Source organism: Salvia hispanica, chromosome 6 (assembly GCF_023119035.1).
Source record: "Salvia hispanica cultivar TCC Black 2014 chromosome 6, UniMelb_Shisp_WGS_1.0, whole genome shotgun sequence".
In the NCBI taxonomy this organism is placed as follows: Eukaryota; Viridiplantae; Streptophyta; class Magnoliopsida; order Lamiales; family Lamiaceae; genus Salvia; species Salvia hispanica.
In genome coordinates this window covers 26,476,518-26,537,517 of record NC_062970.1, presented here as the reverse complement: position 1 = coordinate 26,537,517, position 61,000 = coordinate 26,476,518, and the positions used below count along the sequence as shown (strand labels likewise).

Sequence of the window (61,000 nt, the reverse complement as noted above, 5' to 3'; positions counted from 1 at the left end):
AGACAAATATATAGAACCAATTATAACTTTGAAAAGGTTTGGACACGAAAATTTTATAATCTGAAAGAACAATAATGATAAAACAAAGTTTAAACAACAAAATACTCCCTCCGTTCCCTCATGTTGAGGCGAAATTTTTCGGCACGGAGTTTAAAAAAAGAATGTTGAGTGGGTTAGATAAAAAAGTAAGAAAGAGAAAAAGATAAAGAAAATAAAGTCAAAAGTGAATAAAGTAGAGAGAATAATGTAAAAGAGAGTAAAGTAAGAAAGAGAAAAAAGTTATTATATATGGAAATGACTCAATTATGAGGGAATTTTTCGAAATAAAAAATGACTCAACTATGAGGGAATGAAGGGAGTAATATTTAATGAATAATGATGATGACAAACAAGACGGGTATGATAATGAAGTTGTCGAATAAAGCTTGCAATCAAAATTTAAGGCTCACAATTTTCACACCCAAAAAAAAAAGAGAAAAGAAAAACGAGATTTGGGCAAAAAGTGACACAATACTCCAATTGCAGGAATACGTGGTCGAAAATTTGGTCGTGATGAGATGTTCTTCATTTCTAAACCACAAATATTTCATTACCTATTTTTCACCCAAAAATTAAAAGTGCTTTATTAATAGAAAAATAAGAGAGAGGCCGACCAAAAAAGTTTATACTGTAGTGACTAGTATTTAATCAGGTCAACGATATGATGTTCTGTTAATCTGGTATGTACATTGTTTGACATATCTACTTTGTCAAGAACCATATCAAATTTTATGAAATAATGATCGAGCTTCTCTCCTAAGAAAATGTTCTCTTATTTAACTTAAATACCATGTCTATCAAAATTATTTATTATTCATTTATGATAAATTTTTGTTAGGGATGAGTCTTATTTTTCAATAATAATATTTTAATACTCTATACTCTCCTCGTCCTACATTAATTGACACCGACACCGGTTGATTTGACACATAATTTAAGAAATGTAGTGGAAAGTATGTTGAAAAAGTTAATGGACTGTAGATCCTACTTTTATATCATCAATTTTACAATAAAAATATGAATAGAATGATTTAGTGATTGTGAGATCCATTACCAAAAGTAGTACTCCCTTCGTCCCACAAATTTTGTCACACTTTGACAGGACACAAGTTTTAAGAAATGAAATGAAAATTGAGTTGAAAAAAATTGGTGGAGAGTGGGCCCTATTATTATATATTAGTTTTATAATGAAATGTGAGTGAGAATGCTCGTGTAATATGAGGTTCACTACTAAAAATAGTAAAAGTGAAATGTGATAAATTTTATAGGACATATGAAAATAGAAAAATGTGACAAAATTTAAGGGACGGAAGTAGACGAAAATAAGGGTGCCAATTAATTAAAAATGAACGGAAAAGAAAATTGGTGTCAATTAATGAGGGAAAAAGAAAGTATTTTTAAAAAAAAATTATTTTATTAATTCTGTATTAAAGCAAGAGCCAGTTACCATCAAAACTATTTTTAAAGCAAAACTATAGGACATATATAAATTTATATTCAGTGTTTGGGTCAAGCATGTGTGGCTTAGAGCTAAATCAATTGCTTTGCACGTCGTTGGTGTTGTTGGGTGTGTGGGCTTAATCAAGACCTATATTGACTTTTTAACTATGTGGTATTGGTCTTATATTAATAGTTGAAGGGAAGGTTTGTTGGGGTGCAAATCAAATTCCATACGAAATAAGTAAAGTTGCAAGTAATATATAAGAGCTATCCCAACTGCATTAACATGAAGTCTTTTGGGAAATATCTCAAGAATAAAAATCGTGAGAGCATGTCCAAAACATATCATAATAATGTGTAGTTCGGATGTACATCAGTGAACGCTCACACATGTTGATAAATCTTTAGAGTTTATATGATCATATTTGTCTCAAATACTATAATTTTTAATTAACTAGTATCACGCATGTGCTATACACAGATTAATATATTTTTAATACATTGATTTTCAATTTTAAATTAATTAAATAAAATTGAAATTAATATTAACAATGAACAATATGAGTAACAAATTTAGTTATATGAGAATAAAAAATCTATACAAATCAACATTGAAGCATAATAAATTTGAAATAAATCACATAATATAATGTTTAAACACTAAATCATAGAGTAGGAAGATAAAATTTTATCACAATAAAGAATTAAACACAATGGATAATTAATCATGGAGTGGGAAGATAAAATTCTATCACAATAAAGAATTAAACACGATGGATAATTATTCATCATTTTTAAAACTTCTTTATACACTACAATAACTTTAAAATTAAAATCAATCTCATCATTATAAACTAAAACCTTCAATTCTTCTGAATTCGTCACTCTTCAACAGAACTCATAGGTAAAATAACTCGTTTGTATCTTTAAAGCGCCGTCCGCCTCATCTAAAACTACAATAAAATAAGAAACAAATCAATAATCAATATGCATTAAAATGATCATCCGTAGAACAAAGCATAAGATGTGATACACTACATGAATATTTAACCACCATTATCGGGATGCTGCTGCATTCAGTGGCGGATCCACTAAAGAACAAGGGGGTACAAGTGTACCGCCAAAATTCTAACTAGCCTAGTGGTAATGTGTTCATTTTTCATAGCATGGACCAGGATCGACACCCATCAGATGCAGTGTTTTGCTATTCTGTCTTCATTTTTATAGTTTCTACTTCCTGAGTTCCCGTCTAATGTTTGATTACAGACAAATATCTTCATTAGTGGTTTATAATTTTTACTTTCTATCTAATCTTTGATTACAAATAATAATGTTTATATAATATTTACGTTCTATCTGATGTTTGATTAATATCATGATTAGATATAATCCTCATTATTTATGGTTTTTTTATGCTCATATTTGAGAGTATATTAAAAATTATGATGCGTTTTAACATCTGTTTAAATATTTAAACTAATTTTAAAACTAAAATATGTTCTTTATTAATATATAAATATCTAAGAGCCTCTATTACAGATAGTGAATTTTTCTTATAAGACAAAAGAATGATCTATTTTTATATACAATAAAGTGACTCACTGTAGAATAAATAATTGAGATTACAGAAAATATGATGGATTGAATTTTAAGCTTCTAAGTCGGTGTAATTATTTATCGCACTCCCAATATGAAATTCTTGGATCTGCCATTGGCTGTATTTGGTGCTGGTCGGAGCTGGCCCAGAATGGCGGCGGTTGTGTGGCTAAAGATTTTTAAAACTAAAATTGTCACCCTTTGGTACGTGACTAAAAAACTTTTACCAATCAGGCACCCCATAGGCAAGGAACCAGAATTGCCTATTGCACACCTTTTGTGCAGGTATCATTGCTACGGAACGAACCCCTTCAACTAATTTAGTAAATGGCAGATGAACTCGGTTTATATTCCATATCCATGACATGAAAACCAAAGAAGTAACCATAATTATAGGTCATCTTTGTTCACCATCATACTTAGAACTCTGCAAACAGAAGTATATAAACACAACACGACAAATGTTGTTAATCGGTTAGATTTATCTTCATATAGATGTCACTTAACAAAAATAAACAATGCCAACAATCTCTGTAGTCCCACCAAAATGCCTCATATCGAAAAGCCAACAATAATACCGACCGAGACCGAGCTTGAACAACGAATTAACCAGGATAGTTCAGCAAGAAGAAATAACAAAGCTTCCCTCTAAACAATAAAAGCAAGATGCAATACAAAATATTTAGATAAACAACGACAAAATTATACAAAATGACAAATTAAGAGGCATTGACTCACACCAATTGCGAATAACTCTATATCCATTTCGATCAGTCAAGTTTGCATTTTTCTCTTTCAACTATCTTCGATCAAACCACATACAAGTAAAATTCATAAACTTATTTCCACATGCATAATAAACCAATTCGAACAAATAATAGCATCCAAATTCAAGAAAATTACCTTCCAACCCAAAGAGAAGTCGAGGCAGTGAGCAAGAGTACTGCTTCCAGCCCAACACAAGAAACACAAGAAAAAGAATCAAGAGCACTGCTTCAGTAGCATCCAATAAGAATTAAAATTTAAAACCAATACTAACAGAATAGAATTGACATGCAAATGCCGGTTCAATGCAAGAAACACAAGAAAAAGAATCAAGAGCACTGCTTCAGTAGCATCCAATAAGAATTAAATTTTAAAACCAATACTAACAGAATAGAATTGACATGCAAATGTCGGTTCAATGGAAGGAAAGAGTCAAAATGGTAAATATAAATAAATTACCATAGATAATAAACGATGTAACCACCCATTAACTCCCTATTAAATTTAAATAACTCCCACTAACTTCAAAATAATTAACCGTATCAAGATAGATGATAAATTTTAAAAAAACAGTTTTATTTAAATAATAATACCTACTATTTTAAAAGGATATTTCTCTAAATACCTCCAAAACTCCCCATTTATATATTGTATAGATTTCACCACTCATTGTCGTTCCAAATCCTATATTAATATTAATAACTAGAAAATACCCAAACACGTAAATATCATCTTATGTATGTTTTCAATTGATGAAATCGCACTAAAAATGGCACGAAATTCTAAATTAGAAAAAAATAGAAGTGATGAATAATTAATGAAATTTCAATTTCTTTATTTAGGAAATTTTGAGAAACAAAATGGATATCTAATTTTGTACCCTGCGCAATTGCATGCATGAATTTTGCTTCATGAAAGAATCGGCAATCAAACTTCGTACCCGAGGGATTGACGATGACACATGCACCTTCTTGTAGAATAAAAGTGACACCACTAATCATCTCTTTTTTGGAGGCTAGGTTTGAAATGAAATATGAATGTTACTAATATTTTGTGTGGCAAAAAATAGTCATATTTTATCATTTTGAGATGTCCAAAAAAATAATTTAATTTTTAAAAATGGAAAGTTTTTCTTTCATATTTTTATCATTTTTTTTCTCTCTCTTATACTTGACTCACTTTTTTTCTCTATCTCTCTTATTTTAGCCATTTTTTCTCTTCCTTTCTTACTTTACCAATTTCTCATTAGAATCCGTGACTATTTTTTTTGGACAGAGGGAATAGTAATTTTCCAAGGTTTGAACCCATATTGAGAGTTTGAGAAAAAAACCTGTTTTGGCTCCTCAGGGTTTTTGTAATGAATTTCCCTTCTCGCCGGATCAAGTTCTTGACAAAATACATGAAACAAGAAAATGGTCGAAAAAGTAAATTTAAACTAACCGTGTCACCCTAACCCTAACTGGATTCCTTGAGTTAATTCTGACTCTCCTTAATTATCTAAGAGAAAGGGATAAAGTTCAGATGCAAGCAACCTTGAGATGTACGGTTTTTGTGGCTCTCAACCTTTACTTTGACTTTGTTTAGCGTCTTGTTTGTGATAGACTTTGATTTTGGTTTGTGCTAGGTGTGTAGCTGGTTTACCTTTTGTAGGACAAGATTTTGGTTGATTTCAGTGGAATATTTTGTAACCTATAGTCCATCTTGGGGACTTGAGAGTTGAGACTATTGGTTACAAAAAAATTCTAAACACAACGGTAATAAGTAATGTCGCCATCGTTATTTGTTAGCTACTTATGTGGAGTGCTTTGTTTGTCTGAATTATTTTATAGAACTTCAATTCATCGTTTTCTTAGTGATTGAGCCATTTATGTATTACTCCATCCATCCCGAAATAGGAGTCTTATTTAGTTATGGCACGAGTTTTAAGAAATGTAAAGAAAAGTGAGTTGAATAAGTTAGTGGAATATGAGTCTCATTTATATATACTCCCTCCGTCCCACAAAAGATGTCACATTTCCCTTTTTGGAAAAAGTTCTCTCTCACATGAATATAAAAATTATATTTTCTCTCTCCATTTAACACACAAAACAAAACCTCCTAAAATCTCATGCCGTCTCACATAGGGGTGGGTCGATACGATATATCGTATCGAAAACGTTGTATCGTGTATCGTATCGAAAATTTCGATATGAAAGAATTTCATATCGTTATCGTATCGAAAGTTTCGATATAAAAAAATTTCATATCGTTATCGTATCGATATTTCGATATATCGTAAAATATCGATATATATCGAAAATTTCAATATATATGGATATATATCGATATATCAAAAAATTTCGATATATATCGTATTTTCGATATAAAACGATATATCGCGATATAAGGAAATTCATATCGCTATCGTATCGAAAACTTACGATACGGTATCGTATCGTATCGAAAATTACGATATATCGAAAATTCGATAATTTTTCGATATTTTTCAATACGATACGAGCGATATATCATTTTTTCGGCATTTTTCCCCAGCCCTAGTCCTACAAGTGTGACATCTTTTGTGGGACGGAGGGAGTATTAGTTTTATAACAAAATGTGAGTGAAATAAGTTGGTGGAATGTGGGGTCTATTTACCATTTATAGTAAAAGTGAAATAGAACTCTATTGTTAGACGGACCAAAATGGCAAAACAAGACTTTTATTATGGGACGGAGGGAGTATTACAAATAAAGATTAGACAATGCAAGGGAAGCCATATATGCATGTTAATGCAAGCAATGGGTGTGGGTACCCGCCATTGCGGCCGCAAATAACCCATGCGGGTTACTAGGATACCCGTATAGCCTCACAGGACAGATGTGGGTAGTATAAAATCAACTGTTGGATGCGGGTAGCTGCAAAATCCGGTCAGATACCGGGTACCCGTTTCAACACTCCTCTTAATTACTTGGAGTTATGATGCTGATAAAAGTACCACAAGAAGTTAATACCAAGAAACTAGAGAACTAACTACTACTTCAACATGATGAATAAATGTGAAGGCTGGATAGGGAACGAAATTCTCTTTAAAGGAAGAGAGAAATTATGCTAGATAGGGAGAACTAAACTAAGCTAAAGAGTTGTTGATGAGAGGATGAGGTCAGACGATTTTTTTTTTTTGCCCTAAGTCTTTAATTGTTTGGGATGTGGACTTCTTCTTTTCTTCAAGGAAGGCTGGTTCCAGCTTTCTAAAGTCCAAGAGACGATTATGGAGTGTGGTAACAAGAAATTCAACCTTTTAAGCCTTGAAGAGGTGGCATGGAAGTGTGTCAACTACATATTGATCCATCAAACTAGGCAGCTTGAGTTCTAGAGGTTACTTCATCACCATCCTTCTAACTTGTGCACTTTTTTGCTCATTTTACTTTTGTTTTCCATGTTTCACCTTCTTTGCATACTCTTCGGACCCAAGCCTCCATTACTTACAAAATACACACCATAAGTGTTGATTTTTCATCGATCGGTAAGACGTTTTTTTTCTCCATTCAATAGGTTAGAGGTCTGAGTCATGAGAGGATAAATGATGAACCATTTTAGATCCACTTAATTTATAAAAAAAAATTAGTACTCCCTCCGTCCTAAAGAAGATGACGCCTTCCTTGAGCGGCACGATTTTATATGTTAAGTGGAGAGTGTAAAGTAAGAGAGAGGATATAAAGTAGAGATAAAATTGTTTCTATTTTAAGTAAGGGGTCATCTTGGTTGGGACAAACCAAAAAGGAAAGTGGGTCATCTTCGTGGGACGGAGGGACGCAAAATGTTGTACATGTTTGACTCGACACGGATTTTAAGAAATGTGAAAAAAAAAGTTAGTGGAATGTAGGCCCCACATTTATGTATTAGTTTTATTTTATAATAGAATGTGAGTGTAATGAGCTAGTAGAAAATGAGGTCCATTTACCAAAAAAGGTAAAAAAGCAAAGTGAATAACATTTCACGGATGGACTGAAATGGCAAAACTGGACAACATTTCACAAACAAAAGGAGTACTACTAAAGACATGTTTGTTTACCAAGATTCTGTCAGGTAAAAGTAATCAGTTTTCTTAATTTTTAAATTTTGACGTTTGTTTAATCAGAATGGGAAAACAGTTAAAGTCCTAAAAATAAGGAAAGAAAGTACAACTTTACAAGATTCTTGTTCATCAACTTTTTCTAGGTATTTTCTTCGTCCATCTATAGTTGAGTCATATTCCTTTTAAAATTATCTCACTATAGCTGAGTCATTTCTTTTTTTGGTAAAGAGTGATAACCTTTCTTCTCTCTTAATTTACTCTTTCTTCATCTCTCTATCTTTTTTCTTTTCTTACCTTATTATCCATTTACTTAACTCATTTAACATAATTTTTCTTAAAATCTCATGCCGAAAAGAAATGCCCCTGCTACAGAGAGACGGAGGAAGTACTATTTATTTTTCCAATTTTTAGAATGTTTACATATTTAGGTGATAATAATAATATAACTATCATATAAAATCAATAATTAATTAAGAAAAATATAATATATTTTAAAATTACGAATCATATACTATAGTAATACTCTATCCATCTCACTATAAGTGGCACATATTCCTTTTCGGGCCGTCCGATTATAAGTGACACATTTCTTTTTGTGGCAAAAAAAAAAAACCACTATATTTCTCTACTTCGTCCTCTCGCTTACTTTTTTCACTCCTACTTTATGCTCTATTTATTTAACCACCAAACACCACTACCTAAAAAACTATGTCCAAAAGAAATACTATGTCACATGGGACGAGTGGAGTAATCAATAACTATAATTATAATTATAATAATTATTATATCATTATTATATCATGTTTATTATTACATTCATAATTAATAATGTATTAATATAATCATAAATAATGAATTAAATCGAATCATAATAATAAACAATTTTTGTTATTGTTTTTATTCTATTATAAATTAATAACTAACTATAATACCAATAAATAATTATAATAGTTATTACAAATTATTAATATATTATTATTATTATTATGTCATAAACTAATAACTTATGGAAAGGTTGATCTAATTATTAAAATGATAATATAATAATGACAATTAATTTTTAAACTAATAATTTATCAAACAAATCTTAATAGTATATTTTTTTATTATTATATTATTATTTTAATAAAAAAATTATTATTATTAAGTCAATAACTCGATAGAATATAATCGATTATTATAAGTTTAAATCCTAATAATTTTTCTTGATATTTCCAAAAACATGACAAGTCAACATAATTTTCCTGATAAAAAAACACTCCCGAATACCCCCAATGGTATTAGGTAAGTATTTAGATTTATTCTTTACATAATATAGATATTGCCTTTGAACAATGTAGCCAATTTAGTAAGTCAAAACTTTTATTAGCAATTTATAAGTCAACACTGCGTTCCATATCTAAATTATATTCTACTATATATTACAAAGTAAAAATATTTTATAATTTTAAGTCTTACAGTGTTATTGATATTAATAAAATTCATATTTACTTGACTACTTTAACAATTACGTATATATGCGTGCATAACATTATCTCATTAATATTATCGTGATCACGAATCTATAGAGAATAATCAGTCAGAAAAATGACATTAAAATTATATAACTAAATTTGACGGGTCATTTTATTTTGATAGGAACTACTATATATTTTAAATTTTGCATTTGAAATTTAGATAATAATTGCATATATATTTGTGTGATGATAGGACCTTTGAATAAAAATTCACATAAATTTATAATGTTGGGTTTAATGTTAGCATATGTGTACATACAAATGTTGTAACATTAGATACTACTATTAAACACAAAATGAAATACTCCCTGGTTACCAACCAAAAAAAAATATATAAACAATTAAATAATAAAGTAATTGCTCTTTTCGTATACTAATATATGATTATACATTTATACTAAAATTTGTATAATAAAATGGGCATACATATGCAAAACTATTGATTCCACTAAAAATGTCAGAATCAGCATTGACATTTGCATTGCAAATGCCAACGGTATTAACAGTTGCTTTTCTCATGCAAAAAGTAAGCATCACATTTAAGGGGTTTTCCCTTCATTAAAATGATGGTAGATTTTAGATGTGAATATACAGCTTATCTCAAAATGATTAATTATGTAAACATACATCTTGTATAATTTCATTAAACAGAAATACAAATACTAACTGCAAAAGCCGAAGTCAATTATTATGACACCAGAGGGCGGCCTACTATATGTTTGAGTATATTAATATAAAAATAAATACGTTAATGAGCAAAATAAGATGCAAATGGAGGCCCCATTTTATTATTTAATTCAATTTCCTCCCTTGAAAAATACCTCACACAATCAAACAAACCCACATTACATCACTACACGACACCGTTTCTCTCTCCCTCTCTACTCTCTACTCTCTCTCTCATCCATCATCGGATCTGAGTTCCCCAACGCGCCTAAACCCCTCTTCTTCCAATATTGTCCGATCTCTCCGTTTCCCCACGCAATCATCCACTCCCCAATCACAATCTCTCTTTCCACACGCCGACGTGTGTACTAGGGAGGGGGATTTGTGATTCGCTCGGCGTGGACCGGCGCCGGTCGATGACGGATCGGGCAATGTGAACCGGAATCGATGAGCAAAGCCGGGGAAGAAGAGGAAGACGACGAGGAGCGCTTCCACGACTCGCTCGACCGCTTGCTCTCTTCCTCCAACACTTCCTGCTCCTGCTCCCCTTCCGCCTCCGACGACGACTACGATCCCGACCCCAATTCCTCCAATGGCGCGCTCCTTAACTTCCCCAGGGGCCTCTCCCGGAACTACGACCTCTGGATCTCCCAGCCGGCCTCCGTCGAGGAGCGCCGCATCCGCCTCCTCAGCCAGATGGGGCTCAATCGAGACCTCCGCCACCGCCCCTCTCATTCCTTCTCCTCCGATCGGTTGAACCCCATTCTCGAGGCGTCTAACCCTCGTGTTGACGATGATATCAAAATCGTTGGTGGTGGTGCCGATCGGGATGCTAGGTCGTCTGCAATGGTGAGATCGAAGTCGGCGGGGGAGTGTAATTCGAGCGAGGGGGAAGTTTGTTCCAGCAATTCGGTGACAGGTGAGAGTGTTTTACGTGTAATTGATGATAATGAGGGGAGTATTGAGACGCATTGTCGTATGGAGAGATCGGCAAGTAGTAATCGGTCGTCGGTGAGCAGTACGGTTTCTCCAAATAAACCCCCAAAAGTGAAAATTAGAGCCAATTGTAACTGTAATGGGAGCTCTGGTGTTTCATTGGCCATTCCGAAGAGTGGGGAGTTGAATGGGGGTTTGGAGAGTAATGGGGTTGATGAGACGAATGCCATGTGTATGATTAAAAATCTTGACAATGGAAAGGAGTTTGTGGTGAAGGAGGTTAAGGAAGATGGGACTTGGAAGAAGATCAAGGAATTGGGAACAGGGCGCCAGTTGACCATGGAGGAGTTCTCATCCGAAATGTGTGTTGGGACTTCGCCAATTGTACAAGAATTGATGAGGAGACAGAATGTTGAGGATGGTAACAAGGAAGGGTCGGATCTACATTCTGATGGGAGCTTTGGCACTGCATCTAAGTCGAAGAAGAGGGCGAGTTGGCTGAAAAGCATAAAGAGTGTGGCGAGTTCTGTTACTGGACATAAGGAACGACGTAGTAGTGATGAGAGGGATACGTCTTCTGAGAAGGGTGGGAGGAGATCAAGCTCCGCCACGGATGATAGCCAGGATGTATCCTTTCATGGGCCAGAAAAAGTTCGAGTTAGGCAGTATGGGAAGTCTGTCAAAGAGCTCACTGCTATGTACAAGAGCCAGGAGATACAGGCTCATAGTGGTTCAATCTGGGCTATTAAGTTTAGCTTGGATGGGAAATATCTGGCTAGTGCTGGCGAGGACTGTGTGATTCATGTGTGGCAAGTTGTGGAAACAGAAAGGAAGGGAGATTTCCTCTTTGACAGATCGGATGATGGGAATTTCAATCTTCTGCTTCTAGCCAATGGATCTCCAGAGCCTTCATCTGTATCACCGAATTTAGAAGGTCATTACGAGAAGAAGAGAAGAGGGAGGTCATCTGTAAGTAGGAAATCCATGAGTCTTGAGCAGATTGTGGTGCCTGAGACAGTGTTTTCCCTCTTGGAGAAACCTATATGTTCATTTCAAGGACATTTAGATGATGTACTGGACCTATCATGGTCCAAATCTCAGGTCAGTTAGCATTCCTGCATGTTTTCTATATTTATTTTATTTCATGTGGTCTTCCACAAGCCTAGAACTCTGAGAAATGTATCTTCTTTGCATTTTTGCTGGCACACGGAGACCACTGAATTTCACACTATTAAATTATAATCAATGGTCATCATATATTGTTTGTCATGATAATATCAAGTACTACCCACCATAAGAATTGAACAGTGTATTACTATTATCAGAGAGGGAGAGATAATGCACACTGTGCTTCCTTCTTATGAAAAGTACAATAAGGAAGGGAAGGAAATATATTGCTTGGGGGTTTAGCAAGGAGATGAATGTTTTATACTAGGCCACAGAAATATTATTAATCATGTATGTCTGGTATCAAATTATCTCATTCCGCCACCTTGCGTGCTGCACATTTACCTAGTTCCAATAGCAATAGTTGAACTACTTAGAGAAAGTTACCCATGATGTGATATCTAATCCCCTTATAGCCTGTACCTGAATAATATAAAAAATCATGAACAATGGAATATTGGTAGTTAATTTAGACATGCTTACTTTGATTTGTCTAATGATGTAGACTTGGTGTATTTTGATTTGACGATATGTACCTTGGTTGCACCTGTGATGCGGTTTGTAGAAAGTGTTAAATCGGACTGCTCTTGCATATGATCTAAATGAAATGGAAATTTTTTGTTAAAGATGTTTTGACTATTTCTTATGTTATTAGAGTAGTGATGGGTGGGGAGGTATGCTTGCTCATTTATTAAGAGACAAGAAACCCTTACATTGGTTGTCCATCTTTTTCAAGGAACAATATATTTGTAATGTTAGTTTTATGATTTATGTTATTTTCTTTAATTTGAATCTAGCATGGTAAAGTCATACTCTTCTTTGTCATCTCCAGCAACTGCTTTCATCTTCAATGGATAAAACGGTGCGGCTATGGGATTTATCTAGCAAATCTTGTTTAAAGATCTTCTCACACAGTGACTATGGTAAATTGCTCGAACATTGTTACTTTGTTCATGGAATTCTTTGTCCAGCATTTAGTAAAGCGAGTAATATTTGGGTGTGTTGGCGGGGGGGAAAATGTCGTGTATTTGCCATTTCAAATGCCAATTTAGGTAATTCAGACAGGTGCTGTGCTGGTAGTCATAGAACTAATATATTCATGTTGTGCATGGTATATTGCATTAGGCTGGAAAATATTGCCAGAAGATGGCAGTTGGGACTTGGGATGAGTTTTTGTCTGGTCAAAGTTAAATGTATGTTAAATAAAGAATATGCCGTGGAAGATATCATTTTATAAAGGACAAAAAGTATTTCAAGAAGGAATCCATGAATTGAATCCTATGATTTATTTATCCAGAAATTGCATGATCATTTAAAAGGCTGATATACTTTGACGTAGTTGTTTCTAAGAACTTGGACAAATGAAATGATTACTTTTGAAAAAATTAACATAAAATCATAGATATGTGAATATGATGTAAGGTTATGTGAGAGTTGTTGCCCAGTTGCTTTATTATTTTGTGATTCGCATAATCTCTCTGGGAAATGATGACTTCATAGGCTAATAAAATAAATGCAAGAAATCATGTTGATCACTTGGGGCCAGGTAGATGTCTATCTCTCTGGTCTGAAGTTAGGGTGTAAATGCTTGCATGGTAAATTCACTTTATAATGTAGAATTGCGGTTGAGTTTGGACTTTTATTTTAATGCTGTGGCAAGGCACTTAGGGAGTGGTTTAAGGATTCGGTTTCCTGTCCAGTGATTGTTAAATTAATCACTTGTTTACCTGTTTAGCATCTTGATTGCTGCTTGTCGAGATTAGTGTCCTGCATCATAGTTTCAGTCTTCGTATTGATATTATAGAAGTTGCTGTTGGTAGTTGGTACATCTATATATACATGAGAACATAAAATATGGTTCATCTATTGACATGTTTTCTCATTTTTCCATGACACAGTAACATGCATCCAGTTTAATCCAGCTGATGATAGATATTTCATCAGTGGATCCTTAGATGCTAAGGTGCGAATCTGGAGCATTCCTGATCGCAAAGTTGTTGATTGGAATGATTTGCATGAAATGGTTACTGCAGCTTGTTACACACCTGATGGACAGGTGAGTCACAAGACAGGCTTACTTTTTCAATTTGTATTTGGGGAAAGCCCCCTGAAACAGAAGAATGTTCTCATTGTTATGTTTGTGAAACTTTGATAGGGGGCACTTGTTGGTTCATACAAGGGTAGCTGTCGGTTATACAACACATCAGGTAAGAAAAATTCTTTAGAAAATTAAGCTTCTGCTGGTAATAATGTTTAATTACTTATACATGCTACACTTCCTTCTCTAGAAAATAGATTGCTGCAGAAAAGCCAGATCAATCTACAGAATAAAAAGAAGAAGTCTCATCAGAAAAAAATAACTGGTTTCCAGGTAAACTACTTCAAAACACCAGTTAATGCGGCCTACATACTCGTACATAGGCTGGTTGTTGAATCTCAGCTCATATCTACTTTACGGTAGCAGATCCTTTTAGTTTTTTCTTTGACGTGGTCCTTCATTTCAGAAAATTGGATTTTCTTCAGAATCTCTGATTGCTGATAGTTTTCTTTTTGCACAGTTTGCACCTGGAAGCACATCAGAGGTCATTGTCACATCGGCTGATTCCAGAGTTCGAGTCATAGATGGTGTCGATCTAGTTCACAAGTTCAAAGGTATATTCTGTTTTAAGTAATGAATTTATTGACGTGTTGAGAAACACATTTGACTTTTAAGTTAAGCTGGGGATAGCAAATTTTTTACACAAATCTTATAGTTTGAACCACCCTGCACTAGAGTTGGTCTTTCCTAGAGGAAAATAATAAACGAAGGGCAATTGTGTGGGTGGAGTTTTTACCTTTATCATTCCTGTGAAGTTTGCACTTCTGTTTCTCAGCTCAATACAATATAAGACCTATGAATCTTAACTCTACAGTTATACTGGTTACACTAGTTGAAAGTGATGATATTACAATCATGCCTGATAGAACTAGGGAATCTAAATATTGATGACACAATTTAGTCGACTCCTCTGGCTTACTTGTCTAACTTGTTTCACTGTCATTGTCCGTTTCGAGAAGTGAAGAAAATACAGCTTCTTGCTCCCTTGTAATATCTAGGGAATACAGTATTGAAATTAGTAAAATCACGTAGGACCCTCAGATTGAACCTTCTGTCAGAATTGGCCAGAGAATTTGGTGGGGAATTACATTACATTATGTTGGCACTATAAGAACTCATGTTTATGTCGCGGTGAGTTACTGAAGTGCTCCACCAATTTTCTGCAAATAAATTTAGAATATTGTTTGTCACATTTGTTGGATATCTGAACATAAGGATACGAAGGGCATATAATCTAGCTGGACTCTGATTTTATTTTGAATTAGTGGAGGCTGAGTACTTTTATGTCACGTCTCTATTTTGTTCCCGAGGCAATTGTGTTTGGTTCACTCTTATAGCCATTTATTATGGTGACACTTTGACAGGGTTCCATAACGCGAACAGCCAAATTTCTGCATCCCTTACTTCTAATGGAAAATACGTGGTCTCTGCCAGTGAAGATTCATATGTTTACGTTTGGAGACACGAGGGTGAATCCCGACCTAACAGAAGTAAAGGTGTTAAGGTGACTCGAGCATATGAGCTTTTCCACTGTCAAGATGTATCTGCAGCAATCCCTTGGCCTGGGCTCTTGCCCGACCCATGGAACCTCCAAGATAACTGTGGCAGAGTGGCGAATGGCACGAATGATCGCTTTGAGGATCTAAACGAGTATCATCCGACTACGCCAGTTGGAGAAACGAATGGCAGTGAAGGGTCGCCCTTACCATCAGGGTGCAGCAACAGCCCACTCAATGAATCTCTGTCAAGTGGAGCAAACAGCTACCTATTCGATAGAATCACAGTGACGTGGCCTGAGGAGAAACTCGTGTCAGCTACTAAGAACCGTGTAAGCGTGGAGTTGTTGAACGGGCTTCAGCAGAACAGGTCGGCTTGGGGTATGGTGATAGTAAGTGCAGGCCTCAGAGGAGAAATAAAGACTTTCCAGAATTTCGGATTGCCCGTTCGAATTTAGGCGCGGAAATGGAGTTTGAAAATCTGTGAAGTTTGCAACAATTTGTACAGATATTCGGAGAGGATGTAATATTAGCGAGTCTTCTTTTTTTTATTATTTTTCAATTTTTCATTTTAATGTGGGAAGGGAAGGAGCCAAATTAAAGGTGTTGGGAGTAAAGAAGAAGAAAAGATGGTTACAGCATTCAGTTTAGAAACCGATTTATTTACACCATAATCGGTAAGTGTAGATTTAAGGATATTGTTATATCAATCCAAATTCCTTACCAATTCTTTATTTTCGTTTGTATACAATATGGATCATCCAAATATATGGACTACTAATTTATGCATTCCTGTCTTCATTTTATTTTTTATGCACATACCATACAAGGAAATATAAACGTTACCACTATTTTGGTAAACAATTTTTTACTGTTACTAAAACCATATCGCATATTAAAAAGATTGAAAGAAGAAGTTAATCGCAGCCGGATAGAAAACTATGAAATGTATTGTTACAAAATGGTTATGTTCTTATCTAAATGCAAGATAAACTCCAATTCAAACACACCCTAAGAGGATTGTTATTGATGTAAAATTAGATCTTAATATAAAAATGTAGAACAAAATCATACGGAGGGTATTTTTATGTCATTGTTAGTTTATGTTTATGTCATTTTAATAAAAGGATGACCTAAAATAATATAAAAATGATATCAAATCTGAATTTTATAAAATGACCTAAAAGGCTAAAACTAATTAAAAATGATCTTCTGTGTTTTTGGTTAATTATTGACATCAGTTGCCTAATCTTCAGGCCACAATTTGAGCTGCATTTCTGTATTAAGATAGCATTTTTTTTTTCCTACAATAAGATTTATAAAGTTTTTATTTAGATGATTAATTTGAAGTTATGGACCACAATGCACGAATGGTTATTTAATACTCCCTAGTATGTTACTTGTTGTCTAGGGGCCTTGTTTCTCATCTACATTTCTTCATTTTTGGACCATTTTATTCGCAAATGTCGCGGTTTAGAATTTGGACCATTTGGTTAGCAAATGTAAAAAAGCAACATCTACATTTTTTTTCTTATTTAGGGTGAAAATATTTCTTTTTATAGTATAAATTTTTTTAGTTTGAATATCTGTAAATGGGCAAGATCTATTCGAATCATATTCGGATAATATATACTCCATTATATAGAAGATTAAAATGTTGCACATTATTTATGAGCACTGCTGACATGTTGTTTCCTTTCATTTATTAAAATTATTAGTTAAAACAAATAAATATATCACATTTCAATTTTTATGTAATTTATGAATTCAATTGGTTTGGTCAGTTTCTAGGGAAAAAGATGTCAATTAATACGCTCTAGCAGCTACATATCTAGTGGTTGAAATAAATTAATAACTTAAATAGACCAAAACCTAACTTAGATTGTCTATTGAATTCGTAACGCGGATGAATAATGAATACTTGTATCAATTCACAGCCTATGTATAATGTATGCAATGATAGATTTGGGAAAATATCTAAACACGAATATAAACCAACAATAAAGTTTCCAAATTCATTTCAATTCAATAATTTCAATTAATTACACGCACCTAATAATTTGTCTCTAGCATAAATTAATTGCCACTTTCTTTGAGAAAATAAATTAGTCTTAGATAGTAAACAGGCTGTTAGGAATAAAGGCACGAGATGTGTCTGCTGCTAAATAAATCATTAGCACGTTCCGCATTATCATTAATCCCACGTTATTGTAATTATTTTGTTGATTACTCACATTATTGTAATTTTTTTTTCTCAATCACTACTCGATTACTTTATGTATTAAATTTTGAAGGGTCATTTTTCCATAACACAGCACACGTTGCCATTGATATTTGCGTCACCTGCTACGTAGAATTTTGTACGGACTCAATTTTATTTTTCAGATCAAACCATTCCACTTGATGAAATGATTAGCAGAATATTACAATTTAGGTTCATTTGCAATAGAATGATGAAAAAAGTAATGCTACTATTACAATAATTTAGCGGCCAACAAAATGTATATCAGAATTCAGAATTATAATGTAGTGAGATTTATAGTGTTAGGTCGAATTTTTCTTTTTGGCAATTCGTTTGAATAATAAATTTATAAGCAAATGCTGTAGAAAAAAAAAGAGAATCTTTGTTGTTTGTTAGTACTGTATATAAATAAGACAATGAAAATTGAAAAAGTGGAGCATTCACACATTAAGGCGGTGATGAATTATATCTACCTTCGAGAATTAAGTAAATGGCAAATATTTAGAATAAAATGTTATCGATTAAGTAATTAGGAGAAAAACTAATCAAATTAAGACAACTATACATGCGTTAAGCAAAGTCACTATCTGTGGATGCAAGTGTTAAATTGCTGTTTTTCAACTAATTCAGTATAGAGTAATGTGTACTAAATAGCCAAATGTGGCCGAGCTATAAAAATAAACTAATAATAATAATAACAATAATAAAATTGTACATTTAATGGTAATTATTTGGAATTAGTTCATCTTAGCGTTATCAATATTCTGAATCTAATTTGTCCTTGTGCAAAAATTCAGTGGTTAATCCACACCAAGGTGTCAATTCCAGAGGTGCCCACGTTTTAGGAACAGGCGGTTACGGTTCAGAACCATCGTTCTGGTTTTGAAAATTGTTGAACCGGAATCGAACCGCGAGAGTATTTCGCGGTTACGGTTCCGAATCCAACGGTTTTTCACGGTTTCGAACTGCGATTCCGGCTTGATTTTACGTTTTTCCAGTGATTTTTCGCGATTCCGGTTTGGAACCGCTCGAAACCGATGGTTCCGCCACGGTTTATGTTCAAAATTTTTTGAACCTGAACCAAACCACGGTTCAAAAATCGACAATTTCGGTTCAGGTAAATTCTCACGGTTTCAGTTCGGAACCGTAACTGACAGTTACGGTTTCGATTTTAACTACCGGTTCGGTAAACCTTGGGCAGGTCTAATTAATCCTATTTGATATGTCCTACTAATAGAAGTATTTGACATGTGAAATAGGGTCTTGTTAGGTTGAGATTTTTTATCTTAATTGAGAATTGAAATGTATTTTCAGCCACTCATCCACCAGATTTTCGAAATGTCAACAGCAAGTATGTTATGTCAACTCCGAGGTATTATCGTCAATAGCCTGCACATCAAATGTCAACAACTTTATTCAATAAATACTTTTTTTTTTTTTTTTAAATTTTTTTTATAATTTTTAAAAAAAAAATTTTGTCAACTACATATACAATTTATGTCAACTACACACATATAATGTCAACTACATATACAATTCATGTCAACTACACATCAAATGTCAACAACTTTATTCAATAAATACTTTTTGACATGAATTGTATATAGAGGTGGGTCGATACGGTTTATCGTATCGAAAACGTTGTATCATGTATCGTATCGAAAATATCGATATGAATGAATTTCATATCGTTATCGTATCGAAAGTTTCGATATATTGAAATTCGATATATCGAACTTTCGATATAGATAATATCAATATCATTATCGTATCGATATTTCGATATATCGTTAAGAACGATATATCGGAATATCGTTATCGTATCGAATACCTGTATATCGAAAAATATAATTTCAAAATTGAAAAATAACACAAAAATTAAATTGATGTATATATATTTATATTTTTAAACTTCAATATGTATTGCATTTCAATATGTTTCGATATATACGATATATATCGTGTATTCGATATAAAATGATATATCGAAAATATCGATATATATCGTATATTCGATATATAACGATATATCGCGATATAAGGAAATTCATGTCGTTATTGTATCGAAAACTTACGATACGATACCGTATCGTATCGAAAATTACAATATATCAAAAATTCGATAATTTTTCGATATTTTTCAATACAATACGAGCGATATATTATTTATTCGGTATTTTTCCGCAGACCTAATTGTATATGTAGTTAACATGGATTGTACACATAGTTGACATTATATGTGTGTAGTTGACATGAATTGTATATGTAGTTGACATTATATGCGTGTAGTTGACATGAATTGTACACATAGTTGACATTATATGTGTGTAGTTGACATAAATTGTACACATAGTTGACATTATATGTATGTAGTTGACATAAATTGTATATATAGTTGACATTATATGTGTGTAGTTGACATGAATTGTATACGTAGTTGAAAAATAAAAAAATAAAAAAAATTTAAAAATAAAAATAAAAATTAAAAATTAAAAAATTAAAATTAAAAAAAATATATATTAAAAATTAAAAAATATTTATTGAATAAAATGTACCATGATATTACCATTCTGTCCTTTCATAATTAATTAATCTAAAAATATTTTCTATGTGGCAAATTCTGGATCACTCATTTAATAGAAATGAGTGGCTGAAAATGAATCTCAATTCTCAATTAGACTAAAAGTTCTCAATTGATCACAACACTGTAAAAATATATAGTTGTTTCCAACTAGATATAAACAATGGAAACATTAAATTATATGGAAAGTTTCTTTATATTCCATATATAATAAATACACTATATATGAAAGAGATATTTATTATTCTATTTTATCAAATATTTAATCATCATCACACGTATAGTCAGTCATTTTATACGTAAATATGAAAAATAATAGTTTTATATTAGAACAATTATTTGTTTTATTTTATTATGAAACTATGGAGATATTTCATGTATTAACTACTAGTATCAATTAACTTTGATAAGATCAAATTTTTTAATTAGGGATCACTATCACTTTATGTTATAGTAGTTTTAGTTTTTTATAATTTTAAATTTAAATGTTATTTGTGGAATTTTTGTTTATGGAATTTTTTGATGGTGTATTGAAAAGGATAAAATGTACTAATCTTAGTTTTTAGATCATCTTATTATTATTTAACTATTTTTATAATTTAACATAGCACTCATATATAATATTCATACAATCAAAACAAAAACTACATTATATAATTAGTCATATAATTAATTTAATTTATACACTTCAGAATTATTTATATGGTTAATTTAATTTATATGTATTTAATGCTAATAAACTTGCAGTTATAATTACATGTTTTATTTATCTAGATTTTTTTATATATATAAATAATGAGAAAAAAAAAGGTAAACACCTAATCTAAATTGGGTGACGTGATCGATTTCTGTATTTATGTTTAAGATGACCTTGACAGTAATCATGAAAATCGATTAAATATTAAAATCTATACATAATAGTGTATGCATTATACATGGAATGGGTAGAAGCTTTCCATATAATTTAGAGGGTTCCATTGTTTATATATCTAATTGGAATTATGAATATATGTATTTTCATTTTGTCAAAAATCTATTGATACTGTGACATGTCTTGATCATTACATTTTTTCTCATATATCATACCTTACTTTACTACTTGTATGATATTTTAATACTTTCATAAATACTACTAATAAACTAGTGTTGCTGCCTATATTTACATTGCATTAATGTTTATTTATTACTGTACAAAAGCATAGGGGCCCTGCCACGAATTCAACAAATATTAACTTGAGAGAAAGGAGAGGGCACTATTATGATATGAAGTTGTGTGTTTATTATTGTGCAAAACAGAGCCCCCCTTAGTTATTGGGCCAAATTCTGCATTTATTGAATCGAAACAGGGAGGACAAATTTTTGCCACTTTAAAGTCAAATTAAATTATTGGAGTTGAGAATATATTTGTTAGGATTTAGCCACCGATTGTACTCACACAAACAAGAAATGTAAAGCACACTTCAACGATTACGTGGTTTGGCAAAAGGTTGCCTATATCCACGGAGAAGACTAATGAAGTTTATTGAATCAAACTCTCAAGAAGGTCTCTCACATACAAATCGAATGCTCTAACGAATCTCAAGCTAGAGCTTAAAATCCTCAATTTGAGTGTGTGTATTGTGTGTTATCTCTCTATGCAAAACATCTATGTCCGAGCTAATATATGTGACATTACAACGGCTCTCTCAGCTCAAGAACGAGCTCACTTCTTGCTACTCACTTCGAGCTTTTTTTCGGAAGAAAAGGCGGATCCGAACAAAATCGATAAAACGGATTAAAGGGGATCTTTTATAATTTCGCACGTGAAGGGTGATTTCTTGGTTTCGTCCAGTCATTAATAACTTGATTATTTTTAGATAATAGTAGGTAGAAACAACGCTTGTAAGCTCAACCATTCACAATATAATTTGCAAGGGCACAACTTCACAATATGTTAACAACCCTTATACGTTTAGTACTAATAAGTTTCAAATTCAGAAAGAAAAATGGAGACATAAATATACTCTCAAATGTATCCAATTGATGGTGGGGCGTCAAAATAATAATTGGGCCCAATAAATGGATATGGCCCAATATTAAAACTAGGTGCTTCAAATTAGGCAATAATGGCTATACTATTCCGGCCCAACATAGGCTCCAAACTCAGTTTGTGTCAATCCAATTTTATGACGGTGTATTATTTTATCACTTATGGTGGGTAAATTAATTATATTCCTAACTTCAAATTTTTTTGGATATAACACAAAAGCTTAAGTCAAAGTATGATGAGCTAGTAATACAAAAGCAACTTAGAATATAAATAATTATAGTAAAAATTATTGAAGCAAATATTTTATCTATATCAGTACTGAAACAAAAAAAAAAGTCAAACACATATTAATATGCTATTTGTCAATCCTGATTCCTAATTACTATTAAATATAATTATTAGATATAATTATAAGGAAATAGTAAAATAGTGATTTTGAAGGATTGATCTCTCATTTTGAGCGTCTATCTATCTCTGCCTGACTGCCCATGGCCGTATACAATCTCGTTAGCACCAGAAAGCTCTAAATCAGATTTTCACTGCAAAACTTGAATTAAAAATTGATTCAATTATGATGCCTTTATTTGATTTTGAATCACGATAGGTATATTATGCATGTTCTATAACTTTAACGATGACACATGATGATGATGAGGATAAGTTGGTTCTGTACCATGTCTTCACTAGTTTTGGTATATTCACATCTAGTATGAAACTTTCCAAAATTTTGTTATTTTCTATAAATTTTGAGCTTGACATATAATATTACGAATTTAAATAGTTATTTAATCTTTTCCACCAACGACAAATTCTGACTACATTTAATGAAATGGATAACCATATTTGACTTTTAGAAACTTTGTAATCACATTATTATTATTATTATTATTATTATTATTATTATTATTATTATTATTATTATTATTATTATTATTATTATTATTATTATTATTATTTTTAAGTGATAACCATATCTTATGTAACGTAATAACAAATGAAAGTGTATATTACCCAATTTGAGACACATTGTCCTACCCAGTCGGGTTGTATTTTTATATATGCTATGTTAAGATGCATCTAGGATTAGTATTAATTCTTATTCTTTTTCTAATTTCCAGGTAATATGCTTCCGTAAATATACTTGATGTTCTATGATTTCTTCCTTGCTAACAAATGCTAGTAATTGGTGTTGACATCTTCATTTTTCTGAAGCAGATAATTTAAAGCACATCAAATTAGTTGATTCAACTCAATTGCTTGAGAGGAGGAAGTTTTTTCATATGATAACAATGGCAGTAAATAATTTAGATGTTCAAATTTGTACTCGATTGTGAACTCTTGTTGTTATTGTCAATTCCATGAGCTTAGTTTGTTGCAATGTTTTAAAAATCGGATCGGCTGGTGAACCGGTGAGACTACTGGTTCACGGTTCAACCGGTCCGACCGGTTCAATCACTGGTCGAACCGTTTTACCTTGCAAATATAAAATTAAATATGTTCTTACAAAATATATTAAATTTAGTGAGTAATATATTACAATTATATATAACATATAATAAAAACATATATTAAACATTTTAAGTAAATTAAATATTAAGAGTATTTTAATTAAGTGAATGGTAAAATTTAAATATTTATTAAATATATAAATTTTTAATTAATGTAGCCAAAAAAGTACATATTTTACATATAATAAATAGATAAAATTCATATTATCTCAAAACATTTATATGGTGAAATAATATTATACAATATATAAAACTAAATATCAATTTTTAGTTAATTTGGATAAATATATACTATAATAGTATTATTAGTTAATACATAAAATTAAACTTGAACTATTAGTAAATATGGAGTAATAAACTATATTAATTATATATACTCCATATTACATCAATAAAAATAAAATTTAGTGGCTTATAATTAAAATTAAACATATCATAACTAAAAATTAGTAAAGGTCAAAATTGGTCCTCAACATATGTCCATTTTATCATTTTGGTCTTAAACTTTATCTTTTGGATTTTTTGGTCCTGAACATATGAAAATTTGATCATTTTGGTCCTCCGTCAACATTTCCGTTAATATTTAACGGTCAACCATGTTAATCACAATTTTGACCAACTTAAGTAATTTTTAATTATTTAATAGTAACTCTTAATCAATAACTTTATCATTTAAAATAATAAAAAAAATGAGTTTTTGAAAAATAAATCAGTCTGCAGACATTCCGATTCACTCTCTCTCGCCCTCTCTCACTTTGACGGCGTCGGCGAGCGGCGAGCGCGGCAGCTAGTTTCTCGGCAGATGGAGAAGAAGAAGGGGGAGGGGGAGGGGGAGGGGAAGAGCACCTAGTCCGGCGTGATGAACTAATCTTGTGTTGCACTGATTCTGGAAATTATGATGAACTGATTCTGGAAATTAAACTCCACATGACAAACCATAAACACACACCCAACAAATTCGAGTTCATCACAATCCACATTCCCCAAAAAAAAAAATCATACACTTGCATCTAAATAAAGCCCCAGAATCCCAAATCCAAAATTTCCACAAAATATTCACACTCATAAATCTATGTTAAACCCCAGAATCCCAAATCCAAATATTTATGAGTGTGAATTTCAGTCGGGGCGGTGGAATTTCAGTCGGAGGTGGTGGTCGCGGTTGATTTTGAGAGGCAGGTGGTGGAATTTGAGTCGGAGACGGTGCTTAAGGTCGATTCTCAGTCGGATTCGATTTTGAGAGGCAGGTGCTCTTCCTCTTCCTCTTCCTCTTCCCCCACCCCTCCCCTCCCCCTTCTCCTTCTCCATCTGCCGAGAAACTAGCCGCCGCTCGCCGGTCGCCGGCGCCTTCGAAGTGAGAGAGGGCGAGAGAGAGTGGATCGCGAATGTCTGCAAGACTTCTTTCTTTTTCTAAAACTCTTTTTTTATTATTTTAAATGATATTATATCCTTAAAATAATTAAAGTTATGATTAAGAGTTATTAAATAATTAAAAATTGCTTAAGTTGGTCAAAATTGTGATTAACATGGTTGACCGTTAAATATTAACGGAAATGTTGACGGAGGACCAAAATGATCAAATTTTCATATGTTCAGGACCAAAAAATCCAAAAGATAAAGTTTAGGACCAAAATGATAAAATGGGCATATGTTGAGGACCAATTTTGACCTTTACTCTTTAAAGTATAAAACTAAACACAAATTATGAATTTGTTGGACAAAAAATTATGGAGTTAATATATAACAATAATTAATGTTCACAATAATTCATTCAAGATCATGTGGTGAAGTGGTAGAGGTGTTAATTTCTTACCTAGAGGTCTAGGGTTCAATCCCCTCTAGTCTCATATTTTAAACAAACTTTTAAATATAAAAATCGATTCCCGGTTTCCGGTTCAACCGGTCCAACCGGCCGGTTCCAGCAGTTCAGGGCGGCTCAACACGCGAACGGTTTTAAGAGCCAAACCGGACCAGACCAGCTGCCGGTTCGCGGTCCGACCGGTCCAACCGGCCGGTCCGGTCCGATTTTTAAAACACTGGTGTGTTGTTTAAGTCTCTTTCAATATATAGATATAGATCAGATTGATAGGTGTAGGGCCCATAACTGTGTGCTTTTCAATCTCATGTTTGGCCACCATTTCAATGATAAAATGTATCGACTATCGTGTGGCAAGCATGTGATATTTGGACAATATATAGAAGATTCTTGTTTCTTAATAGGAGCTTTTAATAACGTATATAACATGTGACATGTTTGGTGCTGTAATAGTTAGATAAGCAATCACCAGCTAAGATAAGCGACTGTAAATGTAATTTCAAATACCTTAAAGAAAGAAAGAGGGGTATATGGCAAATTTAAAACTGCCTTGTCACGTATTGTAAAATAAAAAGAAAAGTATTCCTTCTTTTTCATGTTAATAGAGTCATTTTTTTATATTAGAAAATTTCACGTTAATTAAATCATTTCTATTTTTGACAAAAAGTAAATTCTCCTTCTTACTTTATTTTTTTTTTATTTCTTTTACTTTTTCCATCATCCATTTAATACATTATTCTTAAACTCCATGCTGAAAAAAATGTCTTTATTAACAAGAAGTGGAAGTTGGAATGAAAAATGTTGAGTGTGAAGAGATAAAATAGGAGATGGGGATAAGCAGAGGGAAAGATGAAGATGAAGATAAAGAATAAGTTCTACATAATTAATCATGGAAGCAAAAGAGATAAAGTTGAGTACGTCTCATACAACTTATTATTGGAGTTCGCTCACTTATCATAATCATCATGAAAAGTGGAGTACAGATTTTCTGATTCTGAGCTGTACGTATTTATTAAATCCAAAACTAAATATTGATGATGATGGGGCCATGGCCATCCCATCATGTGCATGCATCCTTTATGGTACCTTTTCGCTTCGATGCTGGGAATCTTTATAATTAACGACAAAATAGTAGTAATCCTTTCGTGGAGATATTTTTTTTAGCATGACATTTAAAAAATAAATTTTAAATAAGTTAAGTTAAAGCAAAATAAAGTGGAAAGAAAAAAAAGCAGAAAAATGAAGAGATTTTTTTGTCAAAAAAAGATGATTTAGCTACAATGGTACAACTAAAAAAAGAATACGATTTATTTACTGAGGAACGGAGGAAGTACTCTGAACAAAAAATGGTTATTATTTTCATTTAGTGATGATCATATCTTTAAAAGACATTTAGTTTGAATTATTACCTTTGGTATAATTTGGAGGAATTTATTACTGCATCTCTTTGATTCATGAATTACTTAAATATTGTACAATAAAAGGACATTCATTCTCATTAACTAATATATGAGTTAAAGTTAAACTCATTTAGGTTTCGAACTAGTTGGGAAACGAAAAATATTATACATGCATGACATTCCATATATATTTGTATCTGAACGTATAAAATAGCACTATTTGTAGTGAAAACTAATTGTACTTAAAAAGTTTAATTTCATCATCTTCAAGATTCGATCTTAATTAGATCTGCATTTGTTAAATAGTTAAGTATTAAGATATATCATCAGTAGAAATTCACAATCTATAATTGAAAAATATTCCAATATTATCATAATGAGAATGTTTTTCGTTAGAACCTCTCCGTATAGTCCTATATCATAAGCTAAATGAGTTTTTTGGATCGCGTTAATTAGTGTGAGGAAGGAAATCATTGACTAACAAAACACTACTGTCATTTTAATTTCATATAGGAATACTTATTAAGGAATGGTGAGCTGAAAAGCAACAACGAACCATAAGGAGCGCACAGAAAACTATCCCAAACGAGCTGCTTCAGAATCTAGACAATACAATGTACTCAAACAGAGCGAAATAAAACAAAAAAGACAACCAAGGCACACATAGACAGGACACGACACGACACAAACACCCAAAAGAAGGCACCCAAAAAGGTGTAGTCAAGGAACAAAAAATCAAGAAAGAAGGGAGCAATCATTGAACCTGTAAACAAACAAGCAACGGGTAGCAGTCGAGAAGCGGGAAATGGTATCACTTCAATCCAGGGAGAGGACGTAGAATAAGTAAGTCTTGTTTCGGCTCGTAAAAAAGTGGATCAAAGCAGTTAACTTACCGTTCAAACTATTTCATTTCCAAACCTACTAACCAAATTTTTCTTTATTAAAAAAAACTGTGGAATTAACAATTAAAGGCATATTTGACTGGCATTTAATAACTTGCATATAATATCACATGCAACGTGCTTGTAAACTATATATCTAGTCCTTTTATACTTTTGTCATGATTCATGAATAACGTGGTTCCGCATATAAAAGGTTTGTATAGTTAAAAATAATTAAATCAAATCAAATGGATTAGTTGTTATTTAACTAACGCGTTCACAGTGTTTGTCACCAAACTAATTTACAGGCAACGTGAATGGGGTTGTTTTTGCACATGGTAATAGTTTTTTTGTCAAACAAAACCAATTATTGTAATAAGATTGAATAAATTACCCTTTAAATTTTGGATTATTAACATTTTAAGACATTAATAATTGATAATTCTAAATAAAAGTTACAAACCTTTACAAAATTATCACAGAGACGTGATAAGACCCGAGACAGCATATATTTCCAATCAATTATTTTATAAATGACGTGGAAATAAAATTGTTTACTTGCCATCCATAAATTGGTAAATTAAGATAGACCACATTAGAGGTGAGCGGTTTAAACCAGACCGATGAATAATCATCAATTCTGAACCACTAAATCCAAGTACAAGACTCAAAATCGGATGCAAAAAGGTTCAATTGTAACAGTGTCGTCGATTCGGGTACAATTCAAAAAATCATTAAACAGAAGCCGGCGGTTTGCTGATTTATAGGCTCGACAATCAAGGTTAGCCTTGGGCAGACATAGTCTGCAAAAAAGGTAATGAATATCTGCCATTTTGCGGTTTTTGTCAGAAAATTAACGCAGATGTTAACCGGCAGTTTCTGACCAAAACCGATGAGAAATAGGTTGTAATGTGATTTTTTGAATTTTTAGATTTTTTTTTCAAAACCGGCAATTTCTCCTTCCATTTTTATCTATACGTACACTCCCATTCATTTTTACTATTATGTTAACAAAGAATTCTATTTTCAATTTCCAAATCCCCCCACCCCCCCTTTTTTTTTACTTTAGTGCTTATTCTTGCAAATTATTATTTCTATATGCTTAAATTAAATATCATAAAATTAATACGTCCTCCGCCCCAGTTTAAGTGATTGATTTCTTTTTAGTCGTTGTTTTGCGAAAATGATAATAGTAGTTAAAATTGAGAGAAAAGTAAAGTACTGTAAAAGAGAATAATATAGAAGAGAGTCGCATTTACATTATTCTCTTACTCAATTTACATTCTCTCCACTTTAACTATTTGTTAGTATCATTTTCCTTAAATGCGTGCCGAAAAACAATCAGTCACTTGAGATGGGACGGAGCGAATATGTCTTTTTTCTCCCGGTACTCCGTGATAATAAGGGTAAAGGAATTATCCATGATCAAGTGGAAAATGAAAGGAAAACAAAGAAGACTAAGTCGTCAATACGACGTTTATTCGTCATATAGAGCAAAGCATACAGCCAAGCATGATATCGCACAACCAAAACTCAACTCAGCTTCCTACCTGGGATTGGTTCTTCCCAATCATCATCTGGTACGAGTCATTTTTCAAATATGGTCACAAAATTCTACTGATGTTGTGGCTAGATTTGTTGCAATGAAACATTTACCTTTTAGTGCTCTTGATATCAACGAAAATGAATACAATGTCCAACAAGTCTATAATCAAGTCGCGAAAAAAAATATAAGTACAACTTTTATGGGTTGATCTATTGTTCAACAGTAAGTACCTAGAGAAAAATGCTCAATCAAAAGTTTCTATGGGTATTAGTGCAAATTGTTGATAATAGTTGGACAATGAACAAGCAATACCATTAATTGTATTTAAGATATTTTCGGCACCACACAATACACAAGCAATAGCTCAATTAATTATATGGTTCTACTTACTATTTATAGTAAAAGTAAATTAAGACTCTTAATGGCAGACGAATTAAAATAGTAAATCGAGAATTCTAATGGCGGACGGAGGGATAATAACAATTCTCACCAAGGACAAAATTCTCGTGTTGGACCGTATGATTTTGGATTTTAAACAGATTGTAGTAGTTTTGTTGATCCAAACGTAGCTGAAGAATCACAAGATCTATACGACAGTACTACTAAGATTATAGCTACTAATGACTAGAGAAATACTTGGAATCACTCTCTATTTTTAGTGACGCAGGTCCTCCAAACCAATACGTACTTCACTAGTGGTCAAAGGATGGCAAAGAGTTTCCATACTCGGTGAAAGATATTTTTGCCGTTTCTGCTTCCACTTTCACTATTGAGCAAGCTTTCAGCGTTGGTGGTTGTGTCTTAAACGACATAAGGAACAAACTCTCCACGAGAAACATAGAAGTTACTATGTTACTCCCTCCGTCCCACATTTGGAGTCACATTTAGTTATGGCATGAGTTTTAAGGAATTGGTGGAGTGTGTAATTAATGAAGTGAGATGGTGGAGTATGTAATAAATGAAGTGAGTTGGTTGAAGGTGGATCTCTTATTGACTTTTTGGTATTTTTTTTTTGCTTTGGTTTATTTTAATGTAGATAATGACATTTTGATGTTATTTTGATGAACAATGGGGTAAAATTGTATAACCAAATATGAAAAATTCTAGATGTGACTCTAAAACTGGGACGAACTTTTATAGCAATGTGACTCTAAAACTGGGACGTAAAACTGGGACGGAGGGAGTATTAGATAATTGGGTACATAAGAACTTCAGACATTTAGAGCTAGATTGGTTCACTCTATAAATGTCCAACAACTATTTCTAAATTAGCATACAAAAGCATTTCTTGATCGGTCAAAGACACAAATTAGTATAGTAGGATTTAAAGAATTTAAAGTTTGTGATGGTTGGTGCTATTCTTGTTCAAAACTTGGTTGTTGTATCGGTGACAACCAAACTAGCGGTTTGTTTTCACATGATAAATATTTAATGTGTTGGGATTGGAGAAAACTTTAATTAAACACAATTTTATGAATAATAATGAGTGTATGATAAAGTCAAATGTCAATTTCAAACTAGATAAACATTATACTATATGGATTCTTCTTCCTCTTCTCCCTTTAAAAGGGCTTTTATCTGCTAGCTCGCATTATTGTGCTTTTCGAAATCAATTAAATGCTACTCGGATATTTCTAATATTTGATTTAGGGACATATTGCAATAGGGTTGCGTGAGGTACTAAACGTGATTTGGCATGGCATGTTGCTACCTAAAATTATTTATTTATTCATATAATCAAATTCACATTCACATTCACATTCACATTCACATTTACATCTCCTTACTAAACTACAAAGGTGTAGGACAAGGCCAAGTGGGTGGAGTCAAAATTATACAAATTTGAAGGATTTTGGTAACGCGTAAAATATAACCATAATTTAAGATTATAGAATCAATTAATATCACTCAACCCATATTTGATTACACACTTGAAAGTACGTACGACAACAGAAACCTTCTGGTTGTTTGCCAAAAATTTTTAATTAATTAATCTGATTATTTCAAAGATTAGCTTTTTTGAAAAATTAAAATTATATACCAAAACTCATACCCAATACTATTTAAAAATTAGTCGAATATATCCAATTAAAAAAACAGTAAAAATAAATCTTATCCAACATATTCACACTTGTATGTTCGGATCGTTGATCGCACATTAGTTTAATATTTTCCATTTGAGTTGAGCCATTCAAATTTTTTTTTTGTCATTCCAAAAGAATCTCAAACTAAGTAGGGTTGGACAACATTTATAATATATTATTTTTAACTCCTACTCCATTTGTCGCATATAAATAAGTCATATTTCCTTTTTTCGTCTGTTTGATAGAAATAGTCTATATTAATTTATGGTAACATTTTTCTCCTTCTCTTTTACTTTATCATTTGAGTCTCATCATCTACTATACATTTTCAACTACTTTTTTTATTTTTTCTTACTTTACCAATTACACATTAAAACTCGTGTCAATTCTAAATGGCATATTTCTATAGAAAGTACTCCATCCGTCCCAGATAATTCGCCCCACTTTGACCGGTCACGGGTTTTAAGAAATGTAATGAAAAGTGAGTTGAAAAAGCTAGTGGAATGTGGGTCCCACTTTTATATATTAGTTTTATAATAAAATGTGAGTAGGAATGAGTTAGTGGAATATGAGGTCCACTACCAAAAATGTTAAAAAAGTGAAATGAGTCAAATTATCTTGGACGGACCGAAAATGGAATACTGGGTCAAATTATCTGGGACAGAGGAGTATCATTCTTCAATGTTGTACTCCCCCCGTCCACCATTAGGAGTCCCATTCCTTGACGTCACAGATTTTAAGAAATGTTAAAAAAAATTGGATGGAAAAGAGTTAGTGGAATATGAGTATCACTTGTATATATTAGTTTTAAATGAAATGCGAGTAGAATGAGTTAGTGGAATGTGGTACCCTATTACCATTTATAATAAAAGTGAACCGGACTCATATTTGCGGACGGACTAAAATAAAAAAACATGACTCCTATTCGCAGACGGAGGGAGTATTAGAGCACCTCCAACAACGCCCTTCTCGTCGCCCTTCGGAGAGGCTTCCGGGAAGGGCGCCCCAGACGTCCGGTGAGGACGCGGGAAGGGTGCGGCCATCGACGGAAGGGCGGGCAGACGTCCGCCACTTTTATTTATTTAAAAAAAAAGCTCTATATATACTGCTCGTTGAACTTCATTTCATTCGCACTAACAAGTTTCTCTCTCTACATCTAAATTTCATTTCTGTTAAAGATAAATGGAGAACGATAAGAACTCTCCCGCCATGAGCGAGTCACATACATCGACTTTCCCGGCCAGAGGTGAGGGAAACGTGAGCGGAAATGCGGGGATGATTCCCTAAATGGCAGGGATGCATCCCCAAATGTCCCTGTACTACAATTTTACAATTGGATGGGTGAGATGAGTGGGATGATTTCGGGAATAATGCCCAGGGCAGCGGGGATGGGGAGGATGAATGGGGGGCATGATGCCCAGTATAATGCAGCTCATGCCTGCCGTTGCGCGGGGGAGGGGAGGTAGCAGGGGCCCCCAAACACCTGTGGACAATGTCTATCGCCCATATATGGATTTATTGTCTAGTGATTCCCCCCAGAGTACTCCTCTGGATACTCAGTTCACCGGCATCGACACTTTCTCTTTTGAGGAGTTGGGGTTATCTCCGGTCAGGGAGTCCCAGTTAGACAGGGATAGTGGCAAGGGGCAGGGGCAAAGGCAAGGGCAAGGGGAAAGGCCCAGCCTCTTCCTCACGTACGGGGGCCGAGGAGGATGTGGAGGAGATGGGAAGGAGGACCATCTGGACCGTAGCGGAAAACGTTGCGCTTGCGAAGGCCTAGGTCGGTGTAGTCAAGGATCCCTACATCGGGAATAACCAGCATATCGACAGAATGTGGTTTCGCATTAGTCAAGGCTACCTCAAATGGAAACCGGCTGATGTGAAGCCTCACGGTCCCGAGCAATGCCGGAAACAGTGGGAGCGGTTGAGGCCTAAGCTTAGTCGATTTGCCGGCCTCTACCAAAACAACCTCCGCTAGGAAACCAGCAGTATGTCCGAGGAGGATGTGAAGATCCGTGCCATGTAGCAGTACCCCGACAGGTCGTTAAAGTTCCGTGAATTCGAGCATTGGAAGGTCTTTCTCGTGGTGAAGAATTCCCAAAAGTTTTGTGCGGGGGTTGAAGCGGGCTGGCCGAAGTGGACGAAAATCAGCGCTTCCGGTGAGTACAGCAGCAGTGCCAATTCACACGAGCTCCCCGAAGCCGAGGCAGTAATCCCGACCCCTCAATCGTCTTCCTGCCGCCGCCGTCGTCCGATTGGGCAAAAGACTGCGCAGCGGATGGCAAGGGGAAGCGCCAGCGGGTCCGACGAGGTCCAATCGGAGGCCCATCAAGAGTACAACAATCTCGCCCGCGCGCAGCAAATGGCTAGCCTGGTACAGACCATGCATAAGTGGCATAACGCGACCGATCCTTTCCACAAGAGGATGTTGAAGGATGTCATCGACACATTGAGGCATGATTTGGGGATGCCACCCTTTGGAGATGATGGCGCCGAGACTGGCGGCGAGGACCACGACAGCGCACTGGTGACGGAGGCGATGCGGAGGACGAGGAGTGAGTCGGGGGTCACATTTGTTGAAGCTTGGGCTTTTTTTATGACTATGTAATTTTTTTTTTAATTTAATTATGTAAGTTTTTTTTAGTGAAGTTGTTGCATTTTCCCGTCCATATTTGTGTCGAAATTTTAATTCCGTAACGTAAATTGAATATTTGTGAATTTTTTTATTAGGAGAAGTCCGCGCAGAAAGGGTATATTATGCAGTGAGAAGTCCTTATAACATGGCAAGAGAGTGAGAAGTCCTTATAACGTGGTAGGAGATATTTTTGAGAAGGGCGATAGAGAGTCCGTCCATTGGAGATGCTGGTAGTTTGCATCCTAACATCGAGTTACAGGGCCGAGTGATTTTTGGTCCGACTCTAACAAGAATAGAAGTCAAAAAAAACAGTGTCCAGAAAGTTTGTCGCGAGACAGGCTGGACAGCACTTGGATTTACTAGTACATGACATTATAAATTATAATAATAATTATTACTCCATATTTTAATACTCTTGTGTACACTCGAGGCCGCCATAAATACACACGCACCTCCTTCCATTTCTCCATCATCACCATTCCCACTCTTCCATACTTCAATTCGTCTTCAATCTCGATATCTCCGCCTTCTCATTTTGCATGGCTATCAGTTTGTCCGCTTACCAGGTGGCTGATCTCTGCCTCGGCAAGCCCCCTCTCCGCTCCCTCCCCTCCTCCGCCACCATCGCCACCGCCCTCGCCGCCCTCAAATCCTCCCCCGACACCTTCCTCAGCGTCTGGACCTGCGACCACAACTCCCCCAAATTCAACTGCCTTTGCGTCGCCAAAATTTGCATTGCCGATATCATTTGCTACCTCTGCAAAAAGGAGAACGCCTCCTCTCTCAACCAACCTCTCTCTCTTCTCCTCTCTCACTCCACTACCCGCGTCACACACATCGATCCCTCAGCAAGGTACTCCAATTGAATTTGAATTTGAATTTCAACTTCAATTTCAATTTTGAGCCCTAGCTTAATTTGGTTGCAGCTTACTGGAAGCGATTGATTTGATGATCCAAGGAGCTCAGAATCTGGTGGTGCCGATACGGAGCAGCATTTCGAGTTCGAGGAGGAAGAGATCATCAGCAACCGCCGGCCACGAATTCTGCTGGTTGACGCAGGAGGACGTGGTGAGGTTCCTCCTCAGCTCAATCGGCCTCTTCTCCCCCATCGCCACGCTGCCAATCGAAACCCTAGGTGTAATCTCCCCCAATTTCCTCTCCGTCGAGTACAATCGCGCCGCCGCCTCCGCAATCGGAGCGATTTCGCGGTCATTAGCGGAGCAGACGTCGGTGGCGGTGGTGGACGAGGAGGGGGGACTGATCGGAGAGATCTCCCCCCCGGCGCTGTCGTGCTGCGACGAGACGGCAGCGGCGGCCGTTCTGACGCTCTCGGCGGGGGATCTGATGGCGTACGTGGACTGCGGCGGGCCGACGGAGGAGATGGTGAGGGTTGTGGAGGAGAAATTGAAGGAGAGGAAGCTGAAAGGGATGGTGAAGGAGATCATGGCCTCGGCCAATTGCAATCCGCGGATGGCGATGGGGAGGCGGGCGGAGGCCGTGGTGTGCCACCGCGGAAGCTCGCTGGTGGCGGTGATGATTCAGGCGATCACGTGCCGAGTAAACTATGTGTGGGTGATGGAAGACGATTGCAGCGTCGGAGGGATCGTCACCTTTGCTAACATTCTTCATGTTTTTAGGGAACATTTCGATTCCCTTATTTGATTTTCTTTTTTTTTTGAGTCATGATGATCAGTAATCTCAAGAGCTTATTGTGAATATGCGGCTCTACCCTTTTTTTTAATGCGGCTCTCTCCTTTTTTATGTTTTTATGAATAAATGTTTTTATTTACATCAAGATTGAGGTTTTCCTATTTAACTTTTGATGTTATATTGAATTTCGTCACAATCATTAGCCAACAAAAATAAATTTGTACGAATACTTTTTGACGCTTTTTTGCACTTTCCCTTTCTTGACTCATTTTTTAGTGTAGGCAAGTAAGTCAATATTAAGATTGAATCGTAAATCATAGGCTTGATAATAAATTAATCTGAAAGGAGATATTAAGCAAGTGGGTAGTTTAAAAATATATATTGGAAATATAATCTAGTATGGGTGATTGGTTCGGAAGTTGGACAGTGACTGATGTAATATTCTACGATCGATATTAATTGGTCGTTACTGAATTACAGTAATTGATAATATCATCATTAGATTAGTTAAGGATTATCTGTTGCTAGCTATAGGATTCTATTAATCAATGTATGTAGGTTTGGGTTGATGTCATTGAATTCATTATTGTACTTTACATAGTTGAAGTATAAAAATAGCAAAACAGGCGAGTTGCACCCACTTCTACTAATTGATGTTTACCAATACTATTACTTTCCCCATTATTTTCAATTTGGTGAGTTGGAGTTTGAGGAAAACGAAAAATATAAAGAATATGGTGAGGAATAATATGCTATAAGTATTTTGGCTCTTTATGTGAGCATCATTTTTGTTGGACACAATTTTAGCGTTGTTCGTTTCGATTTATTCATTTAGTTTAATTCTAATACATTAAAAAATGTTATTTCAGTTTTTAATTTCACAAAATTTATAAAAATCAAAGCTCGATTTGCTCGTTTTCTCTATAATTTCAAATAAATGAATAAAATAATAAATCAAGCTTTGTTTTTTATGAATTTTGTGAAATTAAAAATTGCAATAACATTTTTTAGTGTATTAGAATCAAACTAAATAGATAAATCGAAACGAAAAACGTTAAAAATGGGTCAAACGAGAGTTTTGCTCACATAAAGAGCCCATATAAGGTATGTAGCATATCATTCCTCAGTATATGGTATCATTAGAATTAGAAAGCTCCCGTCTCTTAACAAATCTTTAAAAGATGGTTTATTACATTATGTCGTAATAGTACTCCATCCGTCTCCCATTTTTAGTCCAATTTATCATTTTTATTCGATCCCATTTATTATTCATTTTCATTTTTTATCATAAATTTATTATAACGAACTAATAACAAACTTATAATGAACTCTGAATTTTTAAACTACGTCAGATGACATCATTATTTTTAAATCTCTTAATTTCCTATAGTTGTAATGAACTCCACATTATTTTATAATAATGTGATTGGTGTTTAGCATTTAAAACTGAATAGGTATATAATACCCACGATATAATCCACTTCATCTTACTGCAATGTTGGGCTCACGTAGTAAATGAGAAAGTTGAGGTGAAGATAACAGTCTTCTAAAGTCGAAAATCAAGCTTGGTCGAGCTAGTTTATACTTTAACAGAAACAGCTTAAAAAATAAAAACTTTTCTAAATTAATCATTTTTCAATAAAAATTGGAGCCCCTCCAGTAATGAAGACTTGTAATCTTCTAGCATAAATTCTAGGATCAAAACTTGAATTATATATATAAAAAAGTGGCTCTGTTATAGCACAAACCTTACAAACTTGAGACCCTCGAATCACACTTGACTCGTCGATAAAGAGTGTCAAGTAGGAATGTGAATAATACTAATACTACATTACAACAACAATTTTAGGAGCTCGAAACTGCAAGTTTGAACCTTAACTGGGACATGATTCCAGCTTAACGGAATGCTTTGACACAACAGATAATACTAAAAATACATAAAAACACACCAACAAACAAACAAACAATTGAAACAGTACAAGGATTTTCAGAGTTTATGGAACTCAACTCGTCCTACGGAACCTCAAGTTGGCTACTTTAGTCGATGAAATACAAACTTTTTACTGCGGGACAATTCTATCCTTCAAATAGTTCAGGATTGCTTTTGTTCCTCGGTCCAAAATTGGCCTTCGGATACTGCATAAGCAGATGAGACCAGACATTATTCAAATGGGCATTCTGTGTGCTGTCTAATGTCTTCAAGCTTGTGAGAAATGCTTTAGAATTATAAAGTTATTAAACCAACCAGTTTCAGTAAATTTGAAATTGTCCTTTCTCAGAAAATAAATATGGCAGCCTAATTGCTAAGGCTTACTATGTTGTTGTTCATGCTTTAGTAATGTGATTTACTAACAACATTGAATTCCATAAATTCAAGTTAAGATGTGATGTACCTTCTCAATGGGTTTCCATCAACTTTTAAGACCTGCAGACTGGGTTCAAGCAAACCCTGCATAATCAAATTTCAAACAAACAATTAGCACGCACACACATGATAATATATACTGTATAATAACCAAATAAATAAATAAAAACTCATTTTGCATGAAAGAGGAAATGTGGGCAACACTAAACAAACGATTTCCAGTATCAGGGTTTTCAAATCAATTCCGACTCCATCCATGTTTCATACATTTTCATAAAAAAGATGAAAAAATTGTAACATGAGGAAAACCAATGACTTCAAATAATAAGTACTCCATATAGGAGCAAACAGAAAAGATGGGTTACAATAGCAGTAATTACAAAGATAGTTACTGAGGAATTCATGGAAAACACAGAACAGTAAAATAGGATCAAAGAAGAAAATTCTGAACCAACCAAATTTGGTGGAAGAGAAGAAATATTGTTGTCTGATAGGTTAAGCTCTATAAGAGAAGAAAGATCCTTGATGCTCTGTAAAAAAATGGAAGTTGCAGTTAGTATGACTGAATGGACTCAATAACATTATGATGAACAATTAATATAGGTTTCTGTTAAAAATAGGTAGAACGAGCCATGGTAAGGAAGTATTATTTCCCATATGACAAATAACTGTAACTAGTGATGCCAGCCATGAAATCAATTCGCGTATAGCAATAATTAGCCAAACTATTTGAAAGACTTCCTGTGTGATGTATCAACATAATGGCTTTAAGCCATATCCTGTTATACTATAGTACTGTAACAGCTAAAAGGTTATTAGATTTTCAAACTGAGAATAAAATCCTAAATCAAAGAATAATGCCACTTTATTGCTTCAGTTTTCTCAACAGCATACAACTGCTGGGAAGTAACTGTAATTTGTAAATCAGATTGACCCCTTCGGTGCAGATCTTTTTTTAGTTTGTGTTATACTGTTATTAGAGAGAACTAAAAGTTCTACTATTTTTAAGGATTTCTGAATTATCAAAGATGACTAGGTAGTAGGTAAAAGAGCTTCTTTTTTTTTTCTGAAATGGAGATAAAAGTGCTTCATACTGTCATACATAGTTAAAAATTGAGTTTTCATCGTAGTTTTGTTTGTTAATAGGGCGTCTTTTCAAGAGGATAGACAACCTGTTCATGTGTATTTCTCCAACAAACACGTCAGTTTTAACTTCACCCAATTTGAAGTTAGTGTGTAATTGCAAAAATGATGAAGGTTGTGCTTATGGTGCAGCAATTTTCTGAAGCCGTGGGCAAACCTAAAATACATTTTAAAGTCATGTATCAGATGTAATTATGCCTTGACAATTGAGATTTCTTTATACTTGTTTTCATTTATATTGAATGAGAATTGAGGCATAACGTAAAACATCAACCAATATATATCCTAGAGTGATTGATAGAATAAGAATATTTTAATATAGCAATAAAAATCATTCATTTATTATCAAGAAAGGAAATAAGATCAATTAAATCATTCGTTAGGTTTTTTTATTCTAATGCTTTTTAAAAAAATAGGGTACAGGGTGATTTTGTCCCATTGTTTGGGGGCGTTTACCCGAATATGTTTCACCGTTTAGGTAATTACCATATAACACCAATAGTTTCAGTCTGTGGAATAAAATGTTATGCAAAAAGTTTTTGGCTATCAGAATATGCGTAACTGAAATTACATGTCCATCAATGAAATTACACATTGATTACCCAAATTACACACTGGTCACTCAATCGACATGTAATTTCAGTTGTTATGTCGATATTTCGATCACCAGAAACTTCTGCAGACATTTTTGTTCCTGAAATGAAATGATGGGTACTAAATGGTAATTACCTAAATGATAAGATACTGACAGGTGAATGCCCCAAACAATGGAACAAAATCAACCATTTGCCCCAAAAAAATTGTCATGATTTTATTAGCTTATTTTAAGAAAATATTTTGTTCTTATCAATTAGTACTATTACTAACTAGTAAAGTATATCATAGATGTTTGGTTCATGGAGCGAATTTAGTGACTGGCACTCTGGCAGGCGATTAGGTCTGACGGGAAATTCTTGGGGCAAGGGAGGGATCCCAATGTCATGTTATTTTCTTGATATTTACATTCTATTTCCATTTACTACAATAAAAGATTATCCTAAGAATAATCACTTCATTACCCATTAAAAATTCTCATTTCATTATTAATTGACTCTACTAGCTCAAATGTGCACTCTAGACGCACAGTCATTGCATGCATACTACAACAGGCCCGAGTTCCCCGACAAGTTTGCAAGAATCATTAAACATCTAAATGATGACAAACGGGACCATCATCATTCAGTTGATATTTGATAAGGGAGAGATCTAATGCATCAAATAAAATATTCAAGCAAAAATGGACAACTAATTTGCAACGATATCTATAAAAAAAATTTAAACTTATAAATTTTATGTGAGTGTGTGGTTGAGGGAGAGTGAGAGCACCTCTGGAATTGATTGAAGGGAATTCTGGCTCAAGTCCAGTATATGCAACTTCTGTAAAGTCATTATTTCCAAAGGAAAAGCTAGTATCTGCATCCGCCTGCCCCATCATGTGGTAAGTGCCAATAATTTTTGACATTCAGAAGAAGGAATTTGTGGAACCTATCTTTAAAACAAACCTCAGGTAAAGCTCCTCCAGCTCCGGTAAGCTAGAAAATGTTGGGTCTTCTGGAAGTGCACCAGCAGCACCACTTAGATCCAGAATCCGGATTTTGGATACTGCTTGAAAGCCATCTGAGGGGATCTGTTCAACAAAAAGTAAAGGGTCATAATAAATAAATGAATCTAATGACGTAAGCAGTTACGTAGTACTCCCTCTGTCCGCCATTAGGAGTCCCATTCCATGGCGGCACGGGTTTTAAGAAATGTTAAGAAAAGTGTGTGGAAAAGAGTTAGTGGAATATGGGTGTGGGTCCCACTTGTATATATTGGTTTTAAATGAAATGTGAGTGGAATGAGTTAGTGGAATGTGAACCCTATTACCATTTATGGTAAAAGTGAACCGGGACTCCTATTCGTGGACGGACTAAAATGGAAAAAACGGGACTCCAATTCGCAGACGGAGGGAGTAACATATAAGGTTACACAAGAAAATCATGATAGCAAATGGTTGTTCCTGCCCCAGCTTCCTTTACATTTGTAGGTAACCTACGTGCAGAAAACAAGAAAAATGACAGACCTAAGAGAAGCTACTAAGCTACTCTAAAGACCTCTAGTTTAGTAAGTTGAAAATTATGACCTGTCACATGCCCCTTCAAGACATCTTGAAATCATTTAGTCCTAGACTAATCCTGATGTCATCAACAATACGGACAAAACAATACCTACCAAGGATGAAGTACAGACAATGATTGATATTTATAGGTTGAAGTCGGCATTGGTAATTTAGCTTTAAAATGTTGAAGTGTGAGTATTTTATAAGCTAAAGTATATTTAACATGCCAAGATTGACCAAATTTAGTGTCTTACAAAAAAGTGTCTTTGACATAAAACAGCCCCCAAGAAAAGGGAGTCGAAGCATAATGAACAAAACCAAAACAAAATTGTGGAACCATAGAGAATCTGTACAAATCTTTTTTACCTTTTTTAGTGGATTACCATCCAGTTTCAAGCACAAAAGTCTAGGAAGAGAAGACAACACAGTGGTAGGCCACTCTTTGATCTTGTTCTTAGTCAGAATCAGAGCCTGCAAATACAATGTGTTTGGTCAATATACTCCAGTATTAGCAGTGTAGCACTTACTACATGCCTAGTCATCCAGCACATCTCCAAACCAATATAGACGCAAAATAAGACTCGAGAAGAATAACTACACAAATGGGGTGTCAGTGTGTCACAACTTAGAGAAGATGCTATTTTTTCTTTTTCATCCACTGAGGTCGTCTTTATGTGCAAAAGAATATAATCTATCTTTACCTCAATGGAGACACAAGATCCAAGCTCCAAGGGTAACTCTTCTATTGAATTCCCTGTGAGATTGACTTTCGTAATATCTCTTGACTTCAATATTTCTGATGGCACAGCACTCAAACTTAGCCCAGCTAATGAGAGTTCCTGAAAAGTAATAATGTTGCAAATCATTGATCTCAATTACCAGAATAACCACAATTTTAGATGGTCCAGCAGTGCATTAACTATATCCTGATGCTTGCATACGACAGAACTAAATACTCCCTCCGTCCCAAGGAAGATGACCCCTTCCTTGGGTGGCACTGGATTTTATGCAACTTTATTTTGTGTGTTAAGTGGATAGAATAAAGTAAGAGAGATGGAATAGAGTAGAGATAGAGGTGTTTCTATTTTTAGTAGTGGGTCATTGGTTGGGACAAATCAAAAGGGGAAGTGGGTCATCTTCGGTGGGACGAAGGGAGTATCAATTTGGATATCACCACCTATACTTCATGGAGATTACCTTTGAAATTAGAGATGACTGAGCAGCCATAGCAAAAGGATCATGTTTCGCAGCTGAAGTTGATGCAGACTCTACACACAAAAATGATGTAAATAGTCAGATATAAACAGGCCAGGTTGCAGCAGATTAATAGGAAATTACAGGCATGATACAGATTACAGAATTTGAAGTTAGAAATCATTCAAAATTTGTGAGTCTGTATCTCTAATACGCATCATGAGCTGGAAGTCTAGAAGTCTATCTTAAAATGTGGGCCTAAAGTCTATATTTTAATATTATCTTTATTAGCTTAGTATATTGATAGTTCTATAAATAAGTCCCTTGAGGTTTGAGAGGGATGTTGGATCTTGAGTTTAGTTCAAGGACAATAATTTACCGTAGGGCCTCATTAGAGGATTGGCCTCATAAGAGGATAGTTTATTAATATCTATTCCATATTCCATTCGTTTGAATTCAACCAATACCATCCATCTCCATTCGCTTCCTTTCTCTTAACAATCTCTGTGTCCAGCTAGGAAATCTATTATATATACATGGCAAAGGTTTCTGTTGTGTGGGTGTCCATTTGTATAATTGTACTCATGCAAAATACATATGGTCGCAGACAATTTCACAAACCAACTTCACCTTCATCTTTTGGTAGCCTACTTCGAAGATACTTCAACAGAGCGGTCGTAGGTCCATTTACCAATGAGCTGAATGAGAATAAGTTTTTTGGTCAAAACCTAAACCAATAGGAATAAATCAGAACAGAAGCAGGTCTGACCTCCGAAGTGTTCGCAGTGGATTACCAGCAAGTAAAAGTTTCCGCAGTGTTGTCATCAAGCCTAGAATTGACACCATAGCTCATGTTAGATCATATGCATGTAAGCATGTATAACTGATCTGATCTTAGACCATGAAAAGATATTTACATGGTTCCTAACAAACACTTGTAAAAGAATACTTTGAAATAAAAAATATAGTATGAGCTTCAGCTAAGCTGGGTCCAGATGCAGGATTAAAATAAAAAACCACATCAAATATTCTGTTAAATCACTAATAACTCAAATTAGATTCAGAATGTTAACTGTCAGGAATTACTGTTAGAAGCTTACGAATCAAATAATTTCATTGATTGCCCCTTTCATCAAAACTACCACACTTTTCTTCAACAAGGGCTTTCACAACCCACCTCGAAAGACAGCACCCCACATGAAAGTGAAGATTTATCATACTAACCAATAGTAGCAAATGTCCTCCTCAGACAGATTCACCGATAGAATAAAAAAATGCAACCAACATTTTAAGTGCACAGCATATGCAAGAGAACAACAAAATCTTACCAATCTCAGAAGGCAAACCAGAAAGTGAATTATTTGACAGGTCAAGAACAGAGAGGTGCAAACTGCAAGCCTCCACAGGATATTCTTTCAACTGCATCCAAAAAAGAGACAATGAAAGCAACTGGACAAGTAAATAAACTTAATCGTTGACATTTGCAAGATCAAAAGAAGCTAATAATCTGATTAAACCCAATCAAGCAGCAATATAGGATCATAACTGAGATTTCATAGAAATTTATGCTTCAGAAACTTTAATTGTAATTTTGGGTAACTACCAGGTTTGACTGCAGATCAAATGTCCCCAGCTGAGTCAATGATCCGATTTCCACAGGCAATGAAGACAGTGCATTGTTCCTATAATAAGAGACAAAGCCAAGACAAAAGATGATGAATTATATTTAAATACAAATTGCAGCCAAGGGATAGCCTTGAATACCAATCGAATTATGTATGTGAACCAACCCCAAATATAACTCTACAAGGGATGCGCATCCCTTAATCGATGATGGGATCGAGGAAATTCCTGCAGAATATAGAAGCATAAATACACATTAACATGACAACTAGAATTCAGATGATATCATGATAATAAGAAAACAAAAACAATAGACAATAGTGAAAATAAAAATTTCTCACTATTTTGGTGAAGGTCCAGCCTAATTACACGTGCAAGGCATCCAATACTCTCCGGCAGGCCAGTGAGTATATTTTTAGCTTTAAGAAGTAGAAAAGTAGAAAACCTTCAGGGTACTTTAATGGATGGCAAGAAACTAGATAACAGCAAAGTTTGAGACTTTGAGCACAAGATATTACATGCATTAAGTTCCATAAGCATAGGGCATGATGCAATCAATTTATGTGACAGCGATACTAGCTTATTGCCCTGCCAAACAGATCAATAACATGACATCAAGAGTTACTAATCTTAATTGACATATGAGGAGATGGAGAGAACATAAAGATCCATGAAATAAGCTGGGCATTGCTCTTAGTACCTCTACATCCAACTTCGTTAATTTTGAACAATTTGCTAGCTCATCCGGCAAGCTGGAAATGATATTGTTTGATGCCTTTTGAGAGGATAACCAAAAATAGAAAAGCAAATGACATCAGGAAATGACCAAATTTCGTAAAGAAACTAAGTTTCTTGAGTTAATAGGGATATAGTGACAAAGGGAAGCTAGTGAAGGTGCTGAGAGTGGGAAGGTCATCCTTAACTACACGTAGACACGTATCTCAAACGTTACATACTTCAGTAAAAAGCTGAAATTGCAAACATATAGCCATTTCAATATGTCAGGGCTATAATAAAGCATATAAGGCCATATTTCAAGTTCAAGACCACATAATATTTGGTAGCATAATCATAGTCTACTTTTTTTAATGCTTTCCTTCTAAAGAAAGGGAAGGAGGTGAAAATTTTTAAGTCTATACACGACGAGGCGGCATAAGACCTTGATGGAACTTTAAACAAGTTAGCCATCCGAAAATGTAACAACACAAGGTGCCTATGGTAGCATAGAAAAGCAATAACAAAAATCCCTTACCAAATTGGAGTTATTCGAATATTAAAGGCATCAGAAGCAACAACAAACTGCAGTCTGTGTGCTTAGTGTGTTAACACAATTAGTGGGACCTCACATATTGATATTTAAAGATATAAGAGACCAATTTTTTTCAATCTAGCCACAATCCTTCAAAGTTAGTGCTAGTAACATGTTAATATGTGATCAGTTACATTAAAGATACTGGGCAGATGGAATGAAAATATTCCATATTGGCTCACGAGCATTAACAGTTGAGATATCAAATAAATTTAAAGCTTGATCATGCCTTATAAAAGCTAGCAAGCATCATTTAATGTCAAGAAGAAGAAACATCATAATACCCAGCACATGTGTACAAAAATAGCATGCACAAAAAGTATTCACCTTCAATTCTGACAAATATGTACAATGCCCAAAGGAACTGGGAAGAGAGCTAAGTCGGTTATTCGAACAATCAAACCTGCATAGTATAGTATGCATCAAGCATGGTGCCATAGAATTCACAAATCACAAGTTCAAAAACGTGATTGAGTTCATGTGAGAACAGCTTCGCATTATTACAGTGGTAACATATGTGACAATGACAAAGATGGAAAGCAGGGAAAGTGCTAGAGAAAATAGTTATGGTTGCTATATTGGCCCGAAAACGATAAAGAAAATTCCTATAAAAGGTAAGGACACAAGGGATAAACATAGAACACTTACTTCACCAGCGAAGCAACTGATCCAATTTCCTCGGGTATTTCCACTAGCAAATTAGACGTCACATCTAATGTCTTAAGCATCTGAAGCCTGGCAACGCAGACCAAGTTTTGTTCTCAGCTTAATTGTGGATTGATTCGAAATAGTTGCATATTAAAAACTGGTAAAATAACATACTCTCCAATAGCTGCAGGGAGTTGCGTAAGCTTGTTATGACTTAGATTTAGCACCACTAACGAAGTCAAATTTCTCAAATCTTCCTTGAGCAATTCAATATCATTATGAGCTAGAATAAGCTTCTGAAGCTCCACAGTCTGCAAGCACACCACAACACCAATAAATCGCGCCTCTATAAATACAGCATGAAAGAATGCGCAAATCCACGAGCGATTAGTACAGTACCTCCCACCACTTCTCATCTCCACCGACCGCATCCAAAATTTTGTAAACCTCATCCGGTACTTCTCTGTAATCAGCAACCACAGCACACAAAATGCGGGGGGAATCGATTACATTCGGTAATAAAAATGCAGTGCGATCGAAAACGAAAATTGGAAAGGCGGAAATCGAACTTGAGAGAGCGGTTTGAGAGGTTGAGGGAACCGGAAGAGCGGGCAGCTTTGAGAACTCGGTCCATGGCGGCTCGATCCATGGCGGATTTGCGATCTCTTCGGAACTCCATTTCGAATCAATTGGTGCGAAGAAGGAAATTTGGTAAAACTGGAGATTTAGGTGGAACAACCTTACTGGATTCAAAGAGCTTTACAAATTTGAAACGCTGCTTGTATTTAGCATCATCTTTAATGCTCTTTTCTATCTTTCAAAAATGCTTGATTGTATACTTTACAAGATTTAGTAGAAAGTGAATAAAATGGAAAAGAGAAATAAAAAATGCTTATACTACTCCTATGCTTAGTTCAATTGAGACTATTTTATTGTGATCATATATAATACTCCTATTAAATTTTGGTGTGGATTCAAATTTGCATTCAATGTAAATTTTACTATTAAAATAATATATTTTTTTAAATTACAAAGTCTTTCGTAAATATATGGAACATTAATTTTAGTCCGAATTCAAATTTTAAAAATTATAAAGAATATAGTCAATGAAATATTTTATCGTCATAATAATTATTTAAATTATAAAATTTGATAAATTTTGGTGAGTTCCACAAGATTTTTTTTTTTTCAATTATCCTATTCGTATATAACATGATTGGGCATCTTCAAAACAATACTATTAGTTTAATAAATAAGTATAATTTCTTTTTCTTTATTTTCATATTTTAATGAAATAACATTGTTTTGAGCATTATCAAAGATGTTGTTTTATTACGTTATACAAAAATGGAACAATTGAAAAAGAATAAAACTCTGTGATTTAATATTTTATGTTGGAGTGACCATAAATTTAACTAAAATTTGTGACCTAAGTGACTGTTATCCCTACTTATTAATATTATATTCATTGATAGGTAGAAATTTGTGTTTGTCGTCGAGGGAAATAACACGCAATCCGCATAATCAATACTCTCCCCGTCCCGCTTTAGGAGTCCCGATTGAGTCGGACACATATTTAAGAAAAAGTGTTTAGTGTGTAATAAATAAATATTGTAGTGGATGTTGAGACCCACTTTTAGTTGAGTGTCCACAATAAATAAATGTTTTAGTAAATATTGGGACCCACTTTTAACACTTTTTTATTAGTTGTAGTGGATGTTGGGACCCACTTTTAACACTTTGTAGGCATTTTTTATTAATTTATCTCAACCGGGACTCCTAAAGCAGGACGTCCAAAATTGATCAACCGAAACTCCTAAAGCGGGACAAGGGAATAGTAATTTATTATGTTTTGCATTTTTTCAACAAATATTACTTAGTGTAGTGGCAAGAGAGTCGAACCTATATAAACTACAACTACTCGAACTGTTTCTATGACAAGGGTTTTGGGTGTAAGCCACCTTTGAGAGTGACAGGGGTTTTGCATTGGTTTAGTTAGGAATAACGATCTATTTTTGTCCAGAGTGACAGAGTCTTTGTCCTAGCGGCAATGAGCTTAGACATCTTTGAGAGAGATCTCGAGTTCGACCCCTCGGAGTAACAAAAATAGTGAAAATTTATTTCCACTAGGTTCAATGGAGGGGGGAGTTGACTCGCTCGGTCAATTGTCAGTGGAACTGAGTTTCCTCCAAAAAACTCCTCATATGCGTAGTGACAAGCGGTAACCAAGTCGCATGCGGTGGAATCAGTCACTATAAAAAAATTTACCCAAGACAGTTTTTCTGTCCAAAGCCTATGAAATAGGAATAACAATGAAAATGGAGTACAATAACTGATGAGGTGGGAAACATTTTATCCAGGTATTACTCCTTGGGTCCACTATTTAAAGAGTCATTTTGTCATTTTGGATTGTTCGCAATTTAAAGAACTAGTATTTACTTTTTTATTTATTTTTAGTATGCATGTCTCATATTCCACTAACTTTATCCACTCATAATCCATTATAAAACTAATATTCCTTTTGTCCCAATTTGAGTCATATTTCCTTTTGGGATGTTCCAAGTTACTTGAGTCATTTCTCTTTTTGGCTAAAAGCAGAACATTTAATCACACCTACTTTATTCTTTTTTCTACTTTACTCTCTCTTCTATCTGTTACTTTATTCTCTCATTTAACTCAATAAATACAATTTTCTTAAATCCATACCGAAAAAAAATGCCTCAAGTAATATAAGACGAAGGAAGTATTAAAAATGAGTCTCACATCCTAATTATCTTCTCCATTTACTTTTCTTTAGACGGTACACAGAAGAATTACATTGGAATACTTATTAACTGAGGAGGTAAGAAACATTTTATCCAGATATTACAACTTATGGAGGTGTTGTTATTTCTTTGACTTTTAAGTTTTAGAAGTAATTAATTTATCTACTAGTACATAGATAGGATGAAATATAGTTATGACAAATGCAAGTAAGGAAATGGAATAGTTACATAGTTTATTAGATAAATTTTTGAAGGAGAACAAAAATTGTTATATCGTATTTTATTGTGACAGTCAAAGTACTTTTTTTTTTCCCAACAAATATAGCATTTTATCTAAAGAAGAAACATGTGAAGTTAAATTTCATTACATTTTACACATATTGAACATAAATTCTTGCAACTTAAAAAAGATACTTGAAAGTAAAAATTTATTACACTCCTTCCATCCAGGACTAAATGTTTTACGTTTAATCGGCACGAATTTTAAGAAATTCTTTGATTTTATAAAGTAAACTACTCTATATACTAGTTTTATAACAAAATGTAAATAAAATGAATTAATGAAATGTATAATTCATTAACCAAACATAGTAAAATTGAAATTAGACAATTAATAATGCACAAATAAAAATGAAATAGTACAAGACATTTAACGATAAACGGAGAAAATACACGTTTACTGAAGTGTTAACCTTTGAGAAATTGAAGTAATAACTTGAAGACAAAGGTTAGGTGAAGCTAAATGAGGCAGTATAGAGATCAAGTCATCAAAAGAAGATATGATTACTCATTCTCTATTGTGGAGCTTGATATATTTTAGTATTGATATGTTTTATATCTTGACTATGTTTTGTTTCCTTATACGTATATGATCAAGATTAATCCTCTATATATGTGGAGATGTTTTATCATTATAAACTGCACTAAAAAATTATACAGCAAAATTAATACTCCTTCCATTTCATTGCAGTGAATATGTTTTTTACGGCACGTGATTTAAGAAATATTGTGTTAAGTAATTAAGTAAAGAAAAAATAAAGTAGAAAATGAAAAAAAGGTAGAAAGATTAAAATAGAATAAAGTAAGTGAAAAGAAATGTGTTGATTTTTACTAAAAAGAAAAACGACTCCGCTATTATAGAAAGTATGAAAATGACAAAATGACTTTACTGTTATGGAACAGAAGAAGTATCTGACATTATATGTATCCATATGCAGATACACATAGTATAGAATTATGATTATCTATATCTATTTCTATACAAGACGGATATCCCGATATTTAGAAGCACTTATAATTGTGACTACAAACTAGAAAAAGTTTGACTTTTCACACTATAGACAATACTTAACTCGTTGAAAATATTGAGAAACCTAAGTACCTAAACCTCACATATTTTCATTTTATTATCTACTACTATCCACTCCTCCACACGCGGCCACCTTCATTAGTAGTACTATAATCAATTTTATTGTGGCATTTGTATCACAGTAGCTATATGTGCCTTTATATTGGGAGAAGAAAGATTAGGTAAAAAAAATGAAGATTGATTACTAATCACTCCCTAATATTGGTCCATCAATTACGCGGTCGGTCCCCAGTCCCGACATTGCATCTTGCATGTATTCCACGCACCCTGTTCAACTGTATGCTATGCTAATTTCTAGAGAGGGAGAGGTAGGAAGGAGATAGGCAAGAGCTGACACCTAAAGAATGAATTTTTAGAAACTTTTGCTACTTCAGCATCAGCCAGCTGCCAGCCCACACACTCAGCACCAGCCTTGATTCACCCTGATTTAACTATGCCAACACATTTTTTCCTGTCAGGATTTAATTCATTTTCAAAAGAAGAACTTTCTTGTCTCGTCTTCGTCCGGATCAATTTCTGCTCTTCCTTTTCTTGTTGGTGACAAAAAATGAAATCTTGCTTTGTCTTCCCATGTTGAAAAATGAAAAGAGAGTCATATCTCAGTCAAATGTTGATTTTCTGCTAGTATATTCCAATTCCACCGTCTTTCGCGGCATAGATTAAAGTATTAGCACAACCACTTTGCATTTTCTTCATTCCGGAAGCAGCGGCTGCATTTATGGTTTCATCACTACGCGTTTTTATTTAAGACTAGTGTGAGTTTTGAAACAAAGTTTGGATTTTTTTATTTTGGGTTTTTGTTGAGGTCTAGAGTCTAATTGAGGGGTTGAAGTTTGGATTTTGAGGTCTGAGCTTCGAGAATGTCTGAATCCGAAGCCTCAGAAAATGAGAAGGATCTGAGGTCTTTGGCTCTCACTCCAACATGGTCCGTGGCTTCTGTTTTGACCATATTTGTTGCCGTTTCACTTCTCGTGGAGCGATCCATTCACCGCTTGGGAATTGTGAGTGCCATTCTGTTTGCTTCTTGTTTAGCCAGTTTTCTTGTTTGGATAATTCATAAATGCAGAATACAAGGATTTCTCTGTTTGCTTTTGTTTTGATTTCTGCAATTGATGATTTGGATCATTCGGCGGTTCAATGGAGACAATGTTTACCATTTATTCTGAGTTTACTCTTGAAATCTTCTACAAATTGAGGAAATAGTAGCTTTTAGTTATAGTGTTCTTGTAACTACGATCTTATATGTGTTGATACTGGTTATGAATATAAAAAAACGTTGAAAAAAGTAGGAATGTTTGGCTCCCACTCTGTCTACAATTGAATGTCATATTTCCTTGAGCTTATGCATTCTAATAATTTCACTTTCAGTGGTTGAAGAAGACTGATCGGAAGCCTTTGCTTGCTGCTGTTGAGAAAATGAAGGAAGGTAATATGCCGTTTCGTGCTATTCTCTGTTGAGAGTCTTGTTATTATGTACAATGAGAGCCATTTTTTTGTGCTGGACTTTTATTGTTGCAATATCTGTTCTTCCCCATTCCTTCCCTCACGTATTGACAATGTGCTTTCACAGAGTTGATGCTTCTCGGGTTCATATCCCTTCTCCTCACAGCAACATCAAGCATTATATCAAACATTTGCATCCCTTCCAAGTTCTATGATAGTGCGTTTGCCCCGTGCACTAGGAAAGAAGTCGATGAGGATACAGAAGATAATCATTTACAGGAGCGTGGACTTTTGATGACCTTCTTTGGTCATCGCTCACACAGGAGAGTATTGATGGGTCTAAATCAGAATACTTGCTCAGAGGTCAGTTTTCATCATAAAATCATGAGTTAGAATAGGGACTCACGTTTTTTCCCCATGGTTGTCACATGGTTAGTCTATTCATATCTCTATATTCTCGTGCAGAACTATGAACCTTTTGTATCATATGAAGGACTTGAGCAGCTCCATAGGTTCATTTTTGTTATGGCTATCACGCATATATCTTACAGCTGCTTAACGATGTTGTTAGCAATTGTGAAGGTAGTACTTTCATAATTCGGTTTATTTACTACTGAAAATTTTCATATATGGTATTTCTAAATTTATTTCGACCCTGTTATCTAGTTATGTGATTCTACTATTTTTTATTTTATTTTATTAAGTTGATGAATATCCATGCCCTTATTTTCCCCAAGTGTTCTAATCGTTGTTGCTTAATATTTCTGCTAGATTCACAGTTGGAGGGCGTGGGAGGATGAGGCTCACTTGGACAGGCACAATTCATTAAGTGGTAAATACTAGTAATGCATAATAGTTTATTTATACTGAAGTTGAACATCCACTTTTTTACAACATGAATTTGTTTAAGAGGACATAGCTTTAGAAGAATTCGAGGATAGATTGTACTAAAGAAGTCTTTTGCCAATTCTGCTATTCTCTGCTTAATTTCCCTTCGCAGAATGATAGCATCAAAACCATTACCTAGGCTTCCTCTAGAAGTGAACTAAAATAGAAAATTCAAATAAGACGCACAATTTGAGTATCACCAAGTCAGTATCTTTAATATTTCCTTGTGCATATTCATCTTTACAGAAAAAACCAGAGCAATGACAATGCAAAGACAATCAACTTTTGTGAGAGTCCATACATCAACTCCTATGCAGAGGAACAACTTTCTCGTTTGGGTGGTAAGTTCACTGCAAATCTTGCATGAAGAGTTATTACTATTTTTGTGCAATGCGAATTACAATTATAGCATAATGTTGAATGATTTACTGACGATACCATACCTATTTGCATATGTGCACTTTTCTTTTTAACTTCTTATTTTCCTTTCATTAATGGATATTCGTTCAAACTAGATGATAATATAAGATAATATTTTATGAGAGATTAGATACAACTTTAATCTGATTAGATACTATTGATGTATATCCAGACATGCTTCTTCCGCCAGTTTGGGCGTTCAGTTGTTCGTGCTGATTACCTCACCCTTCGACAAGGATTTATTACGGTATGTGAACATCAAGTTATTTCATTATTCTCTAAATTGGAAAACATGTAAATTCTGACCTAATAGAGTAACAGTTAATCGAATCCAATGTATAACTAGGATGAATCGTCTTGCAAACTTAGAATTTAGAAATGCCTATCTGTAGGGATGCCATTGACATTCCTGAAAGCAATGGTTGTAGATATAGTCATACTTGATCTCTTGGATCTCTTTTATATGCCATTTTCTTCAAACAGCTACGTATATAATTACTTCATCAACTTTCCATAGAGAAATGCACCCCACAAGATAACAACCAACAAGTTATTTGATCAATGATATGGATAAATAATTATTTAATCTATCTGTTTCTCCCGTACATGGATTTGCCTCAACCACTTTGCTATGTGTTTTTTTTTTCTGTTGGTTTTGCATCGATTTAAGTTTTTGACATACTTGGACACATTAAGCTTCGTGTTTACGTTTCTATGTCTTATATATGGCAGAACCACAACCTCACATCAACATATGATTTCCACAGCTATATGATTCGTTCTATGGAAGAAGAATTTCAAAGGATAGTTGGTGTCAGGTAAGGAAAATTGTCATTTCAAATTCGGACTATTCTCCTATTATTGATAATTTTAACACCGTTCCATTACAACATTGTGCTCATTCTTCTTAAACAAAGGAAAAAGTTCTATACTAGATTAACAGAATTTCAAGCTCCTACCTTTTCCCTGACAGCGAAGCCAAAATAATTCAAGTTGATGTTGATAATTTTAATGGCTATCCTGCATAAATAACTTGCTATCTATTTGTGTAATCTAATCCTAAAATCATGCTTCTAGTACAAGTTTGCTTGAGCTGTGCACAAAACTGATTAGTTCAAATCATTATGTTAATATGGATTATAATATTTTGTTACACTATGGTCATTGTGGAAACTTTTTGACACCCCCTTCTTGTGCAGTGCTCCACTCTGGGGATTTGTTGTAGCTTTTATGCTGTTCAATGTAAAAGGTTAGTTAATTAAAAGCTTCTACGGTAACACTCTCTCTATCTCTAGGAAATTATTAGATTGGCCCGTGTCAACTTCCGGAGAAACTGTATTGTAACTAAAAAAAGATAGTTGATCCAGTTAGTTTTTCATCTGAACTCATTTACATGTAGAACATAATACTACCTGTTTTCCATCACGTCCCAGTCCACTTCGCTTTCGTAATGTTTATGTTATACGCTTTTGACTCATTTATTCTTCTGCTGTTAACTTTTATTGCAGGATCCAATCTATACTTCTGGATTGCACTTATTCCTGTCACTGTAAGTTGCAAAACAAAAACATATGATGCTTCTAATCTTTGGAAACATATATTCGAGATTGTAGCTTAGAGCTATATTTTTTGCTCAATACGTTACATGCTGAAACTGGACAAAAAGTATGAGACCACTTCATTTAAAAAAACGCATTGTGTTGAATTGCAGCTTGTTCTACTTGTTGGCACAAAACTGCAACACATCATAGCAACCTTGGCGTTAGAGAGTGCGGGTATAACAGGGAGCTTTAACGGACCTAAGTTTAGACCCCGAGATGAACTGTTTTGGTTCAAGAAGCCAGAACTTTTGCTGTCCTTGATTCATTTTATCCTATTCCAGGTTTGCCATTTTATAGGAATTGTACTGGTGAATTGTGTGTATGTTATGGTCCTGTTACAACGTAAATTTAAACTAATAATATCTACATTAACATTCTGGCAGAACGCATTTGAGCTCGCTTCATTCTTCTGGTTCTGGGTACGTCCTCCTTTCTTGTTTCGGTTTATTGATTTTGTAGTCCACCTAAAATCTTTCTATATGGAGCATAAGAATTTGACGTGAAAGGATGACGAGGGTGTGATGAAATTGGATCCGAGTCCTTTAAGTTGGAATGTCTAGCATTAATAGTCCAAATTATCATGCATCAAACTACGGTTTTCCTTCAAATGTCACACTTCCAATGGATAATTATATGTCACAGATTGTAAAAAGCTTAACTTTTTGTTAATCACAACATCATTATTGAGGAAATTCTCACAATTGTTTTCTTTATATTGCAGTGGCAGTTTGGCTACAATTCTTGCTTCATAAGGAACCACTTACTTGTCTATTTACGACTATTTGTTGGGTACGCCTTAAATCACTTTCCCCCAAAGATGATCCGAAGTCGATTAACTTCTTTCCTTTTCTCCAGATTTGCAGGGCAATTCTTGTGCAGCTACAGCACCCTGCCACTCTATGCATTAGTAACTCAGGTGATACGAAGCTTAAATCCTCAACCACACGAATCTATGTTTCGCTGTGTTACAATGCTCTCTTCTAATGTGTTGTTTCTTTTCATTATTAAGATGGGAACAAATTACAAGGCTGCCATGATCCCACACAACATACGAGAGACGATACACGGATGGGGAAAGGCAGCTCGGAGGAGGAGAAAAATGGGTGTCTTCACAGACGATTCAACCATTCACACAGATACTAGCACAGTCATGTCAGTCGAGGAAGATGACGACCATCAGTTGATAGATAGTCCCCGATTCGCCCCTAAGTCAGCTGCAGAAATCGAGCTGCAACAAACCACAGTTGCCATCAGCGATGATCAATCCCCACCATCTGCTAATGAGGCTTCAACTCGCGTTGGTACTCCTCTCCTTCGCCCCTCTGCTTCTGTTTCTTCCTCGGTTTCTTACAGAATTCTGCAAGAAACGGCACCAAGATCTTCCTCCATGCCGCGCTAGGACGAAAACGGATTGTTAATACTTCTACATGCAGTAGTTGTAATATAACTTTGGTAGATTAAAGCAGATGTGAACAAGCAGAATGTTGTTGTAATAGAAATCTTCAAAGCTTATAGAGTGAATGAATAGTTTAAACTCAGAAATATTCAAATCATATAGAGTGAATGAATGGTTTAAACTCATGCTTTCTTTCCTTTTTCTGTTCATCTGCAAATTTTTAATGAATAAACAAGATCTCTGATTCTCTATCGATTTTCAGCTTGATACATTTATTTTGCATCAGCAAAAGAAAAAAAGATCACAAAGCTGTTTCTTTGATCTGAGAAATGTAACAGGTTAATTTGAAATTGAATAATAGAAAAAGAAAAATAACACATTGTACTAGATTGATAGGAATATGACATCTTCATTTAAATAGCACTCCTTCTGTCGCCCATTAGGAGTCTCGGTTTATTTTTTTTAATCCGTCCGCCATTCGAAATCCCGGTTCACTTTTATTATAAATGGTAGGTAGACCCCATTTTCCATTAACTCATTCCACTCACACTTTATTATAAAACTAATATATAAAATGAATATCACATTTCACTATCTTTTCTTACTAATTTTCTTTTTACATTTTTTAAAATTCATACTGAACTCAAAAAAGACTTCTAATTTCGGAGGGAGAAAGTATTAATATTTAAAATACTACAAATGAGATTCTCAACAGAAGTTAATCCCATTGGGTAGGACCGTAGGAATAGATTTTAGCAGTAGACCATTATATTTATATACTAGCAATGTTAATATGTTTCTTATATTTATATAGTAATTCAATATATTTCTTTTGTCCATTATTAAGAGTCTCATTTCTTTGTGACGGATTTTAAGAAATACTTCCGTTGTCCCTAATTGGAGGGTCCCACATTCCACTAACTCACTTCACTCACATTTTATTATAAAACCAATATAAAAAGGTGGGTCCCACATTCCACTAACTTTTTCAACCAACTTTTCTTTACATTTCTTAAAATCCGTGCCCGGTCAAACTGTGACTCCTAATCGGGAACGGAGGGAGTATTAGTTTAAAATGAATATTGGAACGTAGGGCCTATTACCATTTATAGTAAAAATAATACGGACTCTTATTCTCTAACGAACTGAAATGCAAAAAGAGAACTTTTAATCATGGATGGACAAAGTATTTATTTTTCTTTCACTTGTCAACACCTCTCTCGAACCCTTTAAGGTGAACCCATTCTCTATCGAACTTGAAAAGAGTAGGGTTGGACTTTTTTGATTAAATTTCCGTCATCAAAATACCATCGAGGTAAAAGTAATGCATTAATATGTCAATCGGGTCGGCCCAGCTGGTTTCGGACCAACCCTACTCGGGTTGTAATTTTTTTCGGGTTATAAAAGCTCAGGTTTCGGGCTAGCCCAACGAGTTAATCGGGTTGCTATCAATAAAATTAACATGCGATCAATCAAATAATCAAATAAATAATGATGAAATTAGTTATGTATATAAAACATGAAGCATCTAATTATGATAAATTTAATATAGAGGGAACATCTTTTTTAGTACATCAACTATCATAAATGAGCAAATTTGGTCCATAACATTTTATAATATCTTTTGAGGTCCATCAACTATAAGTTAATATCAATTCAACTACTTTTTGGCTATTTCCAATATTTTCATGACCAAAGTACCCTTAAGGCCATGAGGACAATTCAATCTATTTACCCTATCATATCATTAAAATATATAATTTGGGATAATTGATGTATCAAAAAAGATATTCCCTCTAATTTTAATTTCAAAATAAGAATATCTTAATGATATTAATATTCTATTACTATTAATTATTTACATTTAATTTTACTTATTTGTATTATTTTAGATTATTATACTATATTTAACATTAATAGTGAAATAACTTAGGTATAAATATAACATTATACTTGTACCTTGTATATAAAAGTAGTTTAATTTATTAGATGGAATATTAATTTTTCAATTTTAAAGCTATACACAGAAGAATATGTTATTTTTAAGTGTAATACAAAATTCACAATTAAAATAAATTAAAATTCATTAACATACACAAAATCTTAAATAATTCGAAGAGCTAAGTTTTATTTTATCTACTATTATGTATAGTAATTAGTCTAAAAAATAGTTGAAATTATCAATAATCAACTTAGTAAAAAGAGTGAACTACAAAAATGGTTCCTGGACTATGGGTTTATCTCGTCCATAGTCCCTGGACTTTAAAAATATCGTCAGTAGTCCTTGGACTAAGGGTTTATCTCAAAATTGGTCCTTTTAGCTTTTTTTGGTACGAAAATACCCTTTGATATTATTTTGGGGGTTTGGGCAATTTAGTCTTTTTACACTTTTAACATTTTAAATCGATATTATTTTAGTTATGTACTAACTTTGATATTACTCCCTCCGTCCCACATTTATAGTCACATTTAGTTAGGGCACGAGTTTTAAGGAATTGGTGGAGTGTGTAATTAATGAAGTGAGATGGTGGAGTGTGTAATAAATGAAGTGAGATGGAAGAGTGAGATGGTGGAGTGTGTAATAAATGAAGTGAGATGGAGGAGTGTGTAATAAATTAAGTGAGTTGGTTGAAGGTGGGTCCCTTGTTGACTTTTTGGTTTTTTATTTTTGTTTTGGTTTATTTTTATGTTGATAATGACATTTGGGTGTAATTTTAGTGAATAATGGGGTAAAATTTTATGTCCAAATATGGAAAATTCTAAATGTGACTATAAATATGGGACGGACTTTTATGGCAAAATGTGACTATAAAACTGGGACGGAGGGAGTATTTCAAATTTATCATCCTTTTTTCCTTTTGTCATCCTTCACTTTGTTTCTTTATTTCAATATTAGATTTAATTTTACAAATTTTAAATTTTAATTTTTAAATATCAATAAATTTTTTAATTATAAAAATTATTAAATAGCAAAAATTAATAGTTATAATCAATATTTGATAGTGTATAGTACTATGTAATCAATAAGGTATGACAACGCCTTAGTTTTAATCAATATTTAATACTCTCTCTGTCTCACGTTACTTGAGTCATTTCTTTTTTGCACTCGTTTTGGAAAAATAATAATAAATAGTTAAAATGGAGAGAAAAAAAGTAAGAGAGAGAATAATGTAGAGAAGAGTCTTAACTATATTAATTTTTTTATTTTATTTCTCTTCACTTTAATTATTTATTATTATTTTTTCAAAACGAGTGAAAAAAAAAGTGACTCAAGTAACGTGGGACGGAGGGAGTAGCTTTAATCATAAATAGATTATATAACACAATTTATTCTGAAATAAATATGCATCTAATGTAAGACTAATATAATTTTCGTTTATTAATTTGAAAACAATCAAAATTTACTAGAAAATTTCAACAAAAATACTCCTATATAAAATTTTAAGTAGGATCAAATTTTTAGTCAACTTCATAATATTTAATCACAAGCAATTATAACAACCGAACGGAGGCTAAATAGAATAACTCTTATTTTTCCATCATGATTAATATTATTTTTCTGTACTTCTTCAATTCAATTGAATATTATGTTAAATAACAAAAATTAATAGTTTTAATCAATATTTATAGTGTCCATGAATTAATAGTTTTCATTAAAAAAATTTATTGATATTTAAAAATCTAAATATTAAATTTAATTTTATAAAATTAAATCTAATATTGAAATAAAAAAAAAATTCAGTGAAGGATAACAAAATGGAAGAAGAATGATAATTTTGAAATAATATCAAAGTTAGTACATAACTAAAATAATATCAGATTTAAAATGTTAAAAGTGTAAAAAGACCAAATTGCCCAAACCCCCCAAAATAATATCAAAGGGTATTTTCGTACCAAAAAAAGCCAAAAGGACCAATTTCGAGATAAACCCTTAGTCCAGGGACTACTGAAGATATTTTTAAAGTCCAGGGACTATGGGCAAGATAAACCCATAGTCCAGTGACCATTTTTGTAGTTCACTCTAGTAAAAAAGACAATGTCATTCCTTAGTTTAATATATGATTAAATTAAATCTGTGATTGTTTTGTATCACAATATCGAGTCTTAAAATTATCATTAGGCTATTTACAATAACATTATGATAAATGTTCATAGTTCTCATATCTGTTCCCTTGACTATTCGTGAAACATATTTTTTATACTTTATTAAATTTTTATTTCAATGTAGTATATAATATATATTATGATTAACTTAAATTTTCAATTTAATAAAATTATGAGATTCATTAAAATAAAATATTTATCTTAATTTTATCTAAAAAAATTGAGAATGTAATCATATAAAAGTATATTAAGTAGCACTAGAAAGTAATATCATAATATTCAAATAAGGTAGGGTATATATTAATAATAATAGTATAAGAAACTATTAAACTTAATCCCAGATAAATTAGAAGAAAGAAGAAAGTAGATGAATAAAGAAAGAAAAATAAATTACATACTTTAATGAAAATGAGAGGATAAATGTATACTATCATTAAAAGCTGGGGTTT

The 61,000-nt window shown here is 33.8% G+C and overlaps 4 protein-coding genes across 5 annotated transcripts; 3 read left to right on the top strand and 1 right to left on the bottom strand.

The window, feature by feature from the left end:
• The first annotated feature begins 10,250 nt into the window (after positions 1 to 10,250).
• LOC125194486 (WD repeat-containing protein 44-like) lies at positions 10,251 to 16,563 on the top strand. Its single transcript, XM_048092729.1, has 7 exons — positions 10,251 to 12,114; positions 13,013 to 13,103; positions 14,079 to 14,236; positions 14,336 to 14,387; positions 14,469 to 14,551; positions 14,739 to 14,832; positions 15,643 to 16,563. Exons 1-7 carry the CDS (start codon positions 10,525 to 10,527, stop codon positions 16,230 to 16,232), a joined length of 2,658 nt encoding a protein of 885 aa, XP_047948686.1. The 5' UTR covers positions 10,251 to 10,524; the 3' UTR covers positions 16,233 to 16,563.
• Positions 16,564 to 34,940: 18,377 nt separating this feature from the next.
• Positions 34,941 to 36,212, top strand: LOC125197238 (CBS domain-containing protein CBSX5-like). Its single transcript, XM_048095958.1, has 2 exons — positions 34,941 to 35,349; positions 35,423 to 36,212. The coding sequence occupies exons 1-2, from the start codon at positions 35,036 to 35,038 to the stop codon at positions 36,156 to 36,158; spliced, it is 1,050 nt and encodes a 349-aa protein (XP_047951915.1). The 5' UTR covers positions 34,941 to 35,035; the 3' UTR covers positions 36,159 to 36,212.
• A 1,624-nt stretch (positions 36,213 to 37,836) lies between these two features.
• LOC125192208 (plant intracellular Ras-group-related LRR protein 6) lies at positions 37,837 to 47,385 on the bottom strand. The gene is made up of 21 exons (XM_048089723.1): positions 47,135 to 47,385; positions 46,965 to 47,028; positions 46,740 to 46,876; positions 46,566 to 46,652; positions 46,245 to 46,320; positions 45,309 to 45,383; positions 45,127 to 45,196; positions 44,950 to 45,027; positions 44,776 to 44,836; positions 44,589 to 44,667; positions 44,314 to 44,404; positions 43,755 to 43,815; positions 43,616 to 43,683; positions 42,989 to 43,059; positions 42,493 to 42,630; positions 42,158 to 42,262; positions 41,196 to 41,320; positions 41,020 to 41,116; positions 38,967 to 39,041; positions 38,540 to 38,595; positions 37,837 to 38,282 (listed from the first exon to the last, which is right to left on the bottom strand). Exons 1-21 carry the CDS (start codon positions 47,242 to 47,244, stop codon positions 38,207 to 38,209), a joined length of 1,800 nt encoding a protein of 599 aa, XP_047945680.1. The 5' UTR covers positions 47,245 to 47,385; the 3' UTR covers positions 37,837 to 38,206.
• Positions 47,386 to 50,986: 3,601 nt separating this feature from the next.
• Positions 50,987 to 56,644, top strand: LOC125191676 (MLO-like protein 11). 2 transcript variants are annotated; one of them, XM_048089080.1, is made up of 16 exons: positions 50,987 to 51,454; positions 51,532 to 51,700; positions 52,068 to 52,125; positions 52,270 to 52,505; positions 52,608 to 52,724; positions 52,914 to 52,974; positions 53,277 to 53,371; positions 53,623 to 53,697; positions 54,183 to 54,268; positions 54,650 to 54,699; positions 54,959 to 54,999; positions 55,162 to 55,332; positions 55,435 to 55,470; positions 55,773 to 55,840; positions 55,907 to 55,967; positions 56,061 to 56,644. In XM_048089080.1, the coding sequence occupies exons 2-16, from the start codon at positions 51,560 to 51,562 to the stop codon at positions 56,448 to 56,450; spliced, it is 1,686 nt and encodes a 561-aa protein (XP_047945037.1). In that variant the 5' UTR covers positions 50,987 to 51,454; positions 51,532 to 51,559; the 3' UTR covers positions 56,451 to 56,644. The 2 variants fall into 2 exon arrangements, with proteins under 2 accessions (XP_047945037.1, XP_047945036.1); XM_048089079.1 differs by having other exon boundaries at positions 50,988 to 51,700.
• Positions 56,645 to 61,000: the final 4,356 nt, after the last annotated feature.

Excerpts from the sequence above, each read along its gene's own strand:
- LOC125194486 (XM_048092729.1), top strand. The coding sequence starts at position 10,525 with ATGAGCAAAGCCGGGGAAGAAGAGGAAGACGACGAGGAGCGCTTCCAC. Across the intron at positions 14,237-14,335 it reads GTTACACACCTGATGGACAG|GGGGCACTTGTTGGTTCATA; the intron begins GTGAGTCACAAG and ends AAACTTTGATAG. Across the intron at positions 14,388-14,468 it reads TCGGTTATACAACACATCAG|AAAATAGATTGCTGCAGAAA; the intron begins GTAAGAAAAATT and ends TTCCTTCTCTAG.
- LOC125197238 (XM_048095958.1), top strand. The coding sequence starts at position 35,036 with ATGGCTATCAGTTTGTCCGCTTACCAGGTGGCTGATCTCTGCCTCGGC. Across the intron at positions 35,350-35,422 it reads CACATCGATCCCTCAGCAAG|CTTACTGGAAGCGATTGATT; the intron begins GTACTCCAATTG and ends ATTTGGTTGCAG.
- LOC125192208 (XM_048089723.1), bottom strand. The coding sequence starts at position 47,244 with ATGGAGTTCCGAAGAGATCGCAAATCCGCCATGGATCGAGCCGCCATG. Across the intron at positions 42,263-42,492 it reads GATCTTGTGTCTCCATTGAG|GCTCTGATTCTGACTAAGAA; the intron begins GTAAAGATAGAT and ends TTGTATTTGCAG. Across the intron at positions 38,596-38,966 it reads CTTCTCTTCCACCAAATTTG|GGTTTGCTTGAACCCAGTCT; the intron begins GTTGGTTCAGAA and ends TTGATTATGCAG.
- LOC125191676 (XM_048089080.1), top strand. The coding sequence starts at position 51,560 with ATGTCTGAATCCGAAGCCTCAGAAAATGAGAAGGATCTGAGGTCTTTG. Across the intron at positions 52,126-52,269 it reads TGTTGAGAAAATGAAGGAAG|AGTTGATGCTTCTCGGGTTC; the intron begins GTAATATGCCGT and ends GTGCTTTCACAG. Across the intron at positions 52,506-52,607 it reads ATCAGAATACTTGCTCAGAG|AACTATGAACCTTTTGTATC; the intron begins GTCAGTTTTCAT and ends ATTCTCGTGCAG.